Here is a 65,000-nt window from a genome sequence, read left to right on the forward strand (position 1 = left end):
AATACTTGTTCCCATAGACTTGCATTGTGAAAGAGAAATATTTAACTTAGCTAATCATTTTCGAATTAAATAGACTTCACAATGCAGACACTTAAATAGTATTTGTTTAAATAACAATTTTGCCAATGTGCAGTGGCCCCTCGCCCCCTTTCTTCCGGTACCCTTGTTACATTTATGTGGAGGATATAAGCATAAACCTATCATCAGTATAAACATTAACATCAGCAACATATCCTATCTTTTATTCAATTTAGCAAATTCTGAATATTATAAAGATTTCCTGATACCAGCTGACACCCCAAGATGTGAATAAGGGAGGAAGTTTACTCTTGAACTCTTGTTAAAGGCCGTCAAACTCTGACCACACGATGGCAGCATCGATCACCTCTCTCTCTCTCTCTCTCTCTCTCTCTCTCTCTCTCTCTCTCTCTCTCGCTCCATCTCTCCGTCTCAATGGCACACTGAGACTGTCGTCCAGTGTCACTCATTTGCTGCACTTGCAGATCGGACTCCCAGGGTACGCAGCAGTTTTTTTCTTTCTTCCTTTACTTCTTTTCAGCCGGCACATGGCCGCCTGGATCGGAGGGAGGGAGGTGAGGAGCCCGGCACAGGTGAGCAATTCATGAGATTGTTTTTAAAAGTTTTGACAAGACAGAATAAAAGATAGAAATAGAGAAATAATGCGTATGAGACAAATATCAATTAGTAGGATGTTACAAAGTCATGTTTTGCTGTGTCGAGGTCGCTCCACTACTTTCCAGAAAATGATAATGAATTCAATTAAAAAAAAACTTGCAAGAGACAGTTCACTGTGTATTGTTGCCAACTAAGGGTTATACATGTTTCTGATCGTCACTATTTATTGACACTGATGTGGCATGCAGGTTTGAGAAGTGATTTAATACATTTTTTTCATCATCCTCCTTTTCATCAAATGCATTAAGCTTCAATGTGGCTGTTTATCATTTTGTAATTATCATTTACTGTGTTTGACTCATTCATTCGCCCAATTCTTTTTTTAACAGTTTAATAAATTGTCATTTACATCAGCCCACTTGAACACATAACAACGATGAGGCATGCCTTTGAGCTACATTTGATGGTCATTTTAAATAATAGGGTTTCCCCACTGCTGTGCAACAGTTTCATACTAGTAGTCTTTAAAAATGTAAAAATAGCTTATGTCCTCGAATTCACCACTTGTAGTGCTTTTATTTGTTAATTCCCTCGAACCACACAAATAATCTAAGTGTACAGGTGTCAAGACTTTTATACAGACATACAGAAAGAAATATAGTGAGCAGGTATTTTCTAGAAATTTGATAAAAGTAGGCCGAGATACATGAAGGTTAGCTTTAAAGGAAAAAAGTTTATTGATCTACAGGAGCAGAAGTTAATGGGCTACAGGCATATAACCTTGCATAGAGAGAGATGGCATTTCAATATTTCAATAGTTCGATTATTTAGTATACATTCTAACAAACTTGGCCCAAGTGCTTAAACTTCAGCTGAACTTTAGGTCTTATCACTTGTTTTATGAGAGGAGTGTCCATCTGAGAGTATGGATGGGTAAACATACAGTAGATATGGAGAGGAGAAGAGTTCAGGGTCAACTCCATACAAGTACATTTCATTTAAGTCCAATATCTCTAATCACAAAAGTCCCTCAAGAGGCTTTACAATCTTTAGAGCACATAACACCCTCTCTTTATAGACCCTTGTTTTCGATTGGGAAAAACTATCCCCCCAAAAAAACTTTAATGGGGAAAAAAATGGAAGGAACCTCGTGGCAACTGAGGAGGGATTGTATGTTGTGTGTAAGTAATAACCAAAATAATAAAATTACAGTATATCCCATCCAAATGGCAAATGGCAAAAAATGTATAGGATGTGAACATAAATGGAAAAATTGGATCCAGGAGGGTGTCAAGCAGCTTCCAGGTGTCACCAAAAAGATATCACATGAGCCACAGTGTTAGAAGTTCCTGAACCATTGTTGACAAAGAGAGGAAGACAAGAGATGGGGCTGAATCCAGAATCAACATGTGGATGAGGCATGAGAGAGAGAGAGAGAGAGAGAGAGAGAGAGAGAGAAGATCCCAGTGGCTTTCAGAAGTTCACATAACTCTCTTCCGAAGGACAAACTAGGACTATAACTACTACGGGTGAATGATACACTGAGGTTGAGAAAATAATAATACAATAAGCAATTAATTGAAAGTTAAGACAAAAAGATGTCTACCTGATATCTGTAAGAAGGTCAGGCACGAAGGGAGAACGATAGTAAAAGTCCCTCTGGCCTGCTGAGAGTCAGAGGAGATCGGGCAGGTAGGAAGGGGCGTGTCCATTTACAGTTTTGCACTGTAGGTCATTAAAAGCACCATAAAGTCAGATCTGACATGGGTATAATATAGTTTTAGTTAAGATTCTACCTGCAGCATTCTGAACCATTTGAAGACTTTAAATAGACTACTAGAAAACCAACCGTTTTAATCTTAATCCAGTCTGGATGATACAAATGCAGGAATTTGGGTCTCTGCATAAACCATGAATGAAAAATCCAGGTGCATTATTGCTAGGTCTGTTGACCTGCTGAGACGTCCATGGAAAGATTAGTAAGAGATTGTGTTCCCGTCAACATCTCAAAAATTGTTTGCCGGAGGTCTGGACACTTGAAAAGGTCTGCCGTTGTTCAATTATCCCGAACACAGCCAACTGATTGCTGACATTTCAGTGCTGACGTGCCGCAATTTCTCCGTCCTTGTTACTTTATTACAGTGTAGTTTGTCTATTAGGAACATGAGCCGAACACACTCACTTATTACTGTATCCACACATGTGCCTAAGCACACGCCATCCATCGATGCAAATGCACTTCAGCAAGGATAAACTACTGCTGCTGCTGTATATTTGGCTGCTTTCCAATTGATTTAGCTTTTAATTGACTGTAAACATTGTAATAGCACCGAACAACAGTAAGATAGCTGCCCTGATACACTGTAGATTACAATGTTTGCATTATGTTAGCATGTGTGTGTGATTGTGCACGAGAGAAAGAGATAAAAAAAAAAAACAGTAAGAAGTTGTGAAAAGAGCATTATGTCCTAAGGATAAGTACATTGACAGTCTTATACTGTTGTATTCTAGCAAGTTAAGGTGTAGAAATCAGGTGCCAAGTGAAGGAAACATCTAGAGATGTGTTTTCAAGCTATTATAACCTCCTAATCTTTACCTTAGGTAACCTACGCCAAGTCTGCCTAATACTCATTTACTGAAAACAAAAGTTGAGCTGGTCAGTCTTAGTCTCAATCCTGTAGTAGTGAGCAGAAATACATTCATCAGATTTTATCCATTCTGGTGTTTTACTGAAGGATGAGGCAAGTTTTGATAAAATATGTATTGGCAATAGTGGATAGTGAGTTTAGCAGTTTCATTTACTGATCTCTCTTCAAATATTTCCCATTTCAGTGATGTAATCAAAACATAATCAAAAAGAAATGGCAGCGCAACATGATGACCCACAGCCCAGTCCTTCTGTTCTGATTGTTTGCCTGCAGCTTTTTGCTGAAGATTAGAGTATTACAGATATTAAGAAGAGATCATATTTAGTTAGACTGCCGTGTGTCTAAGCCACATGAGATGTAGTGTTTTCAAACAAGGCTTATGCCGTGGTGTCCTACAATAGAAATTCCCTAGGCCATTGTTCAAATCTACTCTCTGGCTCTCATCGCTTACCCTTGACATGTCTCCTATTCTCAGTAAATCTTGTCCAAACAAGCATTAGCTTGCCAATATCATTTTTGGCTTGTCCAAAGGTACTAAGCATATTAAATTGAGTATGTACTGTGTAATCATTAAAGCACACACCAATGGTCCTATTTAGAAGTGATATAGGAACCAATAGATCCTCATTGCTCATTTTCCCATAAATCGTTCCCAGGGATAAATAGTCCCAAGTGTAACCCCAGCAACATCTAGGAAAGAGACAAAATAAATAAAAGGCAGTTTATGAAAACAGGCAGTCATGGTGATTCACCATTATCAGGCCATTCATTGCATAATAAGTTGAATCTGGATAAAATGTAAATCTGCTTTTGATTATATTAGGAGAAAATAAGCACCCCTGCCTCATACAGAAATTGAAAGGCTAAGCAAGACACAATTCCAGCACTTGCTGGCAGCCATAAGCAGACCGAAAGACCTGGCCACTGCCCAGGTATGAGCATCTGTAAATGAATCCGGCAGGTAAAGCACACTGGTGTTGAGAGACAGTGAATGTACTCAAGTTACCGGCCCTGGGCAAAATGAAGGTAAAATAGTTTATTAGTCTCAGAAAAAGTGATTTTGTGGAACAGCCCTGGTCTTTGCGTTTACCAGAAACAGTTAACTTCTTGTTCCTGCACTCCCTGTAGACTTTTAGGAGAGAGCCACAGTCTTCGGGCTAATTTTAGGATGTCTGCACCAACGGCAACTCATTAGCCTGATTCCCAGGGCAAGCTCGGCCTTATTCATTATCAATGTCACCTCACCCAAGGAAACATATCCTTCTACACTTGGTTATCAGAGATAAGTTATCATATGGGCAGTATTCAATTCAACACAATGCTGTCTGCATTGATATAAGTGCTTTGTTTATTTCAATTGCGTAATTAGTATGCGTTTACTTTTTCTTTAGGGTATATTTGTGCCAGAATTTTCTCTACTTTCTTGTCCTGATGTTTTGTTGAAACACATTCAGTGTCTTTGAAGATAGCAGGGCTAATTTAGGAATCAATTTGTAGCTAATTCTTTTTTTCAAGTAGGAAAAAACAGGTGACTCCACCCTTTGACATACACACAACTACACTTTCATCGGAACAAGCACTAAGTGGACTCAACAGGTGTGTTAGTTATCTTCAGATCTACTTGAAGAAAGGAGGAATGTGGGATTGGTATAATAATACTCTTGCAAGCCGTAATGTTGTTTAATGGGTTCTTTATTTTGACTGGTATATGACAAACAAGTGTTTAGACATTTCTGTGATTGACATTGCAGAAAGCCAATGTGTGGAGCTTTAAATTCTTAAGGTGAGCAACTGCTTAATGGTCAAAAAGTGTCAGACGTTCTGCAGACCTTCTGAAGCTGAAACTGTCATTCTCCAGTCGTTTGACGCTCCTTTGACATTGCACGTTCTGGGTTTCCCAGTGGTCTGGTTTTGTGACTGAATCTTTCACGGTTGGGACGCTATAACATTGACCGGATATGTGTACAGCCGGTCCAAGAGACATATAAACACCTGTCAAAGTACTCAAAACCACTTCTCTGGTAGTTCCCGCTACAGTAGGTGTGTCCAGGACCGCATTTTGCCATGATGACGCAAACACAGACACACAAGGTGAAAACAATACCAGTGTCGCTGTCAAGGCTGGGAATTAGTTGTCATTGTGTGCAGTGTACAAATTTAAACTTTGGCTCTGTCAATCTTTACATTTCAGGCTTGTGTTAGAAATTCCTAAACCATTGTTGACCTTTTACTAAAGCAAGACAGCGTAGGATTTCTTTTCCTGTGGAACAAGGAAGATTTTTATTTTTTGGGGGGCTGGTAAATGAGTTGAATGAGATCGTTTGTTCAGTGAGATGAGGTGATGAAGTGGTTTGTTGCACGTCTGTCTCTTCACTGGTGTTTGACAAAACTTATAGATTATCCTTTTCAGTAAAATGTTATCATTTGTTTGTGTGTTTAAAGAATTGTATGTGTTGGTAGGAGTTTTGTCTTGAATAATTGGAACCATATTTGTTGGAAATGCGGTCATGGAAAATCTTCAAGTTAACTATTATACATCTGGGAAAAAAATAAAGAAGAGGGACTGTCAACATTTGCTGTTGCTTTTATTATGCATATTGTTTTTTTGTCGTTAAATCTTTTGTGACGCTTTTTGCAGTCCATTTTTATTTATTTATTTATTGGTTGGCATATAATTGCTTCCTTGAACGTACTTAAAGCATGATTTCCCGGCAGCGCTTATGCAGAAAAAGATATTGATTTGGACAGTGGTGCAATGAGAAAGTGGAAAACTGATCATTTCCAACTAAATCCGTGGAGACGTACACATTGGGTGATGGCCCCGGATAGAGGCTTTATTTCCACAGCCTGCCGGTCTTCATTTTTGAGCACATGTAACTTTGTGTGTGTGCTCTCATGCACACGTTTATGTGTTATTCACTTTATTCCGTAGTCTTTCCTCATTTACAACCTTCATCCAGTGAGCTGGCACACTTATTGTGACGAGCCCAGCACGCTCAATTACCCCCTCACAACCCATTACCCTCACCCACGCAGCTTTATTCAGAGGACATGCTCCATCCACTCAGGATTGCAACTTGCTCCAGCCGTGCGTGCGGCATCTAGTGTGTGATTTGGTGTGTCCCAGTGAGGGCATGGAAAAAAACAGCGCCTCTTCAAATTGTGGATAAATGAAGTGTTTTTGAATATTACATAATTGCAGGTGATGTTACTGATTTGAGGTCGGGTTTGAGGTTTTGTTCAACCTTGTTGGAGCAGCTGATTCATTTTGCTGCACAGCGGGTGTTCAGACGATTTCTGGCTATAAAGTGTTGACTCGTTGCTTTTTGTTGTTTATTTGGATTCACTTTAGTTGTTACCTTGGCAACAACTACTCTTCCTGCGGTCCATATAAAGAAAATACAGTAATCAAGTTCACACACAGAAAAAGAATGTAGATAATAGAAAATAATGTTTGTATTTTCAAAATTCTGAATTCTGTATATTATCAGTATTAATAGTGAGACTTATTAGGGTCATCAGTCTTCAAAAAGCAATGGCTTTTTTGAGTATTTTCAATGACATACACTATTTTAAACTGTGTTTTTAATTGTGTTATATAACGTGAAGAAACTCAATCTGTTCTCCAGCCACACTGGATGTTTGAAACATTCAGTAATCTTGATTTTAGCTGCTAAATATGGTCTTTGAACTGTATAACAAATGTCTCCAGATGCTGCCTGGTTTTTAGCCACTTGTTACACAAACTGGTTTATGTGGACTCAAAATAGACACAAAGCCAGCAAGTAGAGCAAAATTCCTTATGTATTTCATCCCAAATCTTATTTTTCCTGTACATATGACCCTGGTTTGAGATAACGAGTTTATTCTCAGCAGACTTCATTCAACAGGATTTGTCACTACAGCAACTATTCCAGGCTGATGGCCCAGAAGGTTGTGAGTTCAAGGTGTGCTGCTGTCACTGCAGAAAGCTTCTAAGAGGGAAAAACATCTGCTGTATAAATGTGCTTTAGGTTGAAGACGAACTGAGCCCAAGGCATTACTTAGTAGCATGTTGCAGTAATGTTTTTCTGTAACAAGTAGCATATGGGATAATAATAATATTATATTTTCTATTAACTGGACTAGGCATGAGCATTGACTAGCATCAGCAATGTTAGCATAAGCACCATTTATAGAAACTTTATTGACTGAGAATCCAAAGATATTTGACATGAATTAGTTGACAGGTTACCCCTGGGCATTACAGTGAAGAAAACACAGAAACATTAACAAATGCTGAGCAACAATGTTGGAGACAAAAAAACAAAACAAGGTTCTTATGAACTACAAGTAAAAAACTGTTTTTTTCCCTAGAGGGTTTTAGTGACATTCAGTACACTCTAGATGCTCTTTCCACCACAGATTTAACAATTTAACGTCTATTGGTTGCAGTTGAGAGTTTAGTGTTACATGTTTTTTATTAAGGCGGCCTTTCGCTCCCAACCAGAGAAATCATTTGTGTGTTGGTGTTCTGGCTGCTGGTGGTGGGGAGTTATTTGATGTTGAATTATGTCCCAAACAAACTGATTCTTGATTAACTTTACACGGTACTCATTTCTCCAGTTCTTCTGTTTCCTGCTGCTGCTTTCAGTTAATATACTATTATAGAAGCAAAGCTCCTTGGCTTAGAGTGTGTGGTGGGAAAGAGAGAGAGAGAGAGAGAGAGAGAGCGAGAGAGAGAGAGAGAAACCGGACGCTTTTTTTTGCTTTTGGCTGATCATTGCTGAGTTAAACTGAAAGGGGTTCTGCTTTCTGTTTTGCAGTTACGCAGTTGTAAAAATAATGCCAAACTACATGTGTGATCTTTCCACAAGCTCCAAGTCAATTGAGGAGCCTCATTAAGTGTGTGTTGCATCTGTCCTGATTTATAATGCAATTTGATATCAGCTTTAAAATGTTTATCAAGTTTCAAGATCAGATTGGGTTTTCACTGATATTTAATACTTAAATTATAGCCGTGGTCGATTAGTTATGAGCTGCATTTAAACTTGTGCAGTGTGTATGGATGGCTCTTTAAAGAGAAACAACAACAAACAGGACAAACATAATCCTTAACCACGAACACACTTGGCTTCTGTGTGAGGCTCCAAGTCCATTTGGAAAAAGAAGGTTGGCGTTCAGTGTTGTTTGCAGGTCTCAACATATGGGTGAACAACACCTTCATCAGTAAATCTTAATCATGCAGCACCATTCATTGGCAAATGTTTAAAATTGAACTCCAAAAATATTGACGGACCGAAAAGAAAAAGAGTGAGTGCCATCATTAAGTGCCAGATTCATAGAAGAGACAGAGACTGTGTTTCAGACCGCAGACTAACATACTATTCACACTAAGTGTGAGACAAAATAAAGTATGAAGTGGGTTCCAACTGGATAATATGTTGATTTTGGTTGTGTGAAAAATGCCTTTATGTATTCTAGATTAACAGGAATTTATTGATATAGAGCCTACTGGACATACTCAACTGCCCCAAAATGCATTGCAGCGCTACAGACTCAGATGCTTTAAATAATGAGAGTGAGGTTAAGAGGAAATGTACTTTAAAAAACCTATTTAACACTAAAATATTTTAACAATTTCTTTTGCCTCAAGAGGTAGTGTTGATTTACACCTGTGATAAACAATTTTCATTTTTTAACAGTGGCTCAGACCGGCAACGTCGTGGTGGATACACAGTGATAATGCAGAGAAGACATACTAGATTAGTATACTTCAGTGTGAACGGTCTGCTGGTAATAGCTTTATTAATCTAGTATTTAGTAATTAGTATGCTATTTTGAACACAGCTGGAGAGATCACTTTATACACTCACAATAGCAGCAAAGTAGACCAGAGTGCAATTCAACTCTACAGAACACAAGTGTTTTTCCTGCCCGTCTGCATCATTCCGGGACAGAGGATGTCGCGTGTATAGACTGTAAAGCCCTCTGAGGCAAATTTGTAATTTGTGATTTTGGGCTATACAAAATAAACTGAATTGAATTGAATTGAATCATTCAGTAGGACGTGAATCACCAAATAAAGCAAAAGTGTACAGATTCTGGGAAAGTAGGATTAAAGTTAATAATACTATAAAAAACATTCCATGTGGATTTAATTATAATGTATACTTTGTGTTTTTCTTTAAAGGTTAATACGTTGTGTTGTTGTCAAAGAATCTCATAAAAGACCAAAACTAATACAGTGTAAGTTTGTTTCTTAATACTTAATAACTTCCCTACCAAGTCTGTGGCACTCAACCTTTATTTTACTTACATTATTTCAAAATGTAAATTTTTGGGAAAAGTTAGTGCATTTGTTAGAGACTATTCATAGTGGCAGTTTAATACAGTACACATCTGTTGCTTTAGTGAGTATTTATCGGCACCCGGCTGGTGAATTTGGAATTGTGATCATAATGAAGGAACATGTCCCCCACTGCATCAATGTGTTAAAAATCACATCCTGCTTAGGCTACACAGGCAAGTTGAATCAATTCACTTATGTCCTATGGTCTTCATATGAGATTTCTGGTTATGTTTTATATCGTACTTATCATTTAACCCTCACTATTAATGTTTATCAAAAATGATCAGCATCCAGACACTGTAAACACTTAACAGAACAGCGTCAGGTGAGAGCTACTGCCCAAGCAATAGTTTGTTTAAGAGCCAGCCTTCCTTACTCAAACGATTACAATTTACAGTAGCAGAGTCTGCTGAGCATGATACCTCTCAGTCTCCTTGGCAACAAGACCAGAGACTCCTCCTCCACATACAAACAAAAATATGTGCATGTGAACACACACACACGCACACACACACACACACACACACACACACACACACACACACACACACACACACACACACACACACACACACACACACACACACACACACACACGGTTCAGCCCTCTCACAATCTGAGGTGTGAGATTATTTGAGAAGTACTTCACATCTGACAGAAAACAAGTGAATGGAGATTTGAAGATCATTTAATTTGCTAAATTCACTGGGAATCAGTGAAAAACACCCAAAATAATGTGAAAAACACCCAAAAATAATGTGATTTGCGACTTTTAGCCTTTCTTTGCATCACAAATGATCTCAGCAAACACTTGTGCACTTTATTGTTTTTGAGATTTCTGCAAACCTGCTGGAAAGGAATTGTTATGTAATGTGGAATTGTGCTTGTATGTGTGTGTTTGTGTGTGCAGGTTTGTGTGTGGAATAAAGTGCATAATAACCTTTATTTTGTAGGTCACATTTCCCAGTGAGTGCTGAATGCAGTGCCAGAAATTGATTCGAAACAGAGTTATAGTAGTAGTGTTCTCCCACAGATGCGGAAAGTTTAAATTAAAATCCTCATGTAAAAGTGAAAATAGCTTAAAACTACATATTTTCAGGAATTTCTTTGACACGAACATAAACTTTGCCTTCAGTCAAGTAGAGTCAGGCTATCAGACATGCACCAGGTAGGCAGTTTGTGCAGCCCAGAAGATCAGGAAGTTTCCCAGATGGCAAGTGAGCATCTTCTAATTACAGCTCACATCAGATGAGTCAGTCAGTCCTCCTACGTCGTCTGTCTGCCTGTTTATCCATCTATCTATCTATCTATCTATCTATCTATCTATCTATCTATCTATCTATCTATCTATCTATCTATCTATCTATCTATCTATCTATCTATCTATCTATCTATCTATCTATCTATCTATCTATCTATCTATCTATCTATCTACATATAGATGTTTAAATGTCTTGGACTTGACCTGATCTATTTTAGTATATGTGCTTGTTACTTTTGTCTTGATATTGTGAATATTGCTGATTTGTTGCCTGGCGTTTTTTCACTTAATTACTCTACCTATGAAAAATTGAATACTTCATTGAATATGTTGTTCATAGCCACACAAGTGGTGTAGCTCTACGGATGCCAATGTCGGTCTTCAATCGGTTGGTCCACCACTTTAGACCACAGCAGGTCAAAGCTTTCATTCATAAAGGGAAATATCTCAACACTAATTTGATGGATCGGCACTACATTTTGCACTGACATTCCTTTGGGCAAGAAGATGAATCCTAATGACTTCATAGATTCGCTGACTTTCCTCTAGTGCCAGCATGATGTTCAGATTTGGTAGCTTTTTAAGTGCCATCATCATGTCAGAATTTTTTTTTTTTTTCAATACTTTGGTTTATGACCAAATACTGGCAGCCCCAACAGCCTGTGTGCTGTGTTTAGTCCTTATTGCCAAAACGAATATGCTTACATGAAAAACTGATGAACATATAGTCAACATTATACCTGCTAAACATAAGCATGTTATCATAGTCATTGACATTAGCATTTAGCTCAATGCGCTTCTATGCCTAAGTAGTCTCAGACAGCTGCTAGCATGTCTCAAGACTCTTAGTCTTATTTCTATCTCTATTAACAATTATGCAATTAAAATAAACTGATAGTTTTTTTCAAGACATAAATGATGGAGAAAAAACCAGATACAATGAAAGAAACCTTTTGAATAGCAATAATGAAAATAACTGTGGGCTCTAGAGGAGAAAAATAGTCAAAAAGCAACCCAGTCTCTCCGTGCTCTTCAAAGTTAATTCTGTTCTGCTCAACATTGTCAGCTCGATGTGAAATGGACACGGTGAGCTGTGAAAACCCGCCTCCCTGGACGCACAACACATACGAGAACCGCAGCAATCTGTCATAGACACGGCTCCTCACCCTTCTTACTCTCTTCATTTTTTTCCTATTGTTGAAATTCAGATTGAGCAAATATTTTCTCATTCCCTAGATCCCTATGTGTGAGTAACTGAGTGAGCAACAAGTACGAGGGTGGGTAGTGTTAGTTTTGTTGTCCAGTGATGATTTCTGTGTGTGAGTGCGAGTGTGTGTGTCTGTGTGTGTGTGTGTGTGTGTGTGAGGATAATGCTCATTACAGTTTCCTCTACAGACCATTTGAAATGCAAACAGTAATCAGTCATGTTTCGGTGTTCTATTAAAAACTGGGTGTTGTAATGAGAATGCAAAGCTGAACAACATCCAATCTGTGCACCATTGTTGAGCCAAATTATTCCTGCAGCAACTTGACATTTAATTATATTTGCAGTGTGTATAATCAGTGTTTTTTTGTCCTAATCATGGATGCGGATATGGGGGCCAGGTGCCTGAGGGGTCAGGGGCCCCCTAAAGGTCTCAGTGTGTTTCAAGGTAGTGCTTGTTAGATCTTAGAACATTTGTTCATTGGCCTGCTGTGTGGATGTGCGAAAGTAAGCAGGATTTGATCTATTTTCTCAAACTCTCGTTATTTTATTAGCAATGTAGAAATGAGGGGACGAGGTGGGTGCGACATGCAACCAAGGTCCCAATGCTTGAATCAAACACGGACATTGAGGTAAAGTGGCTTGCACTGTAACCACTTGGCTACCAAAGAGCTCTATTTGTTCATTGTTCACAATCCATTGCATCTCGCTCCTCTCTATGATGCAATCTCCTGTTCGATCTTTTACAGCAGGTAAAAACCCTTGCACTTGCCTTTAAACGTGTTCGGATGACATGTGGCATTGCCAAAAACGTTTAATGAGTATTGAACCCTTTAGTCAGAGCCTATGTATCAAGTGACCCTTATTAAGATTGTCCCAACCTTTGTAGTCTGAAATACTGCCCTGTTGGATGCTCAAGTATGCCTTTAACACCATCCAGCATGTTCCAAATGTGTTTTGAATGTATTTCCATAATGTGGATGTTATTTAGCACCCACCATTAATGAAATAAAACCTCAAAGCATTACAAAATGTTTCTAGGTTTCTTACTGACTCAGGCTGGTGTGTGGCGTGTCCTGTGCCAACTGTCTGATGTAGGTGGTAGTTTCTGGTTATTATGACAGTTATAGCATCAAGCCAATTTGTAATCAACTTTCTATTTTGTTTCCCCTTTACAAAAACATTTCTATTTGTTAGTTTAAAAAAAAAAAGCATTATTCATTTTTTTAAGATAACTTTGACAATCTTTCCACTTAACCCCTTTGCACTGTCAAAGTACAGCTTTTGTGAACCCCATGCACCCCTGGTTAGGAATTAAGACATCTGTGAGGGTACTTGACAACCAAAGATGGTGGCCTGTCAATGGTCCGCATGTGTTCAGAAAAAGAACATAGTGTCTTACTGGCCAATGTAAGTACAAATTGTATGTCTCCTCGGCCAAGGACAATGAGGCTTTGGTGTGATCTTCTTGTGTTATCTCTCTGCTCTCCTCAAGAAAGTGGAGCCTTTGATAGAAAACAGAAAACACCTCTGTTTTGGTTCAATTTCAGCTCAATTTCACAATTCAATGAATGTTATGTATTATGTAAAGACAGGAAAAGTCAGAACTGGAAAAGCAATTGATTATGTCAGGGGTTCGCAGCCTTTTTTTGTCTCTGGGGACCAGCGAGCAAACCAAGACCAGTCTGACTGACCCTATTCTGAGACAAGTCAAATGGTTCTATGCCAAGATTGATGGATGCTTATATAAGAAAACAAACAGAGTTAAAAAAAAGTGTCAAGATAAAATAAAGGGATTTGTTTAGTTCAACTTACACCAATGCCTTACAGCAAACATTGCACTGAGATAAGGTCAGACAATTAAGAATTACTGGACTAGATGATACGCAGATGTGACAAACTGGAATCGGTGATCTGCCTGCAGGAAGTAGGAGTTGTTGACAGGATCGCCGGCTGTCACAGTCTTTCAGATGATATTGACTGTGGAGTGCGATAAGACTGGACAGCCATCATAAAAGGCTAGAGAAAGCATATGTTGTAATAGGTGCTTAAAGCTGATAAGGCATCTACAACTACACAGATGAAAGGTTATCTGCTGTTCCTCAAGAACAGGTACTTACTATAAAAGGACTCAGAGCATGAATCAGAGACATTTTAAACCTTTATTTGTTATTTTTATGTAACGTTGGCATATTTTTGATGAAATTATATTGTAAACATAGAGAGAAACTGCATGTACTTGTGTCTTTCCTTGGTAAACATATTTGTCTTTGTATTTTATAATAAATCTATTTAAAGCAGTGCTAGCAACAACTTAGTGTATCTGATGGGCCACCACTTTGGTGAAGACATAATTATTGCAACAACTATTAGATGGATTTCCATTAAACTTGGTACTGAAATTGAAGCTTCCTAGTGGATAAATTCGAATAACGTTGGTGATCCTCTGACTTTTCTTCTAGTACCACCATAAAGATATTATTTTTGATTTATTGGAAATCTTCAACAACTGCTCGATAGATTTCAGGGAAATTTGGTACATACATTCATGATCCCCTGAGGATACATTTTATTAGCTTGGAATTTTTTGTCCAGTATTATCATCAGGTCAAAATTGTATTTTCCCAATACTTTATTTTATGACAACATGCCTTCGAACATACTGACAATCCTAATAGTTAATAATTATATATATTAAGTGAGAAGTATTGGTCATTTTCTCATTAACAATCAGACTTCTTTTAGTAACCAGAGGAGTCGCCCCCTGTTGGCTTTTGGAAAGAATGCACTTTCTCATTGGCTACAATGTCAGCAACAACAGTCAGTCCTAACAGTCAGTCCTAACAACAGTCAGTCCTAACAGAGTCGACTATGAGATCAAAATTGCTTGACAAAGACATCAATTATAATAATAATATTCATGTACATCATTTTAGCCACATGTCACATTAGATAGAAACCAAAATGTCATAAACATAAGGCTTTGTTCTTTTTTGGGTTGATTTCTGGAGTGTCTATTGATGTCCTTGGACTTACTAAGAGATCTATAATCAGCCAAGCCAAAACAAAATAATCTGTATAGTGATCTGATTCAAAAGTTATTGATTAAGGAGAAAAAAATAGTCATATAGGGTCCTGGTCGATAATGACCCAGAGTCAATGCGTTTACGTCTCTCACTTGTTTGTAAAGTAAATGTCCTCTCAATGCCTCAGGCTTTTGTTCGTAAAATCAATATGTTGCCGGCAGGGTCACAGACACTGTCCTTCATCTGCTGAATCCCAAACTAGTCCCAGAGGTGCTGTTCTGGAGCTAATATCTGACCTTTGACCTCCCTTGACAGGGGAATAAGAAAGGAGACTCACTAAATCATGGTATTATTGTTGCATTGCAAAGATAAACTAACATGCTGATGGAATCTGGCAGTCAGCTGCTGCCTGTTTCAGCCTATTTGTCCTCTAAATATTACACGCTCTCAAGCCGTGATCCAGTTTCTTATTTGAGCTACAAATATCATCAATTTTGACAAGATGGGCAAACAAAAATAAATCCAGCCCGTCTGTAGAGGCAAGCTGGCTACTAGATTGCAGATTTACCGCAAGTGTGTGTGTGTGTGTGTGTGTGTGTGTGTGTGTGTGTGTGTGTGTGTGTGTGTGTGTGTGTGTGTGTGTGTGTGTGTGTGTGTGTGTTTGTGTGTGTTTGTCTGTGTGTGTGTGTGACAACAGGGCGAGAGCATGGGGTGATGAGGACTATCCTCTGGTGACCTCAATGTAGATGACCAGTGATGGCCACAACATCACCTCAACAGTAAGTCATAAATTCAAACTCTGCCACACAAATTTTGCAACATCCCTGGCATTTAATTCTCCCCTCTCAATCTACCCTGTTTCCTCAATATATATCTACAGTACTATCAATACTATCAATATAATCTACCTTTTTTTTTTTTTTTTTTTTTTGTTGGATGACATAATAAACGGAGGACAAGAACAAAAGCAACAGCAGCAGGAATTTCTGAGCTCGCTAGAGACGATTGTTCTCACCATCTTTCTCTCCATTATTATCATCATGACGGTGTTTGGCAACCTGCTGGTCATGGTGGCACTCTGCAAGGATAGACATCTGAGGTGAGCCTGTCTTTAAAAAACACACCTCCAGGTTCTGCCTGTTACCTCAACAAAAATAAAGGAAGCTACATGTTCAATAGCATGAAATACCTATTGTATACTGATTTCACGTAATTCACTTGAAACTTTGTGGTATACTTTGGAAAACTGTTGACGTTAAAGTCAGATGTGACTTTAATGAAACAAGAAACTAAAACAAAGACAGAAAACCAGGGCATTTCTTTGAGAACACTTAAAAAACACACATGTATCTTGTAAAGTATTCTGTGGAAACAGTGTCATAATAACACATGCTTTGGAACAAACTCACATTACAGATATCCTTTCCTGAAAAAATCTTTGACTGGACAGGTAGATTGGTAGCCAAATGTGACATTTCATGACTTGCCTAAAATCTAAGTCAAACTACTACAAAACTACTACTGTTTTTGATCTATACATGTAAAAATTTGAAAAAACAGACATCAGTCAGGCTTCATGTAAAAAAATGCACAACAGGACACTTGCCAGTCCCTTCATATTTCTGAAAAATCACACTGACAGCCGGCAAACTGAAAAGGAAGCACCTTTAAAGGTTAGAAATGCAAGCTTATTGCAGTCATGTGAGACATGATGGCACAGAACAACATACAGTACACCGTGAACTTCTACTAAACTTTTGATGCTGACTTGTTACTCTACTTTCCCCTCAGAAAGAAGAAGACTAACTACTTCATTGTGTCGCTGGCGTTTGCCGACCTGCTGGTTGCGTTGTTGGTGATGCCCTTCGCAGCGATTGAGCTGACCACTGGTCAGTGGCGGTACGGAGAGATATTCTGTCTGGTCCGAACGTCCCTGGACGTCCTGTTGACCACAGCGTCCATACTGCACCTCTGCTGCATTGCGCTGGACAGGTTTGTGTATTTGAATGTGTGAGAGAGAGATGATAGAGGGTAGATTTGAACCTCGTTCATAAGCTTTCTAGTGTTCAGCATGTGTGTGTCTTACTCCAGGTATTATGCTATCTGCTGCCAGCCGCTGGTCTACAGACACAAGATGACCCCAGTCAGAGTGGCAGTGATGCTCAGTGGCTGCTGGATCATCCCCACATTCATCTCCTTTCTACCCATCATGCAAAGCTGGAACGCCATCGGCATCGAGGACATTGTGAGTCCTCAGCAGCTAAAATGGGATTTCAAAAACGATGACACAGTAATAAGCTCAAAAGCAACTGCTGGTTACAATATTATTATAAAAAAATGTATTGCAGCCCTGCATAAATAAAATATACTGTATATTTTACCAAAGTATCTCACATGAGAGTTAATATACATCCCTTAAATGCCTAAAAAGAGAGATGTTCTTTCTATGAGGGCAAATGCAGCATAAACCTTTCCAACCTAATACTCTCTGTTTCTAATAACGTTTTCCAATTCCTTGAACAATGACACACTAATGCAGTGATCACAAAACAATTCCAGTCCCTGCGGAGGCTCTCTTGCTGCGAGCAAAGACAGCACTTCAACAAGCATTTCCTGCTGGTCTGGATATGTTTTGGCGTGAGGGTATTTCAGAGCTGCCTTGAAATGAGCTGCAGGACTCCCAGAGGCAGACGAGGATAGATGAATTTATTCAGCCAGAGTTAATGAAATACTCTTTTCTCTGTCTTTCAGCCTGGCAACATCCAAACAACAATCTTTTTTTTTTTTTTTTAAGAGCTGGCTGGATGTAATGAAGTCATATGTCACAGACAAAATTGCATAGAACTTGTTATGACTTGTGTCTGCACATTTAGGCCAGGTTTTTTGTCTTTTGGTCTTTTTGTCTTTCTCTCAAAAATTCAAAAAAATTCCATTGCACTCTTTTTCGGCCCAAAAAAGGAATCGTTTGAAATTGTAACTTTCTCTTACTCTAGCTGTCACAAAGCCACAGGAACTGACTGACTAATACTTGTGACACAAGTTAAACGATACGGTACAACATGTCAAATTGGTGTTAACTGTGTCTGTTCCATTTCCAACAAAGACAGAATGAGACTTCACGTTCCTGGTGGCATGGTAATATGAAACCAAGGGGGCTCGTCTCTCTCTTAGCTTTGAAACCAGAATTACTCAATATGTGTTTTATCTGAATTAAATGTGCCTAGGTTAGGATTTTATTGCTTAGCCTAGCAGTTACCCTCCTAAAAGTTAAAAGGGAGGGTAACTGTGTCTGTTCCATTTCCTTACAGTAAAGTAAGGTGTTATTAGTTTGATGATGATTGTTGTTTTTGTGTCTGTGTCTCGTTTTCTTTCCAGATTGAGGAGAGGCACGCCTTGGCAGGAGGCTCCAACGACACCAGCTGTGTGTTTCTGGTCAACCGGCCGTATGCCCTGATCTGCTCCACTGTGGCCTTCTACGTCCCGTTGGCTCTCATGGTCCTGGCCTACCAGCGGATCTACGTCACCGCCATGACCCATGTGCGGCAGATCGAAACACTACAGCGGGCCGGCTCTGCTCCCGTCACCGGGACGACTCCAGTTATCACCGTGAGGTCCTCCACTTCCTCAGATCCATCGGAGCACTACCGCCTTAGGACAACAACGAGCTCGTCCTGCTCAGAGCACGCTCCTATAGCGAACAGCCGCATGCGCGTTGAGACTAAGGCGGCAAAGACGCTGGCGGTTATAATGGGTTGTTTCTGTCTATGCTGGGCGCCATTTTTCATCACCAACGTGGTGGACCCTTTCATCCATTACTCAGTGCCCTGGCAGCTGTGGACAGCGTGGCTGTGGCTCGGGTACATTAACTCAGGGTTGAACCCTTTCCTGTACGCCTTTCTGAACCGGGCATTTCGGAGGGCGTTTCTGGTGATTCTCTGCTGTGGGGATGAGCGGTACGCACGGCAGGGGAGCTACTCCTATGGACACACCCAGAGGGCGTATTCGCCCGCATCGGTCAACGGGACGTCTATGGCATTGAGGTAAACACATGGTAAAGATCTGCACCTGTACATGTTTTGGGTGAATATTTGAAAGTGTACATGGTGTGTTTGTTTTCCTGCTGTCCTCCATCAAAGAAGAAATCAAGACCTCAGGCAGGAACCAGGTTAATTTGTCTTCTCTCACAAAGAGAGACAAATGTGCATTAACTTTGGACCAAGTGCCAGTTGGCGGTTGGAAAATCTGTTCTATTTGTATTCGTCCGTCTTTGATGCACTCCACTGTAAAATTGAAAAGAGAATGACAGATTGGACTGTTGTTTGTTCCTTTGTCAATCTATTTGACACAACATCCTAATATTAACAACACTAGTGCAGTGCCCGTTCGGAGCGCGTGCGCTTTGGGAGCGGGCCAATCGCTTGGCTCCCTGCCCCGGACATGCTGCCGGGAAGAGTTTGGTTGTATTATTAGTATATCCAGCATCCAGCAGAAAAAGTTACTTGCTGGATGGAAAAGTCAATGACCTGCAAAGCCCCAGTTACAGATAACATGATCAAATCCACAGAGCCATGAAGCTCCGCCCCCGCTTCTACAAAAAAGTGCTGTTCAAGTCTATTAATATCAAAGTTGTCGCCAGTCCAAATTGCGCCAAATTCGAGGGAGCACTCCACGGGGTCCACAGAAAAACAGCCACCAAGTGTGAAGTAGATCGGAAAAAAGCTGTTCAAGAGCTATTTGAAGGACACACAGAAAGACAGACGGACAGTCAGGCAGAGATGTCTTGCTTTACAATTTAGATTTGTGCACTTGCAGATATTTCAAAAGTAAGGCCAGTTAGGCTGTTGAACTGCAAAAGTCATGGGCATCACATTTGTCACCTCAAGATGACAAACTTTATAAATTACTGATTGGTGGCATATATTAGGGTTACATTCAATTTCTGCCTTTTTGAAGACATTTAGATTATGAAAACATAATTTGATTTAGTTTCAGTCATCTCTACATCCTATGGATCATAGATTGGTCATTCATTGGTGGTGCATCAAAAAACAGCAGCTAGACAACATATCATGGCTTGGATGCAAGCCATCCTCTTCTTTGAATTAAGTCATCATTTCTCATTTAGGCCATGTGTCGTACCCTAATGTGTAAATAATAGATGTGAACAGGCTGTGCCTTCTCTACAAAAACATGTTCATGGTTAAAGCAGCTGTGGTGCGCTGCAGATGGAACATTTTACCAGAAAAAAAAAGGAAAAGTGCCCTCGACTCATACTTTTTTAATTAATTTAATAGTCGAGTCATTCCATTTTGGAGCATAGTGTGTACTTGTATTATAAAAATGAGGCCTGCTCATGATCTGTGTCATATGCTTTTCTTTCTATCATGTCGATTAGGAAATGTGATCGAAGCTGAGCTGTCAAGATAAAAATTCAGGCTATAGCACAGATTTACCCACACTCGTGCTTTTACTCATTTTAACTTATAAGCATGTACGGCAATAAGGAACTGTAAGAGTAGAAGCTGGGGAGGTGGATGGCGTGATAAGCCAGCAGAGACAGTAATAACATAATGTAGCTTGTGGAGTTATAAACCAGCAGCAGTAGCAATTTAACAATCAGACAACATTCTGGGGTCATGCTACAATCTTTTGTACAAGGAAAGGTGCAATGGAACGGTCATACAAGTCAAAATTACAAATTACAAGTCGAAAACTCTGGTATGATCCTTCAAGTCTCTGTAGATGGAAGTCGTTACTTCAAGGTCAGCATTCCCAACTTCCGATCTAAATGCGACCAAGTGCATCTGCTCGGTAAAACAAGGACGCCTGCAGCAAAGTGATGTTAGTAAGGCAAGTATCTCAGCTTCACGGCATCACTGTGCTGCAGGCATCCATGTTTTCCCAAGCAGATGCACTGGGACACATTTAGATCAGAAGTCTGGAGAAAGACTGACTTGAAATTATCGACTTCTAATTTGCAATGGATTGCAGCATCAGTCTGCAGAGCCTTGAACTGAACACTGTACATGTCACGTGTGCAAATTGAACCAAATAGGACAAAGCGCAGAATAACAACTGTATTGCCTTTGTATTTATTGCTTTTATAAAGCCCTCAGTGGGTAAAACTGTGACCTAAATACAATGCTTGCTGTCCTGAAAGTAAACCCAATGTTGCTTTAAAAAAATATGAGCCATATCAAGTTGTTTTCTTGAGCTTATAGTCATGTGAGGTGTTGAACTTCAGGGAGGATAGATTCAATTTTTCCAAATTTGTCTTATTTCACAGATTAATTTGAATGATAATGAATGATAACACAATGATAGTCCAACATTCGTTTAATTTGACAGCTGGTTTTTCTGCTGACGTTAATGGTTGTGATTTAGTTGACGTCTGTGTTTGTGCTCCCCTTCCAGTGGGGATGATGGAGGAGGTGACCTGCTTGTGTCTGCACTGTTTAACTTTTACACAAGTACTTTACTGCTGGAGAGACGAGGCATACACACTTGCAGGCACAAACACACAGTCACACACACACACAGCTGACAAATTCATTTATACCAATACAAAGCAAGCATTTAAGTGAGACATTCTGAAATTCTGAAAATCTAAAAGTCGTGCATGCAAAAACACACATAGAATGCTTTGTGTGTCAGTGTTTTTGTTGTAGTGTGTGTTTCCATGGTGTCTTTGTGGATTTTTTTGGGCTGTCTGCCTTTTTTGTTTCCTACACACAACGACAAACTGTTTTAACTCCAATCTGATGTCCTCTCTTAAAATCTGTCTCGCACAGAAAACAGACTCAGACAATAAGATTAAAGCCTGGAAACTAAAAAATACTGGAAACTAAAAAATACTGGAGGAATCCTGACGAGTCATTTTGTCTGTGAGCTCTAGTCTGTGCGTGGATGGTGTATGTGTCCGTGTGGGTGTTTCTCTATAGTGCAGTTTATTACAAATAGAGTCTTCTGTTTTTTGTATTTATTCCTGTGTTAACGCGATTTTGTGCACACTTGACAACAATCTGTCAGTTTTTAAGACCTGGACCCATAACAGGCCGATTTGTTCTGTAAAGACCACCATTTGTCTTCAAAGAATGCTAGCAGCCTTCCTGCATCTTACAAAACAGTTGTTTCGTCGCTTCATTCCATGGTCAGCAATAGTTTCTCCTGAAGTCTGACCACAGATGAATAACATTTGTCTCTTGGTCATTTTGGTCATTTTCAGCCAGTGACCAAGTTTCACACCTCTGCGAGTTGATTTCAATAAAAATGAGCAGTTACTGCCTACAGGGAAGAAATTCAACACAAAACTTGTTACTTTGGGAAATAGTCAGCACTTATGACGAATACAGTATACACAATTTGTATCAATAAGGATACATATTTAGAACCACCAGTATAGTCCTATAAGATGAAAATGAACACAAAGCTTTCTAGTTCCTATAGTTTTGAGGACAGTTTCAATTTGTAGCTGTAAAATTCTTGAATTTTTAGATGAATCTCATTTACTTTTTTCAAAGGTTCTTAAACATAAAAATGGTTCGTGAATTCTGGCTTATGACTCATTTCCACACTCCTGCTCTGCTAACAAAATGTGTTCATGGAGGAAGCAGCGCTGTTGTGATCTTTTTTCCACTCTGAAAATCCTGAGGCCGTTTTCCTGAGTGGACCTAACAACAAACACATGCTGTCGACACTCACAATCAACACTATGCTCCAGCAGTGGACAGTAGACACTTGTTTGCGTTTAGAGTCATAACAGAGATTTTGTGTTGTGCCCAGTGGAGAAAGTAGAGAAGACATTGAGATAATCTGAAACAGGTTAAAGCTGTTGAGTAAATATCGTCGTATTATCCCCAGGGGCCTTGTATTGCTCTAGAAGATAGAACATGAGTTTATGGTCTCAATCGCTAGTTTCAAGTCTTCTTTGATTACAGCATGTTCATTAAGTAGATTATGATCCCATATAAAGCAGGGTATTCTTCAGGGCTTGACTACCTTGTGATTGACAGGTCGTTACCTAGCCGTTGTCAGGTTTGGGATTTTTCCATGTTATTCCACCCCCTCGTGTGACTTCTGAATGCAAAAAATCAAGATGGAGAGGCTAAAATATCAAACTCTGGGCTTCAAAACCGTATCGTCCACAAACCAATGGGTGATGTCACGATGACTACGTCCACTTCTTATATATACGTTCTATGGTTGTGTATCATTGGTTATATTTGCGGCAAAATGAATATATTGCACCATATTGGTGGCAATAAATTGGAACTTAACTTAATTATCTGCCAGCACACTCTTGTTATCAAGGTCAACACAGTTTTGAAATATCAAACAAGTTGTTGGAAGATTTGCTACTTTCATAACCTGGGTTCTTCCCATTACTACATGCTGACCTTTTAGGAAAGTCCTCCTCAGAGGTAACTTATTGTTGTCGGACATGTTGAAGATCTTGTGGTCCTGGTGTTTTTATATGTGGCCGGCGAATCTTCTGAAACAAGTTAATTCTCACTTCTCTTCTGATCATCTGTAGTTTCTCCGTGACTCTCTCAGCTCCGTCATCTTACCTCCTTCAGAGCAGCTGACATCAGTACTTAAAACAGTGTGGGCTGAACGTGTGAGCTTCAACTCAAAAATACAAGCATAAGAGTGATTCAAACAAGAGTGAAAGGTGTTAAATGAGAGGTTGATACAGTCTAAATGTGCACTAATCAGACCCAAGATAAGAAATTAGCTGCCTTGCTTTGAGAGGCAAACCTGGACACATGCACATTTCGGTCCTATATAACAAAGAAGCATGTAGTTAAACAGTTAGGGAGTCCAGGAAGGGCTATTATAAAAACATTTCCCCCTTAACTGTCAAGTGTATGGTAAGAAAAATAACAAGCTACAAATCAAAATGTCCAACTCTTCCTGTTACAGTTAATCAGCTTTAGTGTGATCCGTCCTGAGTTCACCTTCGGCTCTGCATGGAAATTTTAAGTCCTATTGAATTCCAAAAATACACTGTTATCAGTCCTGTACAATCAGTGTGATTGTTATGTGGTTTAACTTTCTGCAAGTTAATGCCAAAGCAAAGCACGGCTGTTTAGCGATTTGAAAACAGCAGAATTTGGAATCTCACTGGAGCGAAGGTTCCTGTGGGAGGTGACGAGTACGATGATTCTTTGGGTCAAGACCCTGCCGCCATGCTCAATCAATGCTGTTTACCAATCCTGAAGCTGTCATGTTTTGATTAAGATATGCTAGAGAATTCAGCTCCATATATGGAAGTTCTGAAGCAGGCAAAAAGACAAAGGAGCAATGTTTGCAAAAACGCAATGTAAAACATCAGTGGAAACGAGAAAATAATGAAACCAGAAAGGTATTAAACACAATGTATCTGATTGTTGGGTTGTATTAATGGGGGAATCCAGTGATTTTTAAACACACAGGATCAATTTGCTAGTCAGAAGAAGTCTTCTGTGGCTCTGGAGGAGCTTTGTTAAGTCCGGGAATTCAACCCCAGTGATGAACAAGCCTGTGTTGTATGAACGGGAGATGTGGAGTTTAGAAGATGTTGGTATTTACCAGGCAGGGGGTCTAAGAAAAAGATACTAACACGTTTCATTATGGGAAATGTAGGATCCAGGTTTAAGGTGGCAGATACTAGGGACCAAAGGTTCGGATATTTAAACTTTATTATTTTATTTTTTTCAAGTTATCCGAAGTCTTAAGGCTCCAGCTCTGGAAGGATATTGGAGGAAAGAGAATCCGAACGAAAGACTAAGCTGCTAATTCTCCTTTTGGAGAATAGTGTTCCAAAATAGAGCCTTCTATTCGGAACCTTGGTTGAGGATGAATTGTTTCATCCTTCAGGACTTTGTTAATTTGTTAATGAATGGTTGATCACCTGTTGCTCTGACATGGTTTATCCTTCACATCAGCAGGATGGTGCAATCTTGCTTTTGCCCAGAGTGCCGGAGACATGCAATGTCAAAAACATTAAAAAAAAACTCCACTTGCATTGTACAGGCTGCAGCCCATGTTTTGAGCATGTTTTGTCGATCACGGACACTTAGTTTAGACAGACAGGCCAGAGAAGTGTAAACACTCCAGTCTGTGATTTATTATGAGGCTTATATGATTTATTATTGTTTGATTGAAACCCCAAATCCCCCAGCTGCTCCTCTTTGCATCACATTTTTCTCCCTCTGTCTTTTTTCTTACCCAGAAGATTTTGATCTTCAGTTACTTTTTGTCCCTGCCTCACATCTCTTGCTTTAAAAAAAGGAATTACTGTTTACCATAATTTTTTAATTCTAGAACAAAAAGATAAAAAAGGAAAAGAAAGTGAGAGAATAAAACGTTTAAAACTCACATCTGAATGATAATAAATAAGCAACATAATAAAAGTTGTTGGTGTTGGTGTTTTAGACTCAGTTTAGATGTTCTGAACTCATCTGTGATTCTAAATGACACTCATCTCTCCCTCAGTCTCTTGGCTCTGCTCTCCTCTGTAATAGAAACGTGGTTTCCTTGGTGATAAATTGGACAGTAGAATGGACCCACCTGGGCAAATCAGCTCTTTTAAATTCATTGAGGCAGTCTTTTTTTCTGCGAGGGACAAAAGGCTTGCTTTGTTTTTCGTGCTTTAAATATTATTTTGGGCTAAAGACCTTCTGGGTGTTGGTTCACTGATTTGACTCGGGCTCAGCTCCACATTTAGATAGCCGTTATACATATGGGAAATGTAAATACAGAATATCAGTAGAACAAAAATCTCAACAAAAACAATATTTATTCAGCTAGTATCTGTTTGTGCTATCAGATACTGTGTTGCATAGAACAGTCAAGAATTAAGCACAATTACAATAGTCTTTTTGTCATGGAAAACTCGTTGAGTAGGAAAAACACAGGTGTAAATTATGAAATGAATGATGGCTGCATTCCATTTAGCTGCTTTAGTTTCAGGAACCTGCTTTTAAAAAAATCTCATTGTTAATGTTAGTAGCAACACCTGTGCAATCTTACAATGAAGTCAATGTCCGTGGCCTATTGAACCTACAATAATTGTTTCTTTGGATACTTGGTTGGATACAAGCTGTAAACACTGACACCAATATTCACTGTCCTTTTAGCTCTGGTTTTGGCCTCTACTAACTCCTGAGGGAAATAGTTGTCGCTTCACCATTAGCTAACTGTGTCTGTCTGCCATTTGGTTCTCATTGCTAAAATATAACAACAACAAAAAAAGAGTGAACCACAGAGACTGCAGGACAGAAAAAACAAAACAATGAGCTGAAAGATGCTAAAATGCTCCATAGAGCTGAGAGGAACTGCAGGTCATTTCTAATTGATTTCAAAACATTTTGAATAGAAACTGCATGAATTTGCCTCAGCTGACTGTCAGCCTGACACAGAGATACTACTAAAAACAACACAGAGAAGGAAAGTAATTCCTAATTTCATTTCAGCACATTGAGACATTGTGATTGAATTTTGCATCAGATCTCTTGCCAGGCATCTGATGGGGCTTCTGAGGACTTACACTATCGCGGTTTCCCATCTTTCTGTGAGCACACTAAGTCCCTCAGCGTTCCCTTTACAAATGCTGAAGTACCATGCAACTTTTCTAGCAGATGTCATCAACAACCCTGAGGAAAATAAGAGCATAACTACTGTATATGTGATGATGAGTAAGGGTGTGATCACACCTGCGAACAGTCCAAACGATTCTGGAAATGTCAGCTTTGTTGCATTTTGTTGTGTATGGTCTCTTTTGGTGCTGACGGACTTGTTTTTAGAAGACTAGAACTTGTTGGCAATACTCAAATGACTCACAAGCAGTTGATTTACATCCTGCCAGTTTAGATAAACGAATGTGTTGTAACAAATCTGATGATTCTTTTTAATTCTGCTTAACTTCCCATGCATGAGCACCTGCTGCTAATCACATCTTCTGCCACCCTTTTTGGGGTTATTTCCTGTAGTTGGAGTGAATCACATGTTCTTTTCAGTTATTTTGTTGTTTTAAAAAAAGAATTGACAGCTGTGTGTATATGTTTATATATAGAGGGAAATAGTCAGGCCTCCATTATAATATAAAGTATATGTTCAACTTTACAACAACAAAGTTGAGTTTCAGTGGTGTTGTAAAGTCAACGTTTACCTGCTGACCTTGTTTTGGCTTCAGGTGAATCACATACTTTTCATTTCTACATTTGCTCAAAAGAGAGCAAAACAATGGATTTGTGTCTGATACAAACGGCACAACGGCTCAGTTTAAATCTGTCATAAAAACTGGAAGTCGGCATGTGTGTTGTGCAGCAGAGCTGATATTGAATTCAGATTCTTCAGATTTGTTTTGTTCATTTGTTTCCACTTATCATGTGTTTCTACTTTAAAATTTCCCCAAAGGAGCAATGGCGGTATAATTCAGTTCAGTTAAGTTCAGAATGTTTTTTTAGGAATGCAGCCATTTGAACTTTAAGCTCGACATCTTAAAGTGCTTACAAATAGATACATCTTCTAATACATTTTTTGGATGACCCGCCATATCTCATGTTAACTTTTTGTATTTATTTGACAGAAACTGCAGTTTATTGATGATTTTTGTTTATATAATCATCAGGCTGGCAATGGCCTAAACATGAAGCAATAAAGCATGAATGTCCTTGTGCAGTCAGACTGCAGTTGAAGCCAAACTGGGTCACCTCATGAATTTGATTTCCTACATTACTCTTTATCATTATCAGTACACACTCACTTTGAGCTCACATAGTTTTTATTAAAATTTGATCGTATATATTATTAGCAACAGCTGGATTTTCTTTCTTATTACACAAGTCAGATATTTACATACTGAATTTAGCTTCAGCCATCTGCTGCTGGTTGCTGAGCTGCTCCACTCTGATGTTACACACTTGGCTGAAATGCACATCAGATGGAGCCACTGAAGAGAGAAAGAGCACTTCTTATTTACTTTCTTCCTCTCTGTGATTTTTTTGTGTGCTGTAAGCCCTCCGTTGAACCAGACATTTAAGTTTTTTGTGAAAATTGTATTGCCTCAAGTGTCTTTTTTTTCTATTTGTTTCCTTAGCAACAGCAAGCAGGTAGGAGAAAATGATGAGCAGTTTTGTGAAACTCATGGGTTAGTCATCAAAATGGGTCACAGACCGATTTCACTCTAATGCACTTGATAGATAAGAAATAATTAAATCTGACAGCCTTTAACCTAAAACAGATATATCACTTTGTGAACAAACATCTTTGATTGAAAGTAATACATTTGGTTTCATGATATTCATTATTCCATGAGTCTTTTTTTCTCCAGAAAAGAAGGCGTTGTTGTCAGATTATAATTAACACAGTATAAATCATAATAAAACCTCGTTCAGCTATGGCTGTCGAGAAAGTATTCACAAACTCAGAGGACTGCTTGCTAAATTTAGATTTTGCAGATTTTGAGCCTTTAAGATATTTGTGTTAAAGGGGAATTATGCTCATTTTCGTGTTCATACTTGCATTTTGTGTTTCTATGAGGACGTGTTTACATCCTTGTTTCGAAAACACATTATTTTTCTCATACTGTCTGTCTGAATATAAATGTATTCACCCTCTGTCTGAAACGCTCTGTTTTAGCGCCTGTCTCTTTAAGACCCCCCTCAAAGCCCAGTCTGCACTTTTCCTTAGTGACATTGCTAACATTAGTACATGATGTTGCTGCAGCATCAAAAAAATTAAGAAGTAGATGCTCCAAGAAAAAGTACTAAAACCATAAAATCACAGAAAATCTGTTAAAAAGTGAAAAATAAATAAAAATACACCAAAACATTTTATTTCGAAAAAAAAGGGGTGAAATGTAAAAGCTCAAATTGGGCATTGTTCTTCTACTGTGACTATATACCTACCCATTATATGCTTATTTTTAGCGAAATGACGATTAGAGGAAGGTTAGAAGGAAAAAATATTGTGACAAACTTTATAATCTCTGCTATCAAAAATATATGTTTTTAAAAACATTGATCTTCAGAAATTTGGTTAGATTTTCCTTTTATCAGAAGTTAGTGGCAGGCAACCTTTCTGTAGAGAGCATGGATGCATACCAAGTCAGTGACAAGGCTTTGTGTGTGTGACTGAGATTGTGTATGTGTGTTTGATTGACAGACAGATAGTTGCATATTTTTTGTCTGAGGTGCACAGTGCTGATGGGCCAGTAGTTCTACAGTTCTTAGAGCTCGGTCCAACATTCTGGACAGCCAGATAAAGCTCTGGCTCTACGTCGCAGTGATTTGAGTTTAATTGAGTTTTATTATATAAAAACAACCTTCACCCTCGAGTACAGATAGACATAGCAATTGGATTTCTGATGAACCTACTACATAAAATATGACAAAAAAATATGTCTGTGTAAAATAAAAACAAAATTAATACAATTGTTGTTGAGACGGTGAAGGCCTTTCACTGTTTTACCATTCAAATTAGTTGATTGTGAAGCAAATAAAGGAAGTGATGAATAACAGCAGTAGCTCAATGCGTCAAATTTAGCTTACCACAGCAGCACAGCCACAATAGTTCTGACTAACACATAAAGAACCGTACAAATCAAATCGAATTACTCTTAGAAAACTTTGGAAAATAGTTCAGGTGATGGCATACAGCTTGTAGTTAATGGTGTAAAAACCTACCAAAGCACCGGGACAAGCTTTGAGAAGTTCATCCAGTCACAAGGTGAAGTTAGGTTAAATAATGTGGCAAAATTTCAGCAACCTAAAAGGACATATTGTTAAACTCTAAGTAACAAACAAATGAGCTTTCATTTTGACACGCACACGTGCAGACAGGCAGACTTACAGTGTCTAAAAATGAAGCAACATCTCACTATCAGCTCCATCTCAGAGAAGGAAGTGAGGTGGTTTAACATCAGGGATGAGGGGAGATCAGGTGCAAAATTCCATCAGATAAAATCATTTTTATTCGTTTCTAGTAAAAACAAGCTCTGTGTGAAGAACGGTAGGGATTTCCTTTGTTTTCTTTAAAGCCAGTGCTTGCTATATGACGGGAATCTGCACAGACACACAGAGACAGCACTGGAGCTGTGCGATATGGACAAAATTATCGCATCAGTTTATTGAAGAACCACTTCAAACAAATAGACTGATATTTTTCCGGTGAGCTGCATAACCCTACAAATTATGATTTAGATGTTTCATCTTAATTATATACCCTAATTTTTGATCTCATTTCATAATATCCTAATTATTGTTTTCTCCTGTTTTAGAATCTTCCAGCACAGCATGACATAACTGTAAGATTAGCTGTAGATACTGAGATTCAGATTTAGAGAAAAGAACACTCTTTTAACCCTGTGTGACCAGAACAGAGAGTCAACGTTATATACTTGCCTGTAAGTAGCTCATAGAAATGTCTGTGTTGAATTTATTTCTTTTAAGATCTGTCGGGAGATGGTGTTGGGCCATTGCATGGAAATTTGTCTTTGTTCAGAATGGCTGCCATTGCATCATCCAGAGTAAAATAACAGAAACATGAAACACAGAGGATTTTCTGTCCTGGAAACACAGAGGATTTTCTGTCCTGGAAACCCAGATCATTCTCATGAAAGGAGCTGCAGAACGCCAGTGTTGATTGCTGCTTTAAGTATGCCGTTTGTGGTTCGGTCGGTCAGGCAGTGTCAGTGTAGTGATCCTGGAGCTCCGACTTCAACATATGCATGTACATTTTTCACCAAGTGGTCATTTTTTTTTACATTTTCCGAGAACCAAAGACACTCCAGTGGAGCGTCTCAGGTTTCTCAGAGCAGATTTTGATGATAGAGAAGGAATTCATTTTACACTTTCACCACTGTTTGGATTTTTGTGTTTGTTTGTGTTCTGTGCTCAGCCTATCCAGAGTTTTGGGTTTGTTTTAGTACACTGTCTATTTATGAGCTAATGGTCTGTTGTGTCCCTCAATGTTTTCATTCCGTTTGGTCTCAGCAAGAATGACTCCAGAATTTTGGGAACAAAAATGTCTCTAAATGAGGTTGGCCTGGATGAGAGCAGAAGATGAGCTCTTAAATTACCACAGGGAGAAAAAATAATTTCAGGGAGGAGGGAGGAAGTGACATTGTTTATAGAAGTGTGTAGAAAGAAGTAGAAGTAAAAGAAAAATCTGGGTCTCTAAAAGCCTGTGATGTACAGTATAATTAATATGGCCGAGTGTCCGCAATCTAACATGTCCTCTCCATTACCACCGGAAGAATTTATATATCAGAGTTGAGTGGTTCTGCTTCCTGTTTCGGCCTTGTTTTGAGGAAAGTGTTTCAACAGAGTTCAGGTGTTTCAAAATTTTAAAATTAGATCCAGCAAGCTTGAATTTGGACTCCCAGCTGACCCGTCCAACATATTTGTTGTACTGGAAATGGTGTAGTCCTTACTGGCCCAGATACCAGGGTGTCTTCATGAATTCACGCTGCCAATTAGCTGATGAATTTCCCTTGAGTGCCAGAGCTGTCCAAGCAATGCTTTAGTCTGTACTTCGTTCTGTGCTACGTTCTATTTATGCGTGAGTCAGTGTTAAGGCAGAAGTTAAAGTCTTTGGTTCTTCATTTTATTTGATAAACGTATTTGGACATTTATCAGTTTGTCATTGATAGCATGTGTGTTCAGACTGGAGTTTACATAGTGTACAATATGCCTTCTTGCTTTGGTAAATGTTCAGAGTTTGTAGTTAAAACATGTGAAACCTGCAGTATCTCGTAAGCTGGTTTGCTTAGAAAGAGCAAAACCAGCTCCTCCAATAACATCCTCAGTGTTCCTGTGGGAAAATGCACCTTATCTTCCTCCCCATCAGCATGCCGTCCTCCCCACTTCAGCCCCCAAAGCGAGGAGATAAGAGGGAAATCTGATTATTTAATGTCCCTGAAAGATATTAGTGCTAAATTAAAGGAACACAATCGTCCTCTGTATCTCGTGTCGATCTGTCCTAAGGTCATGAATACAGATCATATGACAGGACAGCGTTGTTGTTTTGTGACTGAGAAGGAGACAGGGAATTTTCCCTAATGGAGTGTTGTACGAAATAGAAATATGAAAGGGTGCATGGTGCGTGACTTTTCAAGGGTTTTGAAAGCAACAATAAGATATACTTGAGATAGTATAGTCTATAGGGAAAGATTGATCAAGTCGATTGTACATACGTGTTGTTTCTTGGCACAATAACAAACACAATGTGGTTCTCGTAAAAAAAATAAAAAAATATGGATCAGTCAGGATTGCAGTGTCTACTTTATAATGTTTTGGGATCGGGATTCCATGAGCATAATGAAAGGTTTATAAACTCGCAAGTGAAGGATGTGCCTCTAATAATTAAAAGCTTTTGTATTTAAAAAAAGCTGAATATAATTTGTTTGTTAAACATCAGAAGCAGTAAATTTAAACAGAAAACAAACACTAAAGAAAAACAAAAACAGCCTGAAGCAGAAGAGACTATTGACAACACACAGGCCTTAGAGGAAACGACCACACACTCAAAAGATTGTGTAAACAAAAACTAAAGCATCAAATACAGTTTCAAAAACCTCCTCTGAAATGCCTGCTGTCAGTTTAAATCCCCTCTTTCCCCCCAAAAGAAGTAAAAATCCCCATAAAAATCAGTTCAAGGAGTCAGAATTTTCTCTTTTCTCACAATCTTTTCCCAAAGCATGTAGCTTTTTGAGTGTGTTTTGATCTACTGTTTCAATTTGTCAGGGTGGAATTTTGCCACAGATCAAACTAACTGACGGATAACAGCAAATCTGGCAGCACGTAGGTGCCACATGCAGTTATGAAGAGTAAGTTGAATACATGACCTGTACTGGGCTGTTTTTCAACGTGGTTTTTTTTTTCTGAGAGCTGCCTCTCAGGAACTAAGGCATGTTTCCAGTGAAAGATCTCGAGTTTGTGGATTAAAGAAATTGTAATAAGTGGCCTTGAACTTTTTTAAAAGTCATTGGATGGCATTGATAGTACAGGAGATTTCTATTGATTCAAATATTCTTTTTTATTATTTCTTGTCAAACGTGCAAGAAGAGCAGTTGGTGTATCTGTTTACGGCACAGCCGAGCAAACCTGCATTTTTATTATAAGAAAGTCAATCAATAATGATTGATTTCCTGCTGCACACTGCATGAGTCAGTTTTCACACAGCGGACAGTAAAGTCAGTTTTTCTTGCTTTAGGAGTTGGAGGTGTGCAGTACATAACAGCTCACTGTGCTGTCACTCCCATCAGTGCATCACTACCTGCAATATTTTTTTAAATGATCCAGTCTCAGAAATGACCTAAATGACTATGTCTTGTTATGTGAACACATTTTTAAGAACAGTCACGGTTAATGCTAAAGTAAAAGCGTGGTTGGTGACAAATACAAAACATTACATTTATTGTGGCTGCTTCAGCAATAATATGAAATGATTGGTTTGCATAACCAGTAATTTAAAGGTTCAGTGTGTAGAATTTAGTGGCATCTAGTGGTGAGGTTGCAGATTGTAACCAACTGAAACTTCTCTCATGTGCCAAGCATGTTGTCGAACTACGATGACGGACCCAAAAGGGCAAATGGCTCTATCTAGAGCCAACGTTTTTTCTGTTTTAGGCTATAGCAGAAACATGGCGGTGCAACACGGGTTTGATTTGATTGGTTTATTATACACTAATGAAAACATTCTAATTAATATCATATTCCATCTCTACCAAATATCCCCCTAAATCCTACATACCTGACCTTTTATCCAGCTGTGACACTGCTGTGCGAGAGTGAGCAGTTAGCAGTGAGGCTGGAAGCAATGAGATCAAATTAAAAAGAGTAAAGGCTGGATTACACACTGCATCATATCCTGTGAATTTCACGTGTGAGTGAAGGCAATTTAAATCCAGTTCGGGAGTAGCGGACTCCACCACTCAACCACAATGAAAACTGCTATATGAAGAGGTTATTACTGAACGTAAATAGATTTGTTGCAGACTATAAATAGTGTCAAAAATGTGGTTTCATATTGCGAAAAATCTAACACAAAATTGTAAACAGTTTGAAACAGCTCTGCTTTCATCGCCACTGCTGCTTATCGTCTCCGAATAGAAACAGAAACATATTTGTAGATTCCCATGAGAGAAGCTAGTACCTCATTTGTCTTCTTCTGACCAGGAGGGAGACTTCGCTGTTCCCTCCCACTTTTTATTTTTATCATTATTGACAGCTGACACAACCTCACAAAACGTGTCACTGCCATCAACATGATAATGGGAAATGACCAAAGTGCACTCATTCTCACCTTACCTTTTTCTCCCAATTGGACAGTAAAAAGCAAGACAGATTGGAGGAGACACATGAGGGAAAGCTCTGCTGGGCGTTGACTGAAATGTAGCCCTTCTTCATAAAACTGATGTTATACCATTTGATTTAGCTTGTGGGAAAATTCCAATACTCTCTTTGTCCCACTTCTAACTCTGGGAATGTTCTTTTATGGGAGACTGTTAACACTTTTTTTTTTTCTATGCTTCGGATAAAACTTGCCAAATTGAAGATGCCAATGTGGTTAAAAGCCACTACAATGAACGCCAGAGGTAAGATATGTGCAGTGAATGGGACTCTTATATTAAACGCACATGTGTTTGAGTGTCATATATCATCTGATATACGTATTCAAAACATCTGCTTCAGCCCATACCGATAGATTTAAGGTTTACATGTTTGTTAACATGTTTGTGTTTTGCTAATTAATAATACTGTATAAGTAAGTCTGCAAAGTGACCTGCGTCTCAACTGAATGTGAATTAATTTGTGGTGATAAGAAGTATAAACAACAGCTTTGCTCTATGAGCGGTTTATTAGGGTTTTGGTCAGACTGTAAATATGAATTTAAATGTGAGTCAATCTTAAGCTGAAGGATGAATCTGAATCCAAAATGCCCCCAGATGTTAAGGAAAGCATTAACTTAATGATGCTAAATAGAAGCATGAATTTGTTTATCGCTGAGTTAATGTGGCTTTGATCTTCATCCCTACAAAGATGCTGCATCTAGTCTTCACATAATGCCGTGCAGGGTCAGATCTCTGGGTTAACCAGGGATTTGTTATGCCTCATTAAATGAACAAAAAAACAAATCATTTGCAGAAGGGTCTATTTGAGGATTTCTGCATGGCAATTTTATTAAAATAAACTCAATAAACTTCTAATCTTCCTCAAGGCAGTTGGGACAGCTGTTGGCAGACGCTTGTTGTTGACTTGAATTCACTCTTGGTGCCTCCAGATAGAAGTCCTTACAACTTAAGATCTTGGCTGATGATTTTCAGATTCAGATTTTTTTGCTCCAGTATCCAGGAGGTAATAGTTGTCTGTACATTTCAAACAGGAACTGCTAGTAGCCAGAGCAGCATGATTATGTCATGATGCAGATGTGCTAACATGCAAAAACATGGAGGTGTACTGAGGTTTAAGTCAGCTGAATACTGGATGACACAGCCGTGTTTATCCTCACTAACTTTTTTCATCGGTTTCAACAAAGCTAGTCGTTCAGTGTGGAAAAAAAGCTTGACTTGAAGCACAGGTGTTATTTTTCCCTCATGATCAGATACTGATTATTGCAAGATACATATTATTGCTCGGCATGAGCGAATTGAGCAAAAGTATTTTAGGGTGACTGCGTAACATCTGTCCATAGATGAAAAACAGCCTGTAGGTTAACCCTGGGCCCATTTACACTTAAATAATATCTTGCCATAGCAGATTTTTCTTTCTACAAACCAGGACATGGACATTGCCAGGTTTATGTTTCTTGATTACACATGTAAAACAAAAGTGAAAATAAAGTTAAAATCCAAACTGTCAATCAGTCTAAATATCAGTGAATGAGCTTTTTTATTGTATAAAATATCTATGCATAATTATCTTTATCATTTGCAGAGTTACTTCAACAATGTGCGTTTCAACCCTCCTAAAACTCATCCTAAAAATGACATTCGTATACAACTAATAAGCATGAGTTACTATGATTTGCATCTGTAAAATGTTCATATTTAGTGTCTTCCAATCATTTTCCCTACAAGATTCATGCATGGCAACTCAGTAACTTTTCAACTGATTTTGTATAGCTCAAAATCATTAATCACAAATTTGCCTCAGAGCGCTTTTCAATCTGTTCATAAACTACATCCTCTGTCCGGGGATCCTCACATCGGCACAAGAAAAAGTCCCCTAAAAAAACTTTAACAGGGGGAAAAAAAGGAAACCTACGGGAGAGCAACAGAGGAGGATCCCTCTCCCAGAATGATCAGAAATGCAATAGATGTTTTGTGTTCATAATGAACAACATAACTGAGTTACAACACATTCAATGCATATAACATAAATGATTCATATAATAAGAGTATTAAGCAGAATAATAATGGGAAAAAATGAATACTATTTATAGTAACCACTCAGTAAAGGTCAAGGAAAGATTGTGGTCTTGGTTCAGTATTTAAAGTCCTCTCAAGTTAATTCCAAATCATGCTGACCTTCTCTCTACATATTTTTTTTTTCTGACCTTTGAGTTTCAGTGTCCTAATCCAAACCACACCAGGGATGCAAGACCCTAACCACAGTTTCATGTGTTTTTCCACTCCACCCCAACCCAAACAAAACCTCCTACATTGGAACAAATTGTGCTGTTTCACAAAAATACGTTCCTCCATTACATTGTCAATGCAAATTGATCCTTTTTATGGAGCAAGGTTACATTTTTGTTGATTATTTGTAATCTGAATGCTTGTTCCCCTCAAATTTTCTCCTTGGTATTATCTAATCCTGATCCTTCCCCTGGTGGCTGTAAGCAGTGTCATCCACGACTGTGTGAAGGAGAGACAGACAGAGTGTGTTTAGATTGTAAACACATACGCTGTCCAGAAAACAGTGGAGTAAAAGTTGCAGAACATTTTCTGTTTATACCCCTACCCCTCCACCCTCCTCACCCTCCTCACCCTCCTTACCCTCCTAACAATCCTAACCCTTCACATGGGACTGAGTGTGTGCATTGGTGTGAGGGTGTGTGGTCACTGTAGTGAATGGTCTGATAACAACTTGCTATTCACCGGGACTTACGAGAAGGAATCCACACAGACTTCCGTTCCGGTGTGTGTGTGTGTGTGTGTGTGTGTGTGTGTGTGTGTGTGTGTGTGTGTGTGTGTGCGTGCGTGCGTGCGTGCGTGCGTGCGTGTGTGCGTGCGTGCGTGCGTGTGTGTGTTTGTTTTTTTGTTTTTTCTAGTATTCCCATGCTCATGCGGTCATACAGTCTTCACACAGACGGATAGATTGCATAAATCCTTTACAGTAAAGGAGTTTTGCCACTTCAGGCTAGTTTAGGGCTCCTGTTTGTACTGGGATTGAGTGTCAGGTTTAGTCAAGGTTAATTCACAGTTTAACAAAAGACACACTTTGCACTTTCCTCTCCTGAGGAATTCAAAACACTGTATGTACCAATTTACATTTCCCAAAGTTTTCTGTTACAATATATAGCGCCTGTGTATTTATAATACTTGACATTAACTAAAACTATCAAGGCTGTATAACCACCAAAACATCATGGACAAATATCCATTCAGATTTTAAACAAATACATTTCAATCAGGAGAGACCATTCAAATGAGGAAAATATAATAATTTATTATTAACAGATGATATGTGATGATAAAGTCTTGACAGAGTCTTTGGCGTTTGGACTCTACAGGGAGATTTGTTATCGAGGGGTGTCTGCCCTGAGCAGCAGCAAGATAAATCCCCTGTGGAGTCCAGACACTGGTGGTGGCTGATGAGGCTTCTAGATTGATGAGTTGATGAAGCTGATGAATCTGCGAAGATTGGGCGGAGATGGCAAGGTGGAGGGGCGCGTAGCAGCAGCATGAACGTACCGAAAGTAGAGAGACAATCACATTTAAAAAGAGAAAGCAGCAAGATGATAGGCTAACGATGTAATTGTGTCACTGTGCTATTGGATTGAGGAGACCCGCTGATCTAAACAGCTGATATCATGATTGACAGCCCCGAACAATGACAGCGAGGAAATCATGAGTGAGCATACGTGAGGAGAGAATGGCAGATGTATGAGAAATAAACTACAAGACTAAGCATACGAGAGTATTGTCTTTCTGGCTGAACTTACGCCATAGCTTCATTTCTATGCTGTTTTTCTGGAACTCAGCTACACCTACTCAAAGTAATGCATTACTATTCTTTGAACACACCTAAATAATTTGTATGTACACTAATCCACGTTATCATGAGCCGGGAAGGCTGACGTAGTTTAAAGTTCACTGAATAACTCTCTTTCTCTTTTTCAGATTGTCCTTTCTGCCAAATCGGAGTTACAGCGACAACGGGCGGACGATACTGGCCAATGAGCAGGAGTCCCACGACTCTCTTGGACCACTATGAGGAAGTCTCCACAGAGCTGTGACATCATCAGCTGATGTGTGGGACCTTTGAGTCCGCTCAGAGACCAAGACTTCTTGGCCTGTGTAATCTCAACAGTCTACTGTGAACTGACCAGAGACTGAAGCTGAGATTATCTCACCTGAATATTCACTGTATGATCCAGATCCTTTCTTTACATCTCTGTTGATCATGTCCAGGGTGAGAGGCACTATTGCTGGCCATCAGATAAGAGCAGAAGGTCAGATCTGACTCTTGGTGACTCAAAATTAGATTAAAAAATGAACCATATTGGTGCAGAACTAAAGCACTACCTGCATCCATGGACTGAAACACTGCCAATATTTTTCCAGGCTCTCATTGTAAAACCCAGAAAACTGTTCTTCTCAGTCGGACATCTGGATCACAGGATGTGAAGATGAAGTCAAAGGTCAAGCGCCACGGATTTCAGAAACCACAGCAGACTACATGCCAAACTCAGGCTAAAACGATGAGAGAAGCAAGAGGCCTCTTCTGCTTTTAAACCTCTATTATGGCATCCCTGCATAGTTATAACAGAGGTGTCTGCCTCAGGTGACTGCAGGTATTATAGGATTAAAGTTCAGCTAATTGTAGAGCTGTTTGTCTTGTGATTTACCAGCATTGACAGCACTCTGAAACGGCTGAATGTAATGTCAAAAGTACACGTGTTTTTTGTATCCTTCATTTCATATAGGTGTAAACAAACCACCAGTCTGGCAGTTTGAAGTGATGAAATACAGCATCATATAACACCTTATCATTGACCTTTGTGATGAAACACTTGCCTAAACCTTTCATGGCACATAAAATATTGTTGCACTTTCCTCTGGCTGAAAGTTTAAAATGTGTTAAATGTTGTTCAAGACCCATCAATGATGTATTGTTGGTTTGGTAGTAGAGCTCCACATCAAAGCTTAACTGCCAGCTCTTCCTGCAAGGAGAGACAGAGACATTAGTAGGAATTCACTCTTTACTTTTTAGTAAATGAATAAGACATGGTTTAAAAGCACTGAAAGTACATATACATATACAAACAGACATACTGCCATACATTTATCTCAAAAAGTCTGTCTGGTAAGAATCATCATGCAATCAGCACTATTTATTTAAATGCAAATAGAGTGTACTCTGCATGGAAAAAAATCCCACCAGAAATAAATTATATGCAGAATACACCTTGAAACAGGAAGAAGTAGTTTGCTTTTTTCTGACTAAATTACATGTGGCCTGTCAAACAAATGCATAAAAACACAGCAAATGTTTCTTTCCCTTTTTGGGCTCAGTATGAAACGTGAAACCTGCAACTGATGGAGGAGCTAAAAACCACCCGGATACCTGTGATCCTCAAATCAAGTATCTCATAACTTTCATTATTTATGATTAAATAAGTAATAGTCTATTATATATTTTATTATTTTGAAATAAGTAGAAACTTTTTTTGTTCTTGAAAACTCAACACATTTTTCTTTTCCCTTTTACACATCGTTATTGTGTAAACAACAACATATGTAAAGGATAAGGCTGATTATAATTCCCTACAATGTGCCAGTGGGGTTCTACTGACTGGCCCACAAATAAACAGCAGTTAAACTTTCAAAAGAGGCTGATTAATCCTCTAAAAGAGGTAGGCACCGTAGTTTTAGAAAATGTTATTCAGACAGGAGTGAGCTGGAAATTGTCAGGGACTATTTTCAGCCTCTGATGTGCTGCTCTAGTGAGTACTTACAGCAGGACAGTGTACATGGAATTATCATCATAATCAATTGACAAAACTCAAAGTTTTTTGTGGCACATTATCAGCATTTAGGAAACAATCATTTTGCAGTCTTTAAAAAGGGTGTTACTAAATTCAAATAAAATAATAGTAAACTTTATGTTCCTTGGCACATTTGTTTTTCTCTCCAGAGTGAACTTGAAAATGAGAAATCCGAAAAAATGTCAGGAAACAATATGAATATTTTTCTCATTAGACATGATAGAGTATTCAGGTCAGTGTGAATATCACTCAAATTAAGGATTAAAGACTTGTCTGCATCTCTGAGTTGGCTTTTCAAGCAGCATTAAGGGATTTTTGACCACTAGAGGTCAATATTCATTCTCCTTTTAGCTGCGATTTGGTCACTATTTTCTTAACATGCCATTTGTTTGAGCTTGTTTCAGGAAAAAACTAAAATAATGAATAACAAGTTGCTGAAATAGCTAAATACAGCTAAAACTGTTATAAAGCTGCAGTGGGTTTGGTTGCACTAGTCACACACTCACATAACTCAGAGCAATGTGGTTCAAAGGTAGTTTCAATAATGCGTCTAACCCAGATTTAACTCTCCTCCCATGTTTGATGCTCACTTTACATATCTAAACTCTGTTTCTCTCTCTCTGTCTATCACAACATGATCAGGAGATGGACACACAGAGGTGTGATGCCAACTCAGCCGCCTACACTCTGTCATCACATTTTCATATCAATTTCTTTCCACATCTCTGCCTCAGAAAACAACGGTTAACTCATCATCTTTCCTTTTTTATTTTCAATGCACAACCTCAAAGTTCAGCTTCAAAGATGATGAGCTGAATGAATGTCTTGTTACAATGTGACAACTTTTACTAGTCCACTGCGCCCTGTATTTCATCTTTATTGTGAGCGATGGAGATGATGAATAAACAGAGAATTTGACAAGGATGTCTAGTAAAGTTATTCAGCTCTATCAAATGTGGCAAGTCTTTTGAGCCAGGCCAATTTCTCTAGATCTGGATCTAAGTGTCATATTAAGAGTTGATAGAGTATTGTAGTTACAGCTGATTAAACTTGCAGGCATTTATCTATGTATTGGCCACTTGGTTGTAGCACAACAAGCTACATTTACATATCTGTGTATGCTTCTTTACGCACCCAGTAGTTATGGAGGAACCCTATCCTTCATTTAGAGGCATGTTCATGGTCACCTGATGAATGTAAGTTCAAAATTCACAAGTTTTTTGCTGTGTTATTGGTCTTCCCTTATTGCGAAAAAAGATACAATTCCTACTAGGCTGTTTACATAATGTTGAAATGAATATTAAACAGCTAGTTTGTTTGTGTACAATGCATAGAGCTGGCTGAGAACAGACAAGAGGCTGTGTGTTGAATATTCAAAATGTCAAAAGAATGCTCCTAAAACCGGAAGAGTATCGGCTTATCCCTTATATCTAGTCTGAAAATGCCCAATTCAGAAAAAAACCTTATTCAGAATACACAAATAGAATATGTTGTTTACATAACTTGTATCGAATTTGGATATTATTGTCATATTCAGAATAATAGTTGAATATTAGTGCATGTTATCGTAGTCAATTACACTAAAACGATCCAAAGAGCTGAGGCAAACTGCAGAGTCCGATGACTTCTCTTTGAGTTCTTTATGGGTTCATACTACGAGTGATCCCTCTCACATTACACATAGTCACATGATCCGTTGTCAATACAAAAACATTGATTCGTGCAGCTTTGTGGTTTCTTTTTATTTTGAAGATACAGTTCTCCCAAAAATTGTAATCACAAGGTAAACTTACTATGTTTAGCAGAGATTTCAGCTACATCTTTTGGCTTACATCTGAGGATGAAGAGTTAAAGTTTAAACTATCTCCATGCCAACTGAAACCAAACAATAACCAGTTAGATTACATTCCAAAGTTAGATCAAGTTTTGGGTAAACTCCAACTGCACATATCTGGTAGTCTGGTGTGTTTAATCATGACTTTGTACTCCCACAAGTCAATACATTTGCACAGAGAAAACACAAAGTCCTCTCCTACTTTTGTATCATGAACTCCAAAGTCACTTGGCCACTATCTGTAAGGGCCCAATCTCTATATTCAGAACCACTGCCCAGCACCAGTCAATATGGGGAATACTCTCATCTTGTCAACTGATTATTTTAAGAAAATGCATTTTTCCCCATTTTAGGTAAGTGGACTTGACTATTTTAGTCTTTGCATATCTTTCTTTTGATGATTTACACATCTTATCTTGAGCTCTGTCATCAGTAAGACAACATGAACATCAAGCACAGACTAATATTATTCTGTGTGGGCCTGAAACACATTTTTAACGACCCTTTATTACTGTTGGCGGGGGCAGGCGGCGATTACACACAAAGCCCCTCGTCAGGAAGCCTTTTTGATAACAGCAAACACGATTATACCCGATCATTCCCTCCGCCGCTGAAAACAATCCTCGCTCTGATTTGCTTGGTTGATTGGTGCTGACTCCCCTGAGTCTGCTGGCCATTAACAAATCAGGGGAAAAATCCAGAGGAGGAATTCATAATTCTGTGAGCCCTCTCGAAACTCACGGACTCCAACACAATCTCTCTGGGCTTACTTACTGTCTAGAGCATGAAGATCTCAAGGATTTGCCTCATAGCACAGCAGTGCCAAAGCTAGACCTGGGTTTTCTAAACGCATCTCGGCTCCAAGATATTTCGGAAGTTAACAAAATTATTTTTAACCCCATGGGACACAGAACACATATTTTATCCTTCTATGGGCTGCTAGAAATGAGTCATGTTAGTTTTTTGTTCCTGTCTGAATCCAGCCTAATCTGCTTTTCTAACAGATATGTCCACTGCAAAAATAATTTCCTCAAGGATTTAAAGTGTGATAGGATTTTAAAAAATCTTCCAGGGGGATTTATCACTTCTGTCTTTCCATGTGGAGGTAAGAAGTCAGCCTCAACATCAAAGCAGTAACCAGAGGACCAAAAAACACTGGTACTTAAACATAGGTGAGAACTACAGTTGTAGTGGTCGGCCACAAGGAGCAACAATGAGCTTATTCCAAACACCAAAACAAACTTTGACAAGTGACACCAAGGTGAGATTTCTGCTTTATATGAAGTATATGAATAAAAAGACTTCAAAGATTGGTTTGTCTTCTGAACATCTGGTTTACCTCCCCACCTCCCCTGAGCTTCTCTTTGGGAACCATATCGGACTGACTCCTTTCAGACTCTCTCAAACAGGTAACCCTGAGCCTGGTCATTATTCAGAACCAGCTTCCCAATAATGTGATTTAATGTCTGTAAAACTGACTTATGATGTTATCAGAAACCTAATGAAAATAATTTATGCCGACATACGGTCCCATTTGACAGACCACAGAAAGAAGAATACAAGAAGATAGAAAAGTGTGCAAGTATTTTATCTGGGTTATAAGCTGCCTGCCTGGTGGGAGAATGGTCATCACTCTGATAGAAGTCCAGTGAAAAATGTCTCTCTAATGTTTATTAATGTTTTAACCTTTCAATCATTCATGGATTTTTTAAAATAACAGCAGGTAGGGAGCTAGACACAACTACGCCAACACAATGAGCCACTTGCTTGCAAATACTGTGACAATTATGCATGAAGAATGTGGGAATAATGTAATTAGCACACAGAACTGACATTGAGGGTGATCAGTTATCAGACTGCAGGGAGAAAAAAGCATCAGTTGCCTTAATATCAGCTCTAACACCCTACCAGCTTTTCTCCTCACTGCCACTAGATGGAGCTACAGTACAATTTCTTTCAAGTTGACTGTTACTTTATATTGTGGACACAATTCCAGCAGCTTTTTTTCACCACACACTGTTTGTTTGACATGTTACAGTGTAAGCACTACTGAATTCCATTCAGCCGCTTTGGTTTGGATTGTGCATGCTGGCTCACTGACACACTGTCATGGCTTACTGGGACACTTGAAATAAACAGAGCCATTGTTAATGTCATTAGTGACACCTGTGCTTGTCCTACTATTACAAGACACACAAAAAAAAAGTGTAAAAAGGCCTATTAAACAATTATGGAAATGTTACAATTGTGCGACATATTCAGCTAGTACATCACCTAAACCATAATTTATTGCTATGCTTTTATTGTAGCATTATTTGATAACCATGCAGGTTTTATTGCTAACATGAAACTCCATGCTGAATCATTTTCAGTTAAAGAATTAACAAAAATAACAGCATTCAACATTACAGTTACATTGCAAATTGCCATATTTTCAGTGCACTTAGTTAAACATATCAATAGCAAACATTTCAATCCTTAGACTTTCATCTGTGCTTACAATTTCTGGGGTTCAGGTCACTTAAATATACCTGCCAGAGGTGCAATCAGTTAGCAATCAAGTCAACTGAGTAGAAGGAGAAACTTCTACAGGTGCTTGTTAAAATGGAAATAAAGTAGGCAAGAAAGTTTCTGACACTCAGATTTTGTCAGTGAAAAGCTGTTAAAAAGATTTCTTAAATAGATTCAATGCTTATATATGTATGATTAATCAAAAAATCAATCTGAGGAGGCAACTTAATTGAGTATATTTTTGTCTGTGAAAGCAAATAACCTTGTAAATGGTTCAAATTTGATATTTACCTGGTTTATCATCAAACAGCAAACGTTGACATTTTCCAATGCTGCTGGTAAAACTTTTACTAAAACAATGATTACTCATGGAAAATGTCGTTTACTGCACTGCATGTTCCTGGAACACTGCACAGGGGTAGGCTGCATGGATATTAATACAAACTTTTTACAAGCTCAAAATGTCATGTTCTGAGAAAGGTGACGAGTTCAATTTAAAGAACCCGTGAGTTTAAGAGTGAGAAACACTTCACTTCACTGATTTGTTCCGCTGAGTCAACAAGTTGCCTCTCTTTATACCTAACCTCACTCAAACACTGATAGCAGGTCTTTAACTTTCTCTGAGATGATTAAAGTAAGCAACCACCTGACAGCAGGCATTTTGTGTGCGTGACTTTTCCTGTGTTACAGCTTATCTTCCTTAAACATTTACGTTCCTCACAGACACGTCCGGGGGTTAATAATAAGTAGAATGAATGAGCTCTTCCGAGTTTTACTGTAGGACCCTTGTAAGTCTTGGGAAATGTTGGGGGAGAAGAAGAGGTTAAGTGGTTGCATGTCATGGGGTTATCAGAGAGTAAACGGAAACATCCTCTCTGTTTAGAGAAGGTTAGACAGAGTCAGCTTTTCACAGTTTTCAAAGGTGGTTTTTCTTTAATAGCTCATCCTGCTACAAAGTTATTATCGTAACTATTATTTGTGTGTTTTCCTACGAATGTCCAGCAACACCAATGTGTCTGTGAAAGCCCCTGCGGTGTTTAGGCAACAAAACTACTTGGTTGAATTTAGGAAAAGATTGTGGCTTGGGTTAAAATAGCTACAGAAGAAGCGTTACTTAAGTATGTAAGTCAACGTTTGGGTTAAAATAACTACAAAGGTGGTGTTACTTAAGTAAGGAAGTGAGAGATAAATAAGTTAATGCTTGGGTTAAAAAGAAAAACGTAAGTGGGGTCACAGAAGTAATGACCTAAATAAGTCAACATCTGGGTTACAATAACTACGGAAGTAGGTATTACTTGAGTATGGAAGTTATATCACAATTAAGTCAGCGTTGATTTCTGGTTTCACACGGGACACAAACAGCTCACCTGGGTGAAAGTGAAAGTCTGGCATTTTAATCGCCAAATGCTCCACTTTGTTCATCAGCTAGACACTAACTTTGTCTGCGTTTGGGGCTGAGCAGATAGCGTACAGTTGTTGTTGTTTTTGTTGAAAATAATGCTGATGAGAGCAATGAGAGTGAACCAAAACTGCAAAGTTGTGTGCCAGAAAATAGAAACAAAGAGCTAAAAAAGACAATGAAACACTAAAGATATTCTTTCATATAAGTCAGGGGAAATGCAGTGGAGTGATACTTATATTTTGGTTTGTGACTCTAACTGACAGTATAAAAATGTTCATGCTTTAAGTTCTTATCCAAAAAACACATATATACAAGTAGTATTGTAGAATTTGTTTGCACTGTTGTTTTGAGGGAAACTCACAGATTCATACATTACCGAGAGGCAGGATCTGTTGTATCCTCTGTGTTTATAGTGACGAAAAGACATCGGTGAGTAGAAAGTTGCTGAAAGACAGTATTGTAATTAGAATGAACCAGTTCCCAACTCCATCTGAAATCTGAAAATCTGTGGCTCTAAGACAAAAACCCATTGGCTGCTTCTAAACACATACATCCTTTTCAGAAATTTAAAGCAAAACAATGTCTTGAAAAAAAGCTGGCACTGTAGGTTTTGGCAAATGTTACTCAAATGGGAGGAGACTATGAATTTGTTATGGACTATCTTGATGGGCAGATTTATACACACGTTGTAAAACAGGTGTGTCAGTGAGGACAGTGTTTGTGGGATTGACTCCAAAAAACTACAGGGTCGATGTTAATCATGAAAAAACCCATGTGGCTCATTGATGATGTGTTTCTAACATTCTTAGGATGATAATGGAGCTCTGGGTATGGTGCTTAAACAAAGAAATGTGTAGTGGTAATGGTCTTTTTTTAAAAACAGGAATCACTAACTAAGGCGGCATCAATCTGAATACATACTAAGTCACCATGGTAACTATCATCCACTGGCAACAGTCCCTCCTCCCTCCATTCCTTCCCCTCTCTCCCCTCCCCCTCTGCTCGGCTCCAATCCGCACACAGGAACACGACGGGGGGTTGCTGCTCCCATCATGCTTTGCAGAAGGAAGCAGGAAGAAGACAGAGGCAGTCAGTGAGCAGCAGAGTGGACGGCTGTATATAGACAAACACAGACTGATGGTGGATGCAGAGGCACCAGTCAGGGAGGTATGGCTGATGTTGCCTCCTGTTTGCTCCTCTGGTCCTCTTTGGGTGAGTCCTTTCACGTTTTGAATGGTCAGTTACCAGGAAAAGAGACAAACGGTGTCCAAATATTCATGCTGGACAGCTGATGCATCATGTAGACAGTGGAGCAGACTGATGATGCTGCCGGTGAATTTAAAGGAGCAGTGCAGTAATCCTCTCAAGTTGAAGGGAGAGGGGTCAATTAAGGCGACAAGACAGGCGGAAACTCCTCACATGTTCCGATTGTTTGGTTTTGTCTGCCTTTTGTCCGTCGGACGTGATGTTCCAGTCTTCCTGTGCACGGATATTGTCATGTAAAACACACACACAAAAACAAATGCTTGAACCGAAAAGATGGCCCCTCTCCTTTGATATTTCTGAAGTTTTACATATGTGACTCCAATCTAAACAGTGACTGACTGGATAAGAAGAAGTAAACTGCAATGTTTCCACAATGACAATGATGCCATTCAGTACAGCATATAATGCACACAGTGACACACCCACACACTTCCACAAACACACACGGACACACTTTTGTCTCAGATAGTGGATTGTAGCCCTCATTATAAAGAAAATCTGAAGTTCTGTCTTAATCTCTGAGTCTTGTTTCATTTTAATAAAAGCATTACATTGCCAGTATTTATCCCATAGATGATAAATGATGTACCCCACCCCCTCCCCCCATCAGACTGCAAACACATCGTTCGCAGTGTTTCAGTAATCACTGCTGAGCCGACAGCGGCAGTCTCAGTAACCAGTTAGGGGAGCTCCATTGTTGAAAAACCACTGGTTTGATTAGTTGAGCTTGAAGATTTGATGTTAAAGATTCTTCCATCTTGTACTGAATGCCCCCATCAAGGCCTAAAAGCAAAGGCGTATGTCCAACAGCTCCAGAAAGACAGACAGACAGACAGTGTTCAAATCATGCAGGATTTTAAGTACTGCTGTAGCATTTTGGATTGTTGAAGTTCTTTTACCAAGGAGGCATTGTTTTCCTTTTTATAATCAACTAGCATAAACTTTTTTGAGCTTTCTTGAAGCAGGTAATACACAGTAAACATTGTTCCTTTCTCTTTTTTTCGTTAGTAATTTGAAAGCTGCAGACTTTTGACACCAGTCTGACCTCGAACTGATAGCTGTACTTTCTCACAAAAAATCAAAGACTTCAAAATACCACCACTTCATGTAGGACAGTGGGGTAGGATAAGCCAGTGGGTAAATTTACCCACTGGCTTTTCCAAACAACACTGATCTAATCTTAGTGTATTTGTCTGAAGACATATATATCTGTTGTTTCTGACGCCGTTCACAAAGACAACAGGGGTTAATCTTCTGTTTGCTATGTAGTCCACTCTGTCACTACTGGATGTATTTAAACAGTATGACATGCTGACATACGGGTCTGTGCTCATTTTCACTTTGTAAAGGTGATTGCAGGCGCTGGCCTCCTGCAGGGCAGATATACACTGTGATTAAAAGTAAAATATTGACTGGATTTAACCTCTTGTCCAGAGTTGCCTCCTCTACACACAAACACACACACACACACACACACACACACACACACACACACACACACACACACACACACACACACACACACACACATACACACACAAGCCGCACCCACTCTTTGTGACCAAAGCCAATAGGGGACTGATTGAGGGCGAGCAAAGGGCTGCTCTTATCTCACTATTTATCCAGCAGAGATCACACTCACTGCTGTCCGACTGCTCGGATGACAGTGGAGACAAAGAGAGAGAGCTACATATAAAGAGTGACAGAGAAAGAGATAGAATGAGAAGAAGTTAGAGCCGTCGACACAGAGCTGATTTAAATACGACACATCAGAGACTTGTGTTCCTGTTTGTCCCTGTCCAGTGACTCTGCAGGTGAGTGTGTTTTCCAATTACTGACTGTAATTGTGATTCCAAGAAAGAACCACTGATGCTTTTCTAAGTTGCTTTTTTATTCCTCCTGGAAAGCATCTTTAGAGTAGTGATAATATGACTGGAGTATGAGAGTAGATAAAGGTGCTGTTGGGAGCACATTGTTGATGATCTGCAGGTGAAAAGATATCTGCAGCACATACGTTCCTTCATAGGTAATTTGGATCATAATAAACATGCAGGGCAATCAACATTCTTTCATGGACTATTATTGGAATATAAATAGTCATTCATTTTGGAATAACAAATTTTGAACAGGTAAGAATTACAGGATATACTACAGTTATGCTCTTATGATCCAATTAGGAGGATTTCCCATTTCGTATTACTTAAATATATAAATACTTAAGTTGGGGAGCTGTTGGTATGCCCTTTCTTACTCAGTCAGGTACTTAGGAATGTCATTTAAGTGGTAATCACTGTTTCTTTTATGATTTTTTCTTTAATGGCAAATCTATTAAAAACTGCCTGTCAGCTGTTGGCTTTGCAAGGTCAGTTAAACATTAAGGTTTGGAGAATGATTTACATCTTTTCAAAAGCACCTGTTCTCAAAATCTCCATCAGCCACAAAGCAAATTTGGGAGTCGGAAGAGTATTGGGCTCGTGTGGATTTTTGTGCAAATTGAATGGATTTTTCTCTCATTGTCAAGTGGTGAAACTACCAGCTTTCACAGTAACGTCATGTTGTATTTTTATTGTTGTGTTTTACAATTGAAAGGGACAATAGTCCTGGCTTCAGTAGTTTAGCACTGTTTGCAGATTCAGCAACTCAGTGTCTGACTGATGCTTAAGGTTTTTAAAAGTCATGAAAATTTGGATATCTTTATACTTTTGGTCAACACAATCATACTTAAATAGTTTTTTTGTATCCGCACATGCCTATAATAAATAACCATTCATTATATTTCAGTTGTTGTCAATTCAGTGGATTGAAAAAAAGTTGATATTTAAGATTTTATATGAATTGATTGATTAAAATTGGTAAAAAAAAAAAAAAAAAGGGTCGCTGGGTTTTCAGTAACAGGGAGCTGCTTAAGATGTGAAGCCAGTTATTTTCACCCTTTTAGACTTGTTACATGACTGGATAGAAAATACTTTAACTTCACTTGAAAGGCAAAGAAAGGAAGCTACACAGTCTATGGTAATTTCAAAGCATTAAGTGGTGATTCCTTTATCACATGATTAAAGGCGGAGAACATTGATTAGAAACAGCTTAGATTAAATGTTTTCAGCGCTGTTTAGAGTTGACGTTGAAGTAAATCTTATTATTTGGTTGTAAAGGATCCTCAGTGTGACTCCTGTCATGCTCAGCAGTCAATCGGGTGAGTTTCTTGAAAGAAAAACTTTGTTTAGGTGGACATTTTGTTGTAAGCGGTGTTAAACACAAATGTGAGGTAGTTCTTGGTCTCTTTTTTGGGAATTTGTAAAAGGCTCATTAATTATCTCCCGTGTCTTTTATCTGTTAAAATGGTCAGGTTGGATTTATAAGACCCATATGAACACAGGCCTATGTGTTGGTTTGTTTTTGATGCAAAGTGAGCAATTATTGTCAAGCCAAGTAAAACTGCCTAGAAACAGTGAGTAGAAAAAAAAGGAAAAGAAGGAAAGACAGAAAAAAGCATGTTGGAACTTATATCTGATTAAAAAAAAATGCAAAACGACAAATCTGATGTAAGTATACATAAAATAAATCATTCCTCTATTCTTCATCCCGCTGTCATATCAGACCGTGACTGCTGCCAGCTCTGCCACAGGAAGTCTAAATCACAGCGCATACCAGTGTTGTGATGGCAGATAACACATCATTTAGAGTGTTTAATGGTTTCTGTGACATGGTGATCTCCAATAAAATGCAGCTGCTACTGAAAACAGTTCACCTTGTTAGAAAGGCCTTCTGTAACCTGTCGAATAAACTAGCTTTATTCATGAGTGTCATGAATGTGTTGGACATTGGCTTTCGTTTGATGATGTGTAGTTTAGATAGGTGTTGTTAGTTATGGTTTTTATAAACAATTGAACCAGTTTCGTGGTATTATTTTCTGTGGAAACACACAGAAACAGAATTTGGACCATCATGTAACGCTGATACTATTACACATGTAGGATACATTTCTGCTTTAAAGTTTAGTTAACAGTAAATAAGTAATAAATGCCCATTTTTCTGTAGGGGAGGGCTGGGGGCAGTGGTTGATCAGGGGTAGATAAAAGGTCAACAGTATATGCCACAGAAGTAGTAAACATCATCTGAAAGCTGGGAACTTAATTTGAATTTGGCATGAAGCACAAGTTATTCTATTCATGAATCATAAATTAATATTAATGAAATAATTGAAATAACATTAGTTTTGAAAGTGAATAGGGCTTAGAACATTATGATGGAAGCATATGGTGGCCATTCCTATGCTATATTAAGTCTCATAAGTTGTTGATGCCATTTATTACACAGATTTGGTGCTTAATTTAACCATTTTTTTACCACTTGAGAATTGATGATGTAAATTATCAGAAATCCATTACAAATTTCACATTAGAGAGCAAGACCCCCAGGAAAACCATAGAAAAAATAACGCTATAATTAAGAATCAAAAACGATTACTTCTGTTTTTAAAAACTGTTCAGAAATCCCCTTATTGACAATATACCTAGGATAGCCAGTCATCTTTTGAATGCCCAAGGTCTTTAGTTTGTGGTTGTAAAGTTCCATGAAGCTGTGATTATCCTAGAGGTCACAACAGGTCATTTTATACAAAGACGTCTCGTTTTTGGCATGGTTGCACCAATTGATGCCTTAGGTTTCATTCGTTCTAGTTTCATATGACACCAGTAACTTCTCTCTGGATTTAAAACTGAGCCGGCTACAGCCTTCAAAAGACAGTATGTCAGCCTGCCTGCCGGCGTCCCATCAGCAAGCTAGCATGTTAAAGGAACAGTGTGTTACATTTAGGGAGATTCATTTGCAGAAATAGAATATATTAGTCATAACTATGTTCATTAGTGTATAATAACCCAAAACTAAGAATTGTTGTGTTTTCGTCAGCTTAAAAAGAGTCATTTATATCAACATGATTCCATGAAGTCCGCCAAATTGTGCTGCCATGTTTCTACAGCAACGTAAAAAAATTACCTAAAAAAATTTTTTGGGTTACCTACACTCTGTATTAAATGGCCCCAGTGCTAAAATATTAAATACTGGTGTGTTAATAAGCCCTGATGTTACCGGTGTTTTTTACTGGTACTTTTTAATGTTTTTGTTTCAATTATTATTACGCTGCAGTGAGCATCTCCTCTTCTCTCTCTCATATTTCACTCTGTTCTGTCTGAAGTCTCTCGTACAAAATTAGATGGCAATCCATTTATTTGCCATTGACCCATGTAGCTAACAGGGCTAAAAATGTTGTCTAGAGATTTTTCAATTTTTTCAGAGACTGATTTCACGGCATTCTTGCAGTCAATATAAAGACATTTTCTCAGCCCTCCCATTGCTCTGGCATACTTTTATAATGGCCCTTTCCTTACTCAGCCCAACCCACATATCAGACCGCAACACATCAGAACACCGGTACAGTTAACCAAGAAGGAGTGCGTCACTGGTAGGCCTATCAGTATAGTGAACAGTTAAAGTGTCAAAAGAAAGAAGCAGTTCATGAGAAGAACGAGTACACATTTGGACTAAAGTGGACAAAATACCTTAACACTGTATGTTAATGATTTTTTACAGTGTAGATGTCTACAGTACTATCACTGGCTCACAACAGGATGCCTTAGTCACTGACTAACCTGTGTTCTAATCCATCACTTTAACCATGTCTGTACAGTTGCACAACTTTTCATTAAAGTTTAACAGGCCAATTGTCTTTGGTTTACTCTTTTTGTTTTGTACACTGAGTTTGTTTTGGAAACAAGAAAGTCAATCACCGTAAAACACTGAATTCATAATCCTGACTGAACATTCACACAAAGGGTGGAATTCAAATTTAAAGGATGATGTCCCAACCCCAAAAAACTACAAATAGCACCATTCCTATAAGGCGAATGTGTAAATGCCCCAGAATTACAGTATACCACAGCAAACATGCCTAGTGTGAAAGTGACATAACAGGAAAAAATACAGTATTTTATCTATGGATAGTTATCTCTATTGATATTCACTGTTTCACTTTCCCTTTCTTTGTCATTCATATCTCCCTTCCCTCTCTCCCTGCCTCACAGGAGCACAGCTGACCACACTATCCACCTCCCCTCCCTCTTCCTCTCACCTTGCTGCCTCCTCATCCTCCCTAAGACCATGGAGGAGGTCACCAAGGTCACGCCGCCTGTCCTTGAACGTCGGGCTCGCCAGCGGCAGCCCACAGTTTCAGTCCTCAAATCCAAGCTGAAGCAGGGTGTGACCTGCTCGGTGCCCAGAGTCCGATCCACCCTGACCGGGTTCTTCCCAGTTGTGCGCTGGCTGCCTAAATACAAGCTCCGCGAGTACGTCTGGGGCGATGTGATGTCCGGAGTGATCATTGGTATCATCTTGGTACCGCAGGCCATCGCCTACTGCCTGCTGGCAGGAGTGGAGCCCATCTATGGTTTATACACCTCATTTTACGCCAACATCATCTACTTCCTCATGGGGACGTCCAGACATGTCTCTGTGGGGATCTTCAGCCTCATGAGCCTCATGGTTGGACAGGTACTGCAATGGATCACAGGTGGCAAGCAACAATCATACAATTTGGGTCTTTTCTAAAAATGGAAATGAAACGGATGAAGATTAAATAAAAAGGATGATTATAATTTGTTTAGCATGCATAGGAAAGAAAATAAATGTTTCAACATTCACGAAGCGAATTTGAATAAAATAACCCATCATTTTTTTATATTTTGGGATTAAATTATTAAATTACTTGCACTATTAACAATCTGTTTTGAAATATAATTAGTACATTTAAATAGTTTCCAATTCTTTCCAATAGTCTACTTATTCCTGGAAAGAGGTCAATTAACATGATTTATCACTTAATGCCGCTGAGGATTGTAATGTTTTTACAGTTGTATTTCTTAGATTTTATTTAATGCATTAATTAAGACTTCTACTTGCCTGCAGGTGGTGGATAAGGAGATGTTCCTGGCAGGTTTTGACCTCAATGAGGACTCTGATGTGTTTAATACCACACTGAGCACTAACATCACACTTCACAGCGTGGAGCTGATGGGTGTGCAGTGTGGGAAGGAGTGTTACTCCATCAGCATCGCTGCTGCACTCACCTTCCTGGTCGGAGTCTATCAGGTAATGTATGCAGGTGCATTTTTTTTGTAGCGCTATGGACAATGCTTTGAGGCCCTCATTTTGTTAGTATCTTGTTATAGTGACATATTTAAATTATACCGCTCTGCAGGCAGTTTCTGTGGCAATGGTGGTGATACTGACGGTGGCATGATAACGGCATTATAAATGGATTATAATGTAAAAAAGAAAACCAAAGCTGCATACAGCGTTGCTTTGAGGTAAATGCTGTCATTGTTGTGCTTACATGTTCACAGTGACAATGTTAACAGGCTCATGTTTATTACTTATTGCAGGACTTTTGTCACAAACCAAAGTTTTGTCCCAATGATAGCACAAAATAAAAAGTCAGGGGATCATTAGTTAGTTGCCTACAAATGATACAGTGGGGACGTGAATATATCCAAGTTTCATGGCAACCCATCCAATAGTTGCTGAGAAATTTCACTCTGAACCAAAAATAATTTATTGCCAATCCATCATGTAATTGATGAGATATTTAGTTTGATAAGTGACTCACGTTTCATTCCCATCCATCTCCTATCCCTCCCTTTTCGTTCCTCTTCCTCTCCCGCTCCACCTCCTTATCACCTCACCAGGTCGTGATGGCCGTGTTTCGGCTAGGCTTCGTCTCTGTATACCTTTCGTCTCCAATGCTCGATGGTTTTGCCACGGGAGCCTCTTTCACCATCCTCACCGTGCAGGCTAAATACCTGTTGGGTCTAAAGATCCCCCGTCACCAGGGATACGGCACAGTTGTCGTCACCTGGTTCAACATCTTCGCCAACATTCACAAGGCCAACATGTGTGACCTCATCACCAGCATCATCTGTATCTCTATATTAGGTAAAGTTATAAACAATCTCATGTGCTTTTAATTAATGATAAACAACGCTCCCAAAACTGACACGGGACGAAACGTGGCCAAACATTTCTATATCCTAAAATGCAAATTCTTAACTGTCTTTGATATATAATAACAGTAGGATTTTTGTTATTGTAGTGGCAGGGAAAGAGATCCAGGACCGCTACAAGGATCGTCTTAAGATCCCTCTGCCGACTGAGCTCATAATAGTTGCAGGAGCTACACTGGCCAGCCATTTTGGGGATCTGAACAGCAAGTACGGCTCCAGTGTATCCGGTCACATCCCCACAGGGTTCATTCCTCCCGAGGTGCCCAGCTTTACTCTGATGTCACGGTTGATACTGGATGCCATTCCTTTGGCCGTCATTAGGTAATGTGTAACACATATAACATTATGTTTGCTTGGCATCCACGTGTGTCTCTTATATAGGTTGTTACAGATGCAATTTCATAGCTGGATTATCATCTGGCAGGGATACATGCCCTCATTATCTGATTGCATTTGTCCAATAGTCATACAACAATGGACATTTCCTGCTCTAAAAAACATATATTGGCTCATTTGAATGATGGTCACCACTGGCCAATCAGTGTTTTAATATCAGACGTTTTTAAGAGCAAAGATTAATTCACAGGCTCAATTTGTAAACAAACTTTCATTTTATCTTGTAGTTTTGCCTTCACGGTGTCGCTGTCCGAGATGTTTGCTAAGAAAAATGGCTATACGGTTCGTCCCAACCAGGAGATGCTGGCCATCGGCTTTTGTAATATCATCCCCTCCTTCTTCCACTGTTTCACCACCAGTGCAGCATTGGCAAAAACCATGGTGAAGGACTCAACAGGCTGCCAGACTCAGGTGGATTTTTTATACTTTTGAAAATTGTTTGAAATTCTTCTTCAAGTTGGCAGGTTCTTGCTCTCGTTCCCAGAGGGAATGGTTTCTAGGAACATCACTAAAGTCTGTACTGAGGGGATGTGTAGAGCCATTGCAATTCAGAGGAGCAAAACATACGGCTTTGTATCAGTTCATGTAAACTCTGTGGAAGATACTTTCTATAAAATCTCTTTTTCTTCCTCCGCCCTTTTTCTCTCCATTTCTCTGCTCCTCCATCAGATTTCCGGTCTGATCAGCGCCCTAGTTGTCCTTCTCGTCCTTCTCTTCTTTGCACCTTTCTTCTACGCCCTCCAGAAGTGTGTTCTTGCCTGTATCATCATTGTAAGCCTTCGTGGGGCACTGAGGAAGTTCATGGACCTCCCAGCTAAGTGGCGTGCGAGCCGGAACGATGGCATTGTCTGGCTGGTCACCCTGTCAGCCACGGCTCTGATCAGTGTGGAGATTGGTCTCGTGATCGGGATAGTTTTTTCCATGATCTGCATCATCTTTATGACCCAGAACCCTAAGGTGAGTTAATAAAAGTAATGCTGATAATGGTTTTGGAAAGCTGATACAAATGACAATAATTCCAACATGCTAAAAGACAATTATCGGCCTTTGGTAATCTCATGATCTAATCTAATCTGACTTCCGATGCAAGGTCTCTCTCCTGGGCCGAGCCAATGAAACTGATCTTTACGAGGACTTGGACGAGTACAAGAACCTCATGGCGCCACCTCGGGTTCAGGTATTCCGCTTCCAGGCTCCGCTCTACTACGCAAACAAGGAGTCATTCCTCAAATCCCTCTACAAAGCTGTCGGAGTTGAACCTTTCTTGGAGCTGACTAAGAGGAGAAAGGTAGAAAAGAAGGCCAAAGAGATGTCCTCAAAGCAGGTCAAAGCAAATGGTGAAAAACACGACTCAGATGTTGTTGTAGGACTTGTACAAAGAGAACTTGCTTTCCACACAATAGTCTTAGACTGCTCTGCCATACCCTTCATCGACTCAACAGGCATGGCCACGTTTAAAGGGCTGGTCAGTGAATATAAAGAGATAAGTGTGAGCGTGCTCCTCGCGAACTGTAACACCTCAGTCATTGATACTCTGCAGAAAGGAAAATTCTTTGGGGAAAATGACAAAGACATGAGCAGCCTGCTGTTTCATACAGTTCACACAGCAGTTCTTCATGCAAACAGCACATCTGCAGCAGCAGAAAGCAGGTCAGAAGACTCTGTAGTTTAGAACAGTTGGGAGAAGAAGGAATTGAGGTATGCTATTATGATATGAGGTATGTTCATGTCATGCCATCTATGACTGCATACTGCATACTGCAAGTTAGCTCTTTAGGAAGCTTTGTTCCAGAAAACATGGGGGTACCAAGAAGATCAAATTAGGAAGAGAATTCTATCAAGTAACTGTTTGATGTTTTGGGCCCTTCAATACCTCAATATTTGGTATCTATTTTGGTATCTGTATTCAGTATTTTCTCCAAATACAGCAAAAATTTGGACAGACCGCCGCAAAATGACCTGGCGCCAGCATATAACGGTAACAGTTACAAAGCCCGACAGTTTAAGAATAACTTCCTGGTTAGTTCCTATTTATTGCTGATTAATATCTGTGTCATATAGCAATGTTGACTCCAAATAAAGCTGTTTTTACTTTTTATATCACTTCAAGCCTTTGGCCAAAGTCCATGATGGCTCTTATCCAGGAGTCTAGAGTTCAGACATGAAATATTCAGCAACTATTAGCAGTATTTCCTGAGTTTCCAACTTTGAAAATTGGAGCTAAAAATAATTTCTAAAGGCCAATTAAACTCTTCCTGACTTAAAGAAGAAGCGCTCCCTCGTGGCGCGAACAGAAGCTTCACGTGACTCACAAGGAGTGCTTTTTCAGCCTCAGTTTCACACGGAGACAGCCTTGCCTTGAAAACATTGGCTCATCACAAAATACTTGTACTCTTGCCCTCTTCCCTGATGACCCAGCATGACTTTTCTCGTAAAAAATAAACGATTTGCACACATCTGCAATCTCTTCTCAGGTGCTAGATGAAAGCAAGTTATCATATGGTGCTTCTGAAATGTTTATCTAATCTAATGGCAGCAGGTGAAGCCGTATTTTTATCAAAAGGCTTGGCCGCTACTGGTTTGTGAAATCGAATGTTTGAAGCAGATTTTGTCTCTTTGTTATTGAATCACTGTTTTTTCCTGATGTCTTTTATCCTGTTGCTGCCAAGTGCATAACTTGACTTGAAGGTACTCCAATTTATGTAATATCTAAAAAAGGATGTATTTTTACCTTTACTACTGTATCATAAAGTTTTGATGAACATCCGTTGTATTAAAATATAGACATTCATTTTTGTAAATTTAGAAGCTTATCATTTTGTATTTTCATACACTTATTTTGTCATCAAACTCTTTCCATGTATTAATGGCACTTGCATCATCACGTTTCAGATGTTAAACATGTGTGTAGTCTGCTTGACTTTCATTTTCACAGTGTTGACATTCAACACTCCTATACAGTACAAACACTGCCTTAATGTTCAATACTTTAATAAAACTGAAACGTTTTAGTGAAGATCTTGTGTCTGTGACTGAATTATTGGCATTATTAACCGAAATTTGTCGTAGCAGGGTAATATCTATCAATGACTTAAGTTGCTTTTTTTGCCAAAGGAAGCAACCCTACCAGGAGCTATTGCCCCCCATGACACAGCTCCTTGGTCACTTGTGCACACACCCCCCCCCAATTCATTAGAAGGGACACATCTATGTGTCCATTAAATATACAACTGCATGAATGTACAAATCTGCTTACAGTGGCAGCACCTCTTAAGCTCACTAACTAACACGTTTTATCTTGTTTGTTCAATTTGTACAAAATTTTTAAAAGTGTAAAAACGAAGATTCATTTTCTTACAATGGGGTTATGTGCCTGAGCAGTATCTTCCTGAACCCTCTATAAAAGGCGAATATTTGTTTTTTGACTTTGGCTTTAGTACACAATAAAAAATATTTAAGGGGTGCAGGTAGGCGTATTTTGTTACCTATGGTTGATTTAACAAACAGACATGAGAGTGGTGTCAGTCTTCATCTAACGCTGAGCAAGAAAGTGAATAAAAGTATTTCTCATAATGTCCAAATATTCTTTTAACAAAGTCAACCTCAAACAAAAAAATCTCTACTGAAAGTAAACTACCTTAATTATACGACAACTACATTTTCACAGTAGGTTTCACAGGTTTTCCATCATACCGTGTCTGACACCACTGGCACACATATTCATTACTGCATGAGGTGATTTTGTGATGGTATATCATTTTCTTACATAACTATCATACTAACAAAGCCACTGGGAAAAAAATTACAATAATTCAGGATGACAGCATTCCCACCAGACAAGAGTGAAATCATAAAATTATTGTTTGTGTTTTAAATAAATCTGAGACGCCTGAGCCTAATGCACAATATAGACAGAAGAGGATTTACAGTATATATCCTGCTTATGAGACAGATACTTTGAACCTGCTGAGTCATCAGGAGATCCATGTGTTTAACAAGCATGTCATTTTCAATTTGCTGACTAAAGTGACTTCACACTGGCTGAACAGAAAGTCCTCAAATGTAAAACACTCTGAGAATTCACCTTCTTAGAAGACAATGGACGGTTAAATTGGTCAAATCCGGCAACAAACACGTTTCCTTACATTGAGAGAAACATGGGAACTGAATGTGTGCGTCAGTGTGATATACAAAATTTGAAAATGTGCATCAAGATTTTCTTTGAGTGTTTTCTTGTGAATTGGTAACTTTTGTACCAATACTGCCCTCTATTGTTCAGTAATATGAACAGCAGAAATAAGCACATGATGCGTCCTCTCCAGTGATAACAGGATGATTATGGATTAGGTAAAGACATTAAAATCAATTAAATCAATCAAAGTAAACCTGAGCTATTGGAAATAAGACAACCCAGCAATTTATTTCTCAGCATTCTTTATTCATTCAAAATGTTTAAAAATATAATTTCACATAGGCACTGAAATAAATATTATACATTTCGTAAAATCAGCGCCAATGCTTTATCATATAAATGATATTCAAGGAAAACACAAACACAGGATAAAACAATCATGAGATGATAAAACAAGATCAAGCAGTTTATGATTATTAGATGTTCTTGATGAAAAATAATAACACACACTCAAAAAGGCAAAAATAGAGTCACTTCCAGTTTTGCAGCTCTGCAACAGTAAGTGATCTCAACTAAAATTCATATCTTTTCCCAAGCATTGACTTGTACTAAATAAAAAGAACGAACCATACTGGCGTTGTGGTGTAACAGCAAAGATGAAATCAGTCTGAGTTTGATCATTGTTTGTTTTTGACCCAAAACAGATTGTAACAGTAAGTGTGTATACAGTACAAATACTCAAAGATAATAAGGCAAAAATCTACAAACATGATTGGAATTATGTAAAAAAAAAAGTAATCACTAAACATTGTAATATGACCCATAGTGTGATGTGGGAAACAAAGTGTTTCAGGTACCTGTAACACTTAACACTGGCCTCATTTAAAAGCAGGGAGAGTTTAGGTGCTACCAATCACTGGATTGTCAGCAAAAATGTTTTTTTGGTTTTCTTAATTGTCCAGTTCTGTTGTTAAAGGGTAATTTCATCCATATTACAATCAACATTTTTCTCATTTCAGCCATGCAGACTGGGTTTATGAACCACTTTCCAAATAAACATACAGTAGTTGGTGACTCCTTATATGAACCCAAAATCATTTACCATATCAGGAGACCGATGTGGGGCGGAGATGATCAACAGATCTAGCCATTGAGTCAGGCCTTTTTCATCACTTGCCTTGTGATGACGAGTCCTGTTTAATTTAATACTCTACTATTAGCAATGATAACAAAAGAGGCTGATTGTACAATATGTTGAATCACTGTGTCGCTCTGTTATTAAGGCTGATATGACATCTTGTCAATGCAGCACTAACATTCTGGATTTGGCCACTGTAAAGAGTTATTCAAAACTGCCACCTTATTTGTTCCAAACACAAAACAGTACACATAAGAATCAAACAGATTTAAGAAAATAATGTACTGTAGGCTACATATGGTTCCTACATTTTCTTCTTAGTCATTGCAGAGTGATAGTGATTGACTTTTAGCTATTTGTTCGAAAGTTCACAGTGTTCACATGTTGAAGTTCCATCAAGACATTTCATACAATCTCACCTTGTAGGAACTGATAGAATAAAATATAAAGTAATTGTTCACACAGGCATTTATGTTTGATTCAACGGAATCCTTGTAGATATTTTACAAAACTTCTGTAAAAAAAAAAAAAAAAAAAAAAAGAATCCCAATCTCAACCAACCATGAGATAAAACATTAAAAACACCAAACCCTAGTCTATTTCTAAAAAAACAATTTAAATTCCAACTTCATGCATCTTAATGGTTATGGTGGTTAAGTGGTTTTAAAATTTACAGTAGCGTCTAGTCACTCCTAGCTGATATCTACTGTTGGAGTGAGAAGACTTAATGTATATACTGGCCTTTAAAAGCAGCCAAACAGTAACCAACAGCTCAGTGAAAGCTAAGAGCTACCATTAGATTCTCAGTTTTACACCTTAGCAGCTTACAGTCAGGAGCTTGTGGTTGAAGACCTTTAGGCAGCAACTTCTAACCAGCTGCTAACTGGTAAGAAGTGTTTTAATATTAACATAAGGAGTGGAACTGATGTCTACTAAAATGTATAGCTTTTAGCCTGCAACAGAATGCCTTTCCATAACATTACTGGATCAGTTCAACTTAGCTGCTGTTGGTCGGGGTCGGGCAGGACCGGCTGTGCCTGAAGTGCATGATGTGTTCAGCTGTTTGATGCCACCAGTAAAACATCACCACCACCAGTACGTGCCACAGCTGGTGGCTGGCACCCAGGTAGTTCAGCTGGCCTGGAAGAGGAGGGGGGGGAAAAAAGGCTCTAAATACTGTACATATTGTTTTTGTTAATTCTCGTACTTTCTTAACAATCAAGAATGAAAATATATTTTAGGAGGATATTTAACATTTAAATGTCTAGAAATAGTACCTAAGCATGTCATACATCGGTCACAGCTCCCTGTCACACCGTAATAGTTCACTGGGGCACCTGCCTAGATTGGTGCCATCATTAATGTTACTAGTAAAACGTGTGATTTTCCTGCTTGACAAGTCAAACAAGCCGTGAAAGAAACTACAGCACTGTGCATTGACTCGATACGTGGTAATGGAGGAGATCTGTTACAGCTGCTTGATTTTCCAGTTCAGCTGGAAAGGATTTAATAAAGGTAATGTTATTCAGGCTTTAGTAGGCTGAACATTTCTGATGTCCTAAACTTGCAACATGTCCACTACCTTACACATACTGGGCTTATAGTAGTGCATTTGTTAATACATTGACCACTTCTGTCTGCCACATTTTCTGAGTGAAAAAAATGAATTGAGGTAGTTGTGACACTGTTTCAGTGTAATTAAACAGTGGCAATATTTTAAAACGTATTGAAGTCTTTCCTTCAAATATTTACTTTTTACATCTGTTCGACCATGTCTGCAGAAGGTTTAAGGTAAAACCTCAGATAGGATGACCTCTACTGGGTTCAGACCAAACTACAGATGCAGTTTAAGCTGCAGCTTCTGAGAACAGATCAATGAGGTTTAAGAGACCATGTGTTTTTTTTGTTCCAGACAACAGAGGTTTGAACCATTCTAAACCTTGAGCTGCAGCTTAGCTAATGAGAGGAGCAACAGTTTCTGCGACTCTTCACTGATACAAAAAAAACACAATTAACACTGAAAAAACTTTGTTTATTCATAGTCACACAGTAACCTCAATTAAAGTTTTCTTCTTGTTCACTTGACCAAATGTCTCACTTGGTTTAACCATACAGCTCCCTACATGTACACACACAAAAAAAAACAAGGAGAATGACTCACCAGGGAAGTAGCGTTCAGGGATCTTGGTGACGTAGAACAAGAAGGCAGATCCAGCTATTAGGTACATCACTAGCACACGAGGCAGGAACAGCTGCACATACAACAAAAAACAAAGTTTGTTTGACTGGACGTTGTACAGTTGGGGGAAGAAAGTGCTGAGATTCATGAGTGGTCACATGATCACTAGAGGAACACTTCCCTTAATACAGCTAAATCTAAGTCTGCTCTTGCTCAAGTTCTCACTTTGCTTGTTTTCTAATACCCCTCCGTGTCCTGACCTGTACAACATCAGTGGTGAATCCTCCATTGAGCCAGACCCAGTGACATGCAGGAATCACGCTGATGCCAGTAACACAGCAGAAGATCGTCATCCGAATCCGTCGCCAGTCGTTGCTGAGGTAATGAGGGTGGACCTGAGCGCAGAAGACGGCCAGGATCAGTGACAACACTGTCAGCAGGTAGACCTGTCGCCAAAACTGCAAGATAGGAGGATGACCGATTAGATACAGTCAAATCAGAGCCGGAGCATCGGTTTTTTTATTAGCGTCTTGAGAGAAACAAATGTTGACTGTTCATACTTACAGCGTTACAGTAGAAAGCGTAGAAGATCCCGGGTACATAACAGCCCAGGATGCCAACAGAGATGCCTGCGTAGTCCAAAGACAGCCAGCGACGGCAAGTCTTCTCTGATCGGTGGCACGAGAACAGGTGATACCCCACAGAACACAGCATGCACACCTGTGATGAAAACACACAGTACCATTTATAGACTGGACAAAAATTGCACTCATGCCATCGCACAGAATTATTTATGTTTACAGCTTTTTATTTTATTTTATTTTTTCATAATTTGTTTTAATTAATATATCTTTACCTTTTCAGATTGTAAGTCAACTAAATCCTTCTGTGACTATAATACATTAACTAATCTCATGGAATAGTGATTTTTAAGGACAATCTAGATACTCACAATATGGACTTATATGGACAAAGAAAAGGGGTTTAGGGAGGGTGTGCGGGTCACATATACTACACTATATACCTACTGTAAATTGAAATCACACTGACTTGTAATCTATTACATGCACAACTTTATTATTATCAGCTGCTATACAACCTACAACACTCACTGAACATTGCTAAACAGAAACAATTTACGCCGTTCTTAAATTGAACAATGGAACTCTGAACTACTTGACCACTGCTATCGTAGCTCTTTACTGTGGCTCACTTTTACAACAGCTACACCTACACACAGCTTACACACCTGTGTGGGTTGAGGTGAACTGATTGCACCTGCAGCAGGAAACGTGAACCATCATGAATCAGTTTAATAAGCCATACATACTTTATTTATAAACAATAACAAATACTCAGTTCATGCAGATGTTCATAATTAACTAAAACTTGTAAACAGCTGTAAAAAAGTAGACATGTAAAAGTCAGACATTAATTACTGTTAAAGTAGTAAAATTACAGACACATACACCTGTAGAACATGCACATTCTTTTTGTGAGAAAGGTTATTGGGAGGACCAAAGACAGCCAGAACAGGTTGCATTCAGTTTTATGTATATACAGTACAGTAAACAACAAGATCTGGACGAGGGTGCAAGACTTTCTCTTACCTGGAAGCAGAATAGTCCTATAGCGTAGATGACGTAGTCCTCTCTTTTCGCTCCAGAGGCCGGCAGTACTGAGGAGAGGTCGTTGACCCCCAGAGAGAAGAAGAGCAGGAAACCCAGGAGATGGCTCCAAATGTTCACAGTCTCATTGGACAGCATGAAAATACTGCACCGG

At 38.9% G+C, this 65,000-nt stretch overlaps 3 protein-coding genes across 3 annotated transcripts in view; 2 read left to right on the plus strand and 1 right to left on the minus strand.

Moving 5' to 3' along the window:
• The first annotated feature begins 15,862 nt into the window (after positions 1-15,862).
• si:dkey-247m21.3 (5-hydroxytryptamine receptor 4) lies at positions 15,863-41,350 on the plus strand. The gene is made up of 6 exons (XM_054612014.1): positions 15,863-15,885; positions 16,035-16,205; positions 16,898-17,098; positions 17,198-17,351; positions 18,482-19,146; positions 38,439-41,350. Exons 1-6 carry the CDS (start codon positions 15,863-15,865, stop codon positions 38,530-38,532), a joined length of 1,308 nt encoding a protein of 435 aa, XP_054467989.1. The 3' UTR covers positions 38,533-41,350.
• Positions 41,351-47,152: 5,802 nt separating this feature from the next.
• Positions 47,153-58,777, plus strand: slc26a1 (solute carrier family 26 member 1). The gene is given in 9 exon segments (XM_054612008.1): positions 47,153-47,265; positions 53,400-53,423; positions 53,426-53,865; positions 54,280-54,462; positions 55,059-55,305; positions 55,463-55,694; positions 55,997-56,180; positions 56,439-56,726; positions 56,860-58,777. Coding segments are annotated over 9 exon segments (2,223 nt in total). The 5' UTR covers positions 47,153-47,222; the 3' UTR covers positions 57,442-58,777.
• Positions 58,778-60,243: 1,466 nt separating this feature from the next.
• Positions 60,244-65,000, minus strand: part of LOC129102072 (progestin and adipoQ receptor family member 3-like) — a 6,850-nt gene continuing 2,093 nt past the window's right edge. Inside the window, exons 3-7 of the mRNA XM_054612016.1 lie at positions 64,829-64,991; positions 63,783-63,938; positions 63,479-63,676; positions 63,201-63,291; positions 60,244-62,179 (exon numbers count right to left, since the gene is read on the minus strand). Coding sequence (XP_054467991.1) covers positions 62,037-62,179; positions 63,201-63,291; positions 63,479-63,676; positions 63,783-63,938; positions 64,829-64,991 — 751 coding nt within the window. The 3' untranslated portion in view covers positions 60,244-62,036. The remainder of the gene's footprint in view (positions 62,180-63,200; positions 63,292-63,478; positions 63,677-63,782; positions 63,939-64,828; positions 64,992-65,000) is intronic.

This window comes from Anoplopoma fimbria, chromosome 14 (genome assembly GCF_027596085.1).
Source record: "Anoplopoma fimbria isolate UVic2021 breed Golden Eagle Sablefish chromosome 14, Afim_UVic_2022, whole genome shotgun sequence".
NCBI classification, from domain to species: domain Eukaryota; kingdom Metazoa; phylum Chordata; class Actinopteri; order Perciformes; family Anoplopomatidae; genus Anoplopoma; species Anoplopoma fimbria.

Excerpts from the sequence above, each read along its gene's own strand:
- si:dkey-247m21.3 (XM_054612014.1), top strand. The coding sequence starts at position 15,863 with ATGGCCACAACATCACCTCAACA. Across the intron at positions 15,886-16,034 it reads GCCACAACATCACCTCAACA|TTTGTTGGATGACATAATAA; the intron begins GTAAGTCATAAA and ends TTTTTTTTTTTT. Across the intron at positions 16,206-16,897 it reads TGCAAGGATAGACATCTGAG|AAAGAAGAAGACTAACTACT; the intron begins GTGAGCCTGTCT and ends CTTTCCCCTCAG.